General features: G+C 38.0%; 2 protein-coding genes across 3 annotated transcripts in view; one reads left to right on the plus strand and one right to left on the minus strand.

Moving 5' to 3' along the window:
- LOC137653791 (dynein light chain Tctex-type protein 2B-like) overlaps positions 1-30,431 on the plus strand; it is a 45,410-nt gene extending 14,979 nt beyond the window's left edge. The window contains exons 3-4 of the mRNA XM_068387440.1: positions 16,308-16,441; positions 28,282-30,431. Coding sequence (XP_068243541.1) covers positions 16,308-16,441; positions 28,282-28,329 — 182 coding nt within the window. The 3' untranslated portion in view covers positions 28,330-30,431. The remainder of the gene's footprint in view (positions 1-16,307; positions 16,442-28,281) is intronic.
- A 2,069-nt stretch (positions 30,432-32,500) lies between these two features.
- snRNP-U1-70K (small ribonucleoprotein particle U1 subunit 70K) lies at positions 32,501-60,680 on the minus strand. Of its 2 annotated transcripts, none has more exons than XM_068387442.1 (10): positions 60,521-60,680; positions 55,817-55,977; positions 54,086-54,331; positions 52,650-52,731; positions 38,375-38,476; positions 35,680-35,788; positions 35,121-35,237; positions 34,713-34,865; positions 34,502-34,572; positions 32,501-33,906 (listed from the first exon to the last, which is right to left on the minus strand). In XM_068387442.1, exons 2-10 carry the CDS (start codon positions 55,958-55,960, stop codon positions 33,785-33,787), a joined length of 1,146 nt encoding a protein of 381 aa, XP_068243543.1. In that variant the 5' UTR covers positions 55,961-55,977; positions 60,521-60,680; the 3' UTR covers positions 32,501-33,784. The 2 variants fall into 2 exon arrangements, with proteins under 2 accessions (XP_068243543.1, XP_068243542.1); XM_068387441.1 differs by having other exon boundaries at positions 34,502-34,578.
- Positions 60,681-64,494: the final 3,814 nt, after the last annotated feature.

Here is a 64,494-nt window from a genome sequence, read left to right on the forward strand (position 1 = left end):
GGATTACTTTCGGCGTACTTGAATAACAAGCCATTAGATTTTTAACGAGGGTTAACTACCCTCTTGCTAGTTAGCGAGGGGGTAGAGGAGGGGTAGCTAGCTACCCCTCCCCCCTCACACACCGGTGAACTGATTCACTTCACTTTTGGCTCGGGTGATGATCAGACGTGTCTGTCTCACCCTCGCATTTTTGACAGCCTTAATCTTTTTTTGCTTTTTCTTGCAGCTTGTGTGTTTGGAATTTGGCCTCTCTCTCTATCATGCGGAAGTGCCCTGGCTTACCCGACCGCCCTTGTGGGACGTTCATGTCGGCGGTCGAGACGGACCCTCACACCTTGTGTCCGTACTGCAGAGGTCAACGGTGTGATAGGGATAAAACTTGTAGTGAGTGTAGGGAGTGGTCTACCTCCCAGTGGGAGAGGTTTTCCCGGCGATGTAAGAAGTCTAGGCGTGACCTTTCTCCTTCAAGGGCTTCCTTGAAGAAGGAAGGTTCCAAAGACATCCGTGGCCCGAACCTCCTCCGAAGCTCCCACTCGATCGGTCTCTCGTGAGAGGCCGTCGAGTGGTAGCGTAGGCCATTCTTTTGTTGACCAACCTCAGGGAGAGGGAGTTGCCTCCCATAGCAAGGCAGCTCCTCCTCCTCCTCCTCCTCCTCCTCCGGGGGAGGATATTGATAACTCTGTTGCTAATGATGATCTTTTGCAGCTTTGGGCTTCCTTGGGGCTTAAGGGCTCGCCCTCCAGGGAAGCCCTGTTTGACCTGATCCAGTTGGGTGCAGCTGTCAAACAGTCGCCGGTAATAGCAGAGGTAGATCCTCTGTCTATTGTCGACGTTGTTGCAACAGAGGCTTCCGACAGGTCGGGTCAAACCCCTGCTTTTGTTGCGGATGTTGCTAAAGGCTCAGTTCCCCCCTCCGAACATCCTTCGAGGGAGGAGCTGAGTCCAACGGTCTCTCCTGCGGGTGATTCCCTCCCTCGGGGGAGTTCACTGACAGAGACTCCTCTTCGGAGGACCGACGATGGTGTTGCTGCCCCTCGAGGTCGTCTTCACCGTAAGGCTCGCCCTCCTCTTCGCCGTAGAGGCCTTCCTTCTCCCTACAAGGGAGTTAGGAGGCGCCTCTTCGGTTCATCGCCTTCGACGTCCCCCGCAGAGGATCCTCCTCGACGTGAGCAGTCCGTTGCAGCTGCATCTCTAGACCTCTCAGCAGATCGTTCGCGATCTCCTACGCCTGCCAGACCTGGGAGTTTTCCTTCTCCGCTCCTGGACGCAGATGCGCAGTGGGCGCCAACGCACCCCGTTATCCAACGGGCACCAGTCCCTTCGGGGCAAAAGGGCTTATCTCACAATGTGAGTAAGTCCCTTAAGTGCCAGGTTTTACCTGCGCGCTCACACGCAGTGGCGCGCAAGCGCTCCCCTGCTGTAGCTGAGGACCAGCCCTCTTCGTACTCAACGCGCCAGCGATCTCCTGTAGCTGAGTCATCTCGCCATAGATCTCCTGCTCACCAGCGCGCCACCGCTCACCTGCACATCAGCGCTCTCCTGCTCGTCAGAGATCTCCTGTGCGCCAGCGCTCTCCTGCTCGTCAGAGATCTCCTGTGCGCCAGCGCTCTCCTGCTTGCCAGCGCACATCTTCACGCCCTGTTCCTGCTGCGTGCCATGTGCGCCCACGATCGCCTACTCGCCAGCGCACATCTGCGCGCCATGTTCCTGATGTGCGCCCACGATCTCCGGATCTGGGCGCACGCAAGGAGATTCTTCCTTCGCCTCCTTCGCGCCCTCAGATCTCGCGCACTTCTAGATTGGAACGAGACACTGCGCGCCCACGAGAAGTCTCCTGCGCGCGCCCACGAGCGTTCCCCTGTGCGCGCTACTACTCCTTCTGGTCCTGCGCCCCAGCTGTTTTCTCCTGACCGCGCTTCTGCACGCCAGCGATCTCCTGCGCGCCCACGCGATCCTTCGCCTGCGCGCAAGCGCTCTCCAACGCGCCCACACTTCTGATCGCCAAAGGTCTCCTACGCGCCCACGCGCTATCTCTCCTGTGCGCAGTCGGTCACCTTCTCGCCCTACGCGCCATTGCTCGCCAACGCGCCATCGCTCGCCTGCGCGCCGTCGTTCTCCCGGCCGCCAGCGCTCGCCCTTAAAACCGCACGCACCCTCACCTGCGCGCCCCCTCGCTTTAATCTCCGCGTGCATGTGCGCCAACGTTCGCCCGCGCGCGAACCAGCGATGGTAAAGCGCCAGCGCAATCTCGACCACGATTCACACCAGGTTTCGCAGCACGGGCAACCTTGCGAGTCTTCAGGAGCGCGTACTTCCAGATCATCGTCTTCACGATCTCCCCCCCGTAAGCGCAGAGCAGCGCACTTGCAGGAGGAGGAAAAATCTTCAGAGAGGTCTAGGCAACACTCTTCATCTTCTTCTTTTCAGGCAGGCCCTGTGGTGTCTACTCCAAAGGATCGCTCGATCCCCTTCCCTCCAGCGGGAGTCGCTGACTCTGCGTCTGTTAGCCGTCAGCCTTGGGTTGGGTCCCTGATCAGAGCGGTCGTCCAGGCTGTTAAGCCGGCCCTCGCTAATCTGGACCTCAAACCAACGGCAGCCTCGTCTCCGCTGAAGAGGAAGAGAGGAGTAGACTTCGTGGTGACTTCTCCTAGGGTTAAACTGGCTCCTAAGAAGTCTGTCAGGAAGGCCCCTCCCCCCTCTCAGACGTTTTCTCCTTCTCCTGTGGACGAAGCCTTTCCGTCCTCAGGAGAATCCAGCGAGGTGAGACATTCTCCCACTGCACCAATGGGAGGAACCCCACCTCAAGTAGGAGAATCGTCCCGTGCGGGGGCAGAGAGGAGCCCTCAGACTACTTTACTGGAGTCCTGTATCCCTCCTAGAAGGGAGCCCAAGGACTCGAAGACCGTCCCAAAATCTTCTTCCCGGATTCGACCAGAGCCAGCAAGACCCCAGGAGAACGTCCACGTGTCCCACAAGTAGAGCAGTTGGGGACAGGAGACTTTGCTGCCAGTCCACCAGGAGGAGAGCAGCATGAGTCGGAACATGCCTTCTGGCAGGTCCTGAATCTGATGAGGCAACTCAACAGGTTCAAGGACCCGGAGACCACCCCTCGTGAAGGCAAGGATACGGTCCTGGACCAAGTCTACGGCACTCAAAACCCCTCGAAGGCCAGCGCGGCTCTGCCCTGGTCCCAGGGGGTAAAGAGTGCCAGAGACAAGGTTGAGGGCCAGCTCTCCGAACTCGCCTCCTCCAGCCGTTCCTCTGTCGGTAACAAACTCCTCCCACCTCCTCGTGTACAACAGAGGAGGTACTTCGAGATCATGGGGGAGCCTTGTTTAGCTCTTCCTCTCCATCATTCTGTGGAAGAGCTTACCAGCGTAATTTCTCTTGAGAAACTCTCCACCCTGCAGGTGACATTCTCGGCTACAGAGATCTTGAGTCAGGAGAAAGTCGCAAAGTGTGCCATGTCTGGCTGGGGTCTCTGGGCATTCTGTTGCGATCCGAGGACTTGTCCAAGGAGAGCATCAGGAAGGCCATGGAGGACTTTCCTCCTCTCGGGCACACGCACCATCGATTTTCTGGCTCACCAAGTTTCGAACTTGTGGGCAAACTCGATCCTGAAGCGTCATGATGCGGTGACCGAGAGGTTCCACTCGAAGTTCCCAGCCGTGGATGTCTGCAAGCTCAGACACTCTTCCATCCTTGGAAAGAGCCTGTTTGAGCCCAAGGATGTGGAACGGACAGCTGAGAGGTGGAGAAAATCGAATCACGATTCTCTCCTCCAAAGGGCTCTTACATCCAGACCCTACAAGCCTCCAGCACCTCAACAACAACAGCCTCGTCAGTCTAGGACATCGAAACCGGCTCCAGCAGCAAAGGCAAAGGTGTCCAAACAGCACCCCTTTCCTGTCAAAGACAAGAAGGGCAGAAAGTCCTCCAGGGGAGGCAGGAATCCTAGAAGGAGCAGCCGAGGCCGCAAACGCTAGGATTGGCAATCCCCCTGCATGTCCACCAGTGGGGGGATGCCTGCAAAGTTGCGCATTCAGGTGGCAGCAACTCGGGGCCGATTCCTGGACGATCTCCGTGATCAGCCAAGGATATCGCGTCCCGTTCATAACATCTCTCCCCTGACAGCGAATCCAGTGTCATTGAGCTCCTATGCCATGGGATCGGCAAAGGGGCTAGCCCTTCGGGCAGAAGTCGAAACCATGCTCAAGAAGGATGCTCTCCAAGAGGTCGTCGACGGCTCCCCAGGCTTCTTCAGTCGACTCTTTCTTGTAAAGAAGGCGTCTGGAGGCTGGAGACCAGTCATCGACCTCTCAGCCCTGAACAAGTTTGTCAAACAAACTTCGTTCAGCATGAAGACAGCAGACACGGTCAGACTTGCAGTGAGACCGCAAGACTTCACGTGCACACTGGATCTGAAGGACACGTACTTCCAGATCCCAATCCATCCGTCTTCCAGAAAGTACTTGAGATTCAGCCTAGACAACAAGATCTACCAGTTCAAGGTGCTGTGTTTCGGTCTCTCCACAGCACCACAGGTGTTCACCAGAGTGTTCACCCTGATATCTTCGTGGGCACACAGAATCGGCATCCGTCTCCTTCGCTATCTGGACGACCGGCTGATCCTGGCAGACTCGGAGTCGACCCTTTTTCGACACCGAGACAAGCTTCTGGGACTTTGCCAAGATCTAGGGATCATGGTAAATCTCGAGAAGTCTTTTCAGCTTCCATCTCAACGACTGGCATATCTAGGCATGATATTGGACACCAATCTCCACAAAGGCTTTCTATCAGACGACAGGATAGCAAGGCTGAGGAAGGTCGCAGATCCTTTTCTCAGACGAGAAGAGCTTCCAGCCCAATCTTGGTTACGTCTCCTAGGTCACCTGTCTTCCTTGGCCCGACTAGTTCCAAACGGCCACCTCAGGATGAGATCCCTGCAATGGCGGCTCAAGTCCTGGTGGAATCAAGGCAACGATTCCCCTATGGGGCCTGCGGAACGGATGGACCTGCAGTGGTGGTTGACCGACGAAAACCTTCTAAAGGGAGTGGATCTTCTCGTCCTCTCCCCAGATTTGATGCTGTTCTCGGACGCGTCAAAAAAAGGGTGGGCGGCCCACGTTCTTAACCAGAGGATCTCAGGCCTATGGTCAGAATCAGAAAAGTACCTCCACATCAATCTGCTAGAAATGAAGGCCGTATATCTGGCTCTTCAACAGTTCCAACAGATCCTGGCGGGTCACTCCTTGGTGGTGATGAGCGACAACACCACAGTAGTGGCTTATATCAACAAGCAGGGAGGTACCTTTTCACAACAGCTATCCCATCTCGCAGCAGAGATACTGAGCTGGACCGAAGTCCACTCGATTCCACTATCAGCTCGCTTCATTCTGGGCAAAAGGAATGTGCTCGCCGACAGTCTGAGCAGAGCATCGCAGATAGTGAGTACCGAGTGGTCTTTGGATCCTCTAGTAGCCAACAAAGTCCTGACTTTGTGGGGTTCCCCGACAGTGGACCTGTTCGCGACAGCCTTGAACTTCAAGCTGCCGCTGTATTGCTCCCCAGTCCTGGACCCCAAGGCACTCTGGCAAGATGCCTTCCAACAACGGTGGGACAACATCGACGTCTACGCCTTCCCACCGTTCTGTCTGATGAGAAGGGTGCTTAACAAGACCAGACTATCGGTCAACCGGTCAATGACCTTGATAGCTCCGCTATGGCATCATGCAGAGTGGTTCCCGGACCTTCTGCAGCTCCTTACGGAACTCCCGAGAGAACTTCCCCCACGACACGAGCTACTCAAGCAACCACACTGCAACATCTTCCACAAAGCCGTAGCATCGCTTCGACTTCACGCCTGGAGACTATCCAGCATCTCCTCACAGAGAGAGGCTTTTCGCAACAAGTTGCGGAGAGGATGTCTCGACACCTGCGAAAGTCATCTCCAGGGGTCTACCAGGCGAAGTGGAGAGTCTTCTGTGGTTGGCATCGTGGGAGGGATATCTCTCCTCTCGATGCCACTATTTCAGCAATAGCGGAGTTTCTTGTATATTTGCGGGAGGAAATGCGCCTTTCGGTCTCGGCGGTGAAAGGCTATCGCTCAGCCTTAAGCCTGGCCTTCAGGCTGAAAGGAATAGACATTTCTTCCTCGCTGGAACTTTCTTTGCTCATACGAAGCTACGAACTTATCTGCCCTCAGTCGGAAGTGAGACCTCCTTCATGGAACGTGGTTCGGGTTCTCAGGGCTCTTAAGAGACCCCCGTTCGAACCATTACGCCAGGCTTCTGATCGTCACCTGACTTGGAAGACTGTGTTCCTGCTTGCCCTGGCTTCAGCCAAGCGTGTCAGTGAACTTCATGGTCTCTCGTACGACATCGCCCATTCAAGGGGATGGGGGGAGGTAACGTTCAGGTTCGTCCCTGAGTTTGTAGCTAAGACTCAATATCCTGGAGTTCCGGACCCACGGTTCTACTCCTTCAGGATTTCGAGTCTTCGTTCTGTAACAGATGACCCAGACCATCTCCTACTATGCCCAGTAAGGAGTCTGAGGCGTTATCTTAAAAGAACAGCTGCAGTCCATCCTCGCGTGCAAGCCCTGTTTGTGAGCACAGGAAGGACGAAGAGGAGGGTCACCAAGAATACCATCTCAGCTTGGATTCGAAGGGTCATCCATCATGCCCTGAATCCAGACCCTCCTCCGTCACGTCGCCCTAGAGCACACGATGTCAGAGGCATCGCAACGTCCCTGGCATTCAAGAGAAACTTCTCTGTGATGCAGGTTCTACAAGCTGGGGTCTTGAAGCGTCAAACGACCTTCACAGCCCACTACCTGCAGGACGTGACCCACAGGAGTCTCGATACTTTCTCTATCGGCCCTATGGTGGCTGCACAACAGCTGGTCTAACCTCAGGCTCCTTAATGGACAGGTAGCAGAAGGTTGAGGGCATTGTTACCTGGTTTTAAAATGCATGAATGAAAAAGTATGTCTGGCCCTTACTCTTTTCTTCATCCTCCCCTCTCTTGGGGAAAGCAGCATCCTGGGTTCTCTGCATAGCTGACCTCAAACCACTGCAGGTAAACCATGTTTCCTTGTGTTCCTAGTATTAATATAATACTGTCGCAACCCCCATACCCTGACGAGGTGGTATTGGGAACGTCCTAGCCTAGAATTCCATCTATAGGACTTCAGGTCAACTTCCTAGGACGAGTCGCACTTCATACCTTCACACACAAGCTTATGTAGACCGCACGTTCCTTGCGGAGCAAGGAATTTGCGAGGTGCAGGGACTCCTTTTCTCGAGTGCTACTCACTCGGATTCTGAGTCCCCGGGCAAAAGCCAAAGCCAGTAAGGCTGGGACTTTCCACCCTACCTAAGGGTTAAGTCACCCTATGTAAATAGCGTGGTTTGTATTTCGGTTACGGAACAAATGACAAATTCGGAGATAATTTGAATATTTTCTAACCATACAAACCTTAGCTATTTACACATATTTGCCCGCCAGCCCTGTCCCCCGTGAAGTCCTACCTCTAAGCGAAGTGAATCAGTTCACCGGTGTGTGAGGGGGGAAGGGTAGCTAGCTACCCCTCCCCTACCCCCTCGCTAACTAGCGAGAGGGTAGTTAACCCTCGTTACAAATCTAATGGCTTGTCATTCAGCTACGCCGAAAGTAATACCCTATGTAAATAGCTAAGGTTTGTATGGTTAGGAAAAATACAAATTATCTCCGAACTTGTCATATTCAAACTATTTATGATTCATGCTTTACATTGAGTCTGTTTGTTCCTACTGGGCACGATTTAGCTTGAACATGAGGGAGTTAATTCCTCACAATTATTCCTCGCTCAAGGGGAAGGGTAGAAGAGACTCTTTAGCTATGGTAAACAGGTCTTCTAAAAGAAAGGTACTCCAAAATCAAACCCATGTTCTCTGGCTTTAGCCTCTGTACCATGGTCTTTCACTGTCTTGGGGTAGAGTTCTCTTGTTTAAGGTTGCACTCGGGCCCACTATTCTATCTTATTTCTCTTCCTAGTGTTTTTTTATAGTTTATATATGAAAGATTTATTTTAATGTTGTTACTGTTCTTAAACTATTTCATTTTAATTGTTGATTACTTCTCTTGTAGTTTCCTTATTTCCTTTCCTCACAGGGCTATTTTCCCTGTAGGAGCCCTCGGGTTTATAGCATCCTGCTTTTCCAACTAGGGTTGTAGCTTAACAAGTTATAGTATTAATAGTAATTACTCTCCCTCAAATTTTTTAACACTGCATTTTGGGAAACGGGTATTCAATTGTTGTATTATTATAATTGTTATTACTTGCTAAGCTACAACCCTAGTTTGAAAAGCAAGATGCTATAAGCCCAGGGGCCCCAACAGGGAAAATAGCCCAGTGAGGAAAGGATCATATAGGAAACACACCATTACATTATTTAGGTTTTAATTTAGTTTTGGGATCCCCTTCTTCATTACACAGTAAAGTCTTCACCACTTTGACAGTTACCCTTACTGAGCATACCTCAGAAAGTCTCACCAGCTTCTTTCTTGTCACTTAACCCTTTTACCCCCAAAGGACGTACTGGTACGTTTCAAAAAAGCCATCCCTTTACCCCCATGGACGTACCGGTATGTCCTTGCAAAAAAATGCTATAAATTTTTTTTTTCCTTATTTTTGATATTTTTTTGAGAAAATTCAGGCATTTTCCAAGAGAATGAGACCAACCTGACCTCTCTATGACAAAAATTAAGGCTGTTAAAGCAATTTTAAAAAAAATATACAGCAAAATGTGCTGGGAAAAAAATAACCCCCTGGGGGTCAAGGGTTGGAAATTTCCAAATAGCCTGGGGGTAAAAGGGTTAAGAGAATTTATCTGAATCAAATCAAGTATAGTAGATTTGTACAAATTGAGCTAATAAATGCATATACAGTAGTAGCAATGCATTGTTTCCGTTTATTCCTCTCCATTAGGAAAAACAAATTTTACTAATATTTTTCCATTATGTAGACATCACCTATTAGTTATGTGCTCTACATAATACCGTCACTTAAATTGAAAGTGATTTCCTTCTCTGCAATCAAATGTAATGTAACATTTCACTTCTTTAAAGGATTAACCCTTTTACCACCAAGCTATTTGGAACTTTCCAACCCTTAACCCCCGGGCATTTTTTTTATCAAGCACATTTTGCTATATATTCTTTTTAAATTGCTCTAACAGCCTTAATTTTTGTCATAGAGAGGTCAGGTTGGTCTCATTCTTTTGGAAAATGCCTGAAGTTTCTCATAAAGTTTTCAAAAATATGCAAAAAAATGTATAAAGCATTTTTTTGCAAGGACGTACCGGTACGTCCATGGGGTTAAAGGGATGAGTTTTGTGAAACCTACCAGTACGTCCTTTTGGGGGTTAAAGGATTAAGGTTTAAAGGCCGCTCATGAATGGCAGAGGCAAGGGACAGCGACAATCCCCTGGAGAATGACCATATATACTTATGATCAGCACCTAAGCCCCCTCTTCATCCAAGCTAGGACCAAGGAGGGCCAGGCAATTGCTGTTGAGAACTCAGCAGGTAGACATATGGGTTCCCACAAACCCCCATCATTAGCTCACAAGGATGTTGAGGTTGCAGACACTATAAGAAACTATTGAGCTTGAGGGGGACTCTAACCCCAGCCCAGTAGATCACCAGGCAGGAACTTTTGCATGTTTATATAGCTCCAAAATAGTGTGGATTCAGGACTGTTTCGTGTGCTGATTAAAGATAAAGATTACCCGTTTCTAGCGGGGAATTTCTCTTTTCTCTTGCATTCTCCATCATAAGACACAGTACTACACAGTATTGTATTACAGTATTATTATTATTACTATCCAAGCTACAACCCTAGTTGGAAAAGCAAGATGCTATAAGCCCAGGGGCTCCAACAGGGAAAAATAGCCCAGTGAGGAAAGGAAATAAGGAAATGAATAAATGAAGAGAACAAATTTTATTCCAGCTGTGACTAGATTGTGGAACGATCTTCCTAATTGGGCAGTTGAATCAGTGGAACTTCAGAGGTTCAAACTTTTTTTTTTTTCAAATGGTTTTCTGTTGAGCAAAGTGGCATGCAATATGTCTCATTTTATAGTTTATATATGACCGATCTATTTTAACATTCTTAATGATCTTAGATGTTCTATTTTAGTTTATTTGCTATCCCCTTATTTTCCTTTCCTTACTGGGCTACTTTCCCTGTTGGAGCCCTTGCTTTTTGCTTTTCCAACCATGGTTGTAGCTCAGCTAGAACTGTAATAATAATAGTAAAATGGTGTGTCATTCACCAGCCAGAAGGAAATTAGGTTTGAATGAATTCTTTCCTCGCTAATATTGAATAGTGTTTATTGTTTACTAAGTAATGAACCACAATGTCATTTATACAATGGATCCAAATTTCCTAGCACTGTGATTTGCTGTAATTTCGTATCAGGAAAAAGACGCAGTTTTTCACCTGATGACAAATCTCTTTTCACACCAGGATTATCTGCAATTTGGTCAGCAAACCACAAAAATGTTGCAGTAATTCTGACGGTTAATCTCTTTTCACACCAGGATTATCTGCAATCTGGTCAGCAAACCACAAAAATGTTGCAGTAATTCTGACGGTTAATCTCTTTTCACACCAGGATTATCTGCAATTTGGTCAGCAAACCACAAAAATGTTGCAGTAATTTTGACGGTTAATCTCTTTTCACACCAGGATTATCTGCAATTTGGTTAGCAAACCACAAAAATTTTCAAATTGCAGTAACTCTTAGAAGCCCTTCAAAACATTAAGAAACTAAAGGGGCACTCAGTAGAGCGCAGACCTACACCACGGGAGCTTATTTCTCGACCTTAACCTTGATTTTTTACCTTAACATATAATGATTGTCGTGGATTATCATACACTCAAATATGAACCAACCTTGACCTTTGACCTTATCATATAATGATTGGCGTGGATTTTCATACACTCAAATATGAACCAACCTTGACCTTTGACCTTATCATATAATGATTGACGTGGATTTTCATACACTCAAATATGAACCAACCTTGACCTTTGACCTTATCATATAATGATTGGCGTGGATTTTCATACACTCAAATATGAACCAAGTTTGAAGTCTGACAACGATGTCCACACTTATGGCTGATAACGTGAATTCGACATTTTGCTTAACCTCAACCTTGGCCTTCCAAAAATTTAATCATTCCCAGCTTTTTAAATAACAGTTAATCCCTGCAAGTTTCATTACTCTACGATTAAAATTGTGGCCAGGAAGGTGTTCACAAACAAACACACATACACAAATAGGGGAAAAAACATAACCTCCTTCCAACTTCGTTGGCTGAGGTAAAAATGTTGTAGATGTTGAAATATGTTGGATCTTTGCCCTTGTAGGCATTAATGGAGAGTACAGTACTGATAAAAACAGTCAATTTACCTGTTCCTATCACTGATTGATTAGTCTTTAACCCTTTTACCCCCGGGGTATTTGGAAATTTCCAACCCTTAACCCCCAGGGGGTTATTTTCTTCCCAGCACATTTTGCAGTATATTTTTTTTAAATGGCTCTAACAGCCTTAATTTTTGTCATAGAGAGGTCAGGTTGGTCTCATTCTCTTGGAAAATGCCTGAATTTTCTCAAAAAATTATCAAAAAATATGAAAAACAAATTTTTATAGCATTTATTTGCAAGGACGTACCGGTACTTCCATGGGGGTAAAGGGATGGCTTTTGTGAAACGTACCAGTACGTCCTTTGGGGGTAAAAGGGTTAAAATCCATCATACCACATACATGGCAGACATTGTAGGATTATGAATTTAATTTTATTGCTCAATAAAAAAAGAACGCCATATTTAAGTAATATAATCATTATCTTCCACGCCTATTAACGCAAAGGGCCTAACTTCACCAGTCGTCTGTATCTTGAGCTTTTAAATCGATACATCCCCATTCTTCATCGCCTACTTCACGCTTCATAGTCCTCAGCCATGTAGGCCTGGGTCTTCCAACTTTTCTAGTGCCTTGTGGAGCCCAGTTGAACGTTTGGTGAATTAATCTCACTTGGGTAGTGCGAAGAGCATGCCCAAACCATTTCTATCTACTCCTTACCATGATCTCATCCACATACGGCACAATCGCTCTTATGGTTTCATTTCTAATCCTGTCCTGCCATTTAATTCCCAATATTCTTCTGAGGCCTTTGTTCTCAAATCTTGTAATATAATACCATCTTCAAATCCGTAACACTAACACTTATCTGACCCATGGATATTTGGTAAATATTCAACATGACACGAGATCAGAAAGAAAAATTAAGTATTTGAAACAATCCTTATGAGAAATTGCTGAGAGAATCTTCAACCTTTGATTTTTAAGGAGTTGCAATGCTGTATATTGAATTGTATGTACCATAATTAATTTATTTAAAATAAAGCTTTTCGGTGAACTGGCTAATCTGTTATTTCTATAAACTTTGATGTTATTAATTTTCTCTTGAAACTTTGCTCATATTGATATTTAGTACTAAAAGAAGTAAAATATATCCCTTTGTTATCCTTTTTAAGGCACTCTGGTCTCTTGGTTTAGTATTGAGATAATCTAGCGGTTAATGGGAATAATGGTGTCTATGTCACATCTGCTTTTATCATTGTCTTTAGGTCGGTTCGGCTAAGTAAAGTTGGCTCTTTTGTTTACCTCACCGGGTTATGTTAAAAGTATTTGTCTGTAATAATTCTAACAATGTAAAGTAGTACAGAAGGTGTAGGGGTGAGGGGAGGATAGTCGTAGTAGGAGGCAGCAGTCGGGTGTAGATCGGCACCTCGTAGTTCCGGGGGATGTTGGAGAAGGAGAGGTCTAACTGGTGAGGGACCTCTGGTCGTGGTTCTATCATGCCCCAGTTACTATACCGACACTCATTAGAGTGAGCGAGCTGGGTTTATTCCTGGCAGTCCATGCATCTTTTTTTCTCTGGTATATTTAGCAATATCTATGCCTTAGAAATGGTGCTTTAAGGAGCATTTCACGGAGCGACACAGGTCCCTCGCCCAGAAATAGATTTTTCCTTTGTCAAAATCCCTTTTTTAAGTAGTCTTAACCAGAATCCTATGCCTATGATTTCCAGCTAAAAAACTCAACAAGTATTATTATTATTATTATTATTATTCTTATTATTATTATTATTATTACTACTAGCCAAGCGACAACCCTAGTTGGAAAAGCAAGATGCTATAAGCCCAAGGGCTCCAATAGGGAAAAATAAATCAGAGAGGAAATGAAATAAGGAAATAAATAAACGATGAGAACAAATTAACAATAAATTATTCTAAAAAAAGTAACGACGTCAAAACAGATATGTCATATATAAACTATAAAAATGTTTATGTCAGCCTGGTCAACATAAAAACATTTGCTGCAACTTTTAACTTTTGAAGTTCTACTGATTCAACCACCCGATTAGGAAGATCATTCCACGACTTGGTCATAGTTGGGTTTCATATGAAATAGATATCAGTTTATTACAGATATCGTTTTGCTTACTGTATTATGTATAGTTTTATTATAATGTTTTTTTAACAACGTAACAAATAAACATGGATATAGTCTAAATCGAAGCCTCTGAGGCGAGTACAAACTAACAGACTAAATCGCTAAACTTTAATTCGCTATTCTTTAAATCGCTATTCTTCGTAGGTCCAAATTGGACTTGCAAGCAAATAAATACCATAGTAAAAGTTAATGATAACACTAAAAGGCCATAAAACGTAAGTGATATAACCTAGATGACAGAGTACCAGATGGGCAAAATTAACTAGAATATTTACCGAAGCGAACATAACCCAAAATGGCTGCCGATACCTCGGCCGGACAATCGCTTCCAAAACTAAAAACCACCATATTGGAAACAGAACAAATGCCCGGTACTGTCAAAAGCTGCCAAAACAAACTATGGTACTTAACATTGGTAAGGGTGAAGTATCAACGTCAGTCATGTTGAATTAACGACAATCACTTCGAAAAACACTGGGCAAAAAACTTATCAACTTTGCGGTCAAGTCCAAAACAGAAGGATGACCTGGTGAGCGCGAGTGGTAGGTGTCGGTATGGTATCCCAACTGTATTCTCTAGGGCCTGTCACGGCCCTCCCCCTTTGATGAAGGGATTATCTAAATGGGAGACAGCCTGTGAATAGTGTTTTACAAACGCCCTTTTTAGATATACGACACCAACAAGGTGCTCGCGCGAGGGTTGTAACCTCTGCATTCCATGCTTTTAATTTTCTCTGGTATATTTGGAAGATTTATATCAGAAAAAGTACAAAGAAGGACTTTTTCGCCGGGCGTCACAGGTCTCTCCCCAGAAATAGATTTTTCCTTCGTCAAAATCCCTTTTTTATCTTATCTTTATTTTTAGTTAGATTTGTGTTTGTATCTGCAAATGTTATTTTAGTCGTATTTTAGTTTGACGACCTTTTGTATAACTACACCTCTAACTCATCCCCAGAAGCATTCAACTACTGTAGAATAAGCTAGATTTTAAGCAAGATTATTATTATTATTATTATTATTATTATTATTATTATTATTATTATTAGCTAAGCTACATACCCTAGTTGGAAAAGCAAGATGCTATAGTTCCTTTCCTGGCTGGATCAATGTATAATTTGCAATGCACACAACGCATATCACTACTGATGACTTTGCACAAAGCTTTGTTTAAGTGATCTACAAGAATAGCTACAGCTATTATTATTATTATTACTATTATTATTATTATTATTATTATTATTATTATTATTACTAGCCAAGCTACAACCCTAGTTGGAAAAGCAAGATGCCATAAGCCCAAGGGCTCCAACAGGGGAAATTAGCCCAGTGAGGAAAGGAAACAAGAAAAAATAAAATATTTTAAGAACAACACCACCCCCAAAATAAATATTTCCTATATAAACTATAAAAACTTTAACAAAACAAGAGGAAGAGAAATAAGATAGAATAGTGTGCCCGAGTGTACCCTCAAGCAAGAGAACTTTAACCCAAGATAGTGGGAGACCATGGTACAGAGGCTGTGGCACTACCCAAGACTAGAGAACAATGATTTGATTTTGGAGTGTCCTTCTCCTAGAAGAGCTGCTTACCATAGCTAAAGAGTCTCTTCTACCGTTACCAACAGGAGATTAGCCACTGAACAATTACAGTGCAGTAGTTAACTCCTTGGGTGAAGAAGAATTGTTTGGTAATCTCAGTGTTGACAGGTGTATGAAAACAGAGGAAAATATGTAAAGAATAGACCAGACTATTTGGTGTATGTGTAGGCAAAGGGTAAATGAACCGTGACCAGAGAGAAGGATCCAATGTAATAAAATATTGCATATTTCTCTTATATATGGCACAATGTATGCAAGCTGATTCCTTAGTGTGTTACAGTTTTCTTATCAAGTGAAGTTGAATCTTCTATAACTGTTGTGGTTTTCTTACAGAACTTATTTATCATAGTGTTTGAGACCTACATAATCTTTGCCAACGTAAAAACTAATGTTTAACAAAACTTGGTGCTAAAACCTTCAGCAGGAGTTATTACAATTTATACATACATAGATATACCAAGGCACTTCCCCAATTCTGGGGGGTAGTCGACATCAAACAAATGAAACAAAAAAGGGGACCTCCCCTCTCTACGTTCCTCCCAGCCTGACGAGGGACTCAACCGAGTTTGGCTGGTACTGCTAGGGTGCCACACCCCACCCTCCCCCATTATCCATCACAGATGAAGCTTCATAACGCTGAATCCCCTACTGCTGCTACCTCCACGGTCATCCAAGGCACCGGAGGAAGCAGCAGGGCCTACGGGAACTGCGTCACAATCGCTCGCTATTCATTCCTATTTCTAGCACGCTCTCTTGCCTTTCTCACATCTATCGTTCTATCACCCAGAGCTTTCTTCACTCCATTCATCTACCCAAACCTTGGCCTTCCTCTTGTACTTCTCCCATCAACTCTTGCATTCATCACCTTCTTTAGCAGACAGCCATTTTCCATTCTCTCAACATGGCCAGCCACCTCAACACATTCATATCCACTCTAGCTGCTAACTCATTTCTTACTCCCGTTCTCACCCTCAATACTTCGTTCCTAACCCTATCTACTCGAGATACACCAGCCATACTTCTTAGACACTTTACAATTTATAAGTAACTTTTATATTATTCTCTGTAATTTTTTTTACAATATGGCTCTCTTGAACAGTGGAAAATTAGACTAACATTCCCTTCTTATTTTCAGATTTGAATCTACCTCGCTACAAGTTTGTCGTCAACATTGTCATCGGAGAACAGCGCGGCGAGGGTGTTAAAGTATCAGCCCGGTGCCTTTGGGATGCTGATACAGACAACTATGCATCAGACGTCTTTTTGGCAGTAAGCGTTCCATAGCCAAGTCGTTAAACAGTGCTATTTTTGTATTGCAGTTTAGAGAGGAGATGTATTTTCATCTTGGTACTTGGTGGAAATTGAGTTTAATCATGAATAACTGGAATTAATATATAATAATTTAGTAAAGAACTTATAAATTTTACCATAATTTCCGTGAATCTTACCGGAGACTCTATGCTATACCATAACTTGAATAACTGGAATGAAAAGTAATGCCTTAATGAGACTAAATCTTTATATAATTTCTTTGTCTTACCTGAGAGTCGCATGCTATTTTTCCAAATTAGAGTTGAAAATTGTTGAAATAATAAGAATTATCCCTTATCAATCTGATAGTCCATCTTTTACTAGGTAAGAAAAGCTGGCCTACGGATTAGGTGTGGCCTAGCATCATCTTACACATAACCCCATTAGAATAACATTTCTTTTAGAGTCTGGACATTTGAGAAGTTGCTTTGGTTTTATCTGTGTATTTTCCACTCATGGATTCTATGGTTGGTATTCACTAAACTGTTTACTGGAGAGGTTAAGGCTGTGGCTGACATTCTGGTGAGCGTCTCTTCATAATACCGGAACTGCAACTAGACACCTTTAACCTTTTAGCCTTTAGATCGTCATCGTGTCTTATCGCGCCAATGTCGAACCCATAGGAGGTCATTGTCCTCCTCTCTGGTCTTGATCTGAGCAATTACGGCCCAGTGGGTACCCTCGAATGATGCGTTCCATTGTTTGTGGTGTTGCCCCACATGGTCATTCAGGGTTGCTGTCTAATCCCCATTTGTGGCGGTTATCTCCAGTTTTGCCACCTTTTACCCTTATTGTTATTATTATTATTATTATTATTATTATGGATAACGGGGGAGGGTGGGCTGTGGCACCCTAGCAGTACCAGCTGAACTCGGTTGAGTCCCTTGTTAGGCTGGGAGGAACGTAGAGAGTAGAGGTCCCCTTTTTTGTTTTTGTTTCATTTGTTGATGTCGGCTACCCCCCAAAATTGGGGGAAGTGCCTTGGTATATGTATGTATTATTATTATTATTATTATTATTATTATTATTATTATTATTATTATTATTATTATTATTACTAGCTAAGCTACAACCCTAGATGGAAAAGTATGATGCTATAAGCCAAGGGCTCCAACAAGGAAAAATAGCCCAGTGAGGGAAGGAAAGAAGGAAATAAACAAACTACAAAAGAAGAAATAACAATGAAAATAAAACAGTTTAAGATCATTAACAATATTAAATTAAATCTATCAGATATCTATCATCATATTATTATGTAGATCTGGGGTTGCTGAATCCCTAAATAGAGATCTAGCTAAAATTATGGGGAATGAAGTTAAATCCTAACAAAACTCAAAGTATGATTGTAAGTAGGTTAAGGACAGTGGCTCCTCAACATCCGGATCTCAGTATTGATAATGTTTCTTTAACTTTGTATGACTTTTAAAATTTTAGGTGTGATTCTCGACAGCCAATGTACTTGTGAGAAACACATTAGGTCTGTGTCTTCTTCAATTGCACTTAAAAATTGGCTTATTGAGAAAGTCTTTCAAGATTTTTGGTGATCAATCTGTTCTGAAGAAGTGTTTTAATTCTTTCCTTCTACCTTGTTTTGAGTATTGTTCTCCTGTCTGGTCTTTAGCTGCTGATTCTAATTTTAATTTGTTGGACAGAAACTTACAGTCTGTTACCGGTAAATTTCTTATTCTTGATCTAGATATTAATCTTTGGCACTGTCGTTCAATTAGTTCATTATGCATGTTGCCTAAGATTTTTCATAATTCTGACCATCCTTTACATTCAGGTCTTCCTGGGCAATTCCATCCTGTTAGTAATACTAGGCAGAAAGTTAATTCTAATAGCCAGGCCCTCTCCATCATGAGACTCAATACTACACAGTATTCTAGAAGTTTTATTCCAGCTGTGACCAAGTTGTGGAATGATCTTCCTAATCGGGTAGTTGAATCAGTAGAACTTCAAAAGTTCAAAGTTGCAGCAAATGTTTTTATGTTGAACAGGCTGACATAAGTCTTTTTATAGTTTATATATGACATATCTGTTTTGACATTGTTACTGTTTTTAGAATGATTTATTGTTAATTTGTTCCCATCATTTATTTATTGCCTTATTTCCTTTCCTCACTGAGCTATTTTTCCCTGTAGCCCTTGGGTTTATAGCATCTTGCATTTCCAACTAGGGTTGTAGCTTGGCTAGTAATAATGATAATAATATAAACTATAAAGACTACATAAAAAATTGTTTTGACGTTACTGTTTTTAGAATCATTTATTGTTAATTTGTTCCCATCATTTATTCATTTCCTTATTTCCTTTCCTCACTTGGCTATTTTTCCCTGTTGGAGCCCTTGGGCTTATAGCATCTTGCTTTTCCAACTAGGGTTGTCGCTTGGCTAGTAATAATAATAATAATATAAACTATAAAAACTACATAAAAAAACAAGAGGAAGAGAAACAAGATAGAATAGCATGCCAGACTGTACCCTCAAGCAAAGAGAAATCTAACTCAAGTCCTTCCTGGTAAGGGTTGTTCCACTGGGCAAGGCTTTGGGCTGGGCAGTGCCTCATTGGATTGCCATCGATCACTTTCCTGCCAATACTCTAGCCTGTGAGCAGTTGCCCAGATCAGTTCTATTCCATTCACTGTTGCGAATCTTTTGTGGGATTTCAGTCTTCGCCTTTAGAAGGATCCTCGTATGAATGTGTTCCTAACTGTGATATGACTGGCATTTTGGTGAATTTCCCACTGGACGTTGCTTACCTTTAGTTGTGTGGTTTTTGCTGTATGGTATGCAGGATTATTTGTTTTTTACAGTACAGTATTATGTTCAGTTAACATCAAAATTTAAGTTTCACAATTTGTGTTCTTTTTGCGTGTCAAATAATACACTTGTTTTTTTTTTTATTTCCTAGTTTTTATTGGTTTAGCAATACGAATACGTAGATTTTAATTACTAATTAAATCTTACAGTCATACAGTGTTTTTGATAGTTAAATACTGTCAACATATTTACTTTCTGAAGCTAACAGTTTTTCTGTTTAAGATTATTTTCTCTTGAGAAATAATGAGACATTGTTTCGTGTAATTTTCTTGAAAAGAATGGTAATAGAAAGGATTTTCCGATACAGTTCGCTAAGACCAATATTATTTGTAATTTAGCAAGGTTTTTTAAGTATGCCAGTATTTTTTTTTTAATATATATATAGTGAAGAGAGATGCATTTTCATCTTGATGGAATAAGTTTAATCCTGAATAACTGGAATGAAAAGTAATGCCTTAATGAGATTGTATATTTTTATACAATTTATGCGAGTCTTACCTGATAGTCGCATGCTATTTTTCCAAATGTATATTTTTATATAATTTTTGCGAGTCTTACCTGATAGTCGCATGCTATTTTTCCAAAGGAGAGTTGAAAATGGTTGAAATAATAAAAATTTTCCCTAATCAATCTGATAGTGCATCTTTTACTAGGTAAGAAAAGCTGTCTTGAGGGTACAACTCGGGCACACTAATCAATCCTATTTCTCTTCCTCTTGTTTTGTTAAAGTTTTCATAGTTTATATTGGAGATATTTTTTTAGTGTTACTGGTCTTTAAGTATTTTATTTTTCCTTGTTTCCTTTCCTCACTGGGCTATTTTCCCTGTTGGAGCCCCTGGGCTTATAGCATTCTGCTTTTCCAACTAGGGTTGTAGCTTAGCAATTAATAATAATAATAATACGGATTAAGTGTAGCCTAGCATCATCTTACCCATAACCTCATTAGAATAACATTTCTTTTAGAGTCTGGATATTCGAGAAGTCGCTTTGGTTTTATGTGTATTTTCCACTCATGGATTGTATGGTTGGTATTCACTAAACTATTTACTGGAGAGGTTAAGGCTGTGGCTTTCACTCTGGTGAGCGTCTCTTCATAATACCGGAACTGAAACCAGAAACCTTTAACCTTTTAGCCTTTAGATCTATTTTATCGTGCCAATGTCGAACCCACAGGAGGGCGTTGTTGTTTGTCTCTCCGAGGTCTTGATCTGAGCAATTAGGGCCTAGTGGGCCCCCTTGTAGGATGCATTCCATTGTTTGTGATGTTCAGTTGGTGACTATTCCCCATTTCATTATTATTATTAATATTACTAGCCAAGCTACAACCCTAGTTGGAAAAGCAAGATACTATAAGCCCAAGGGCTCCAATAGGGAAAAATAGCCCAGTGAGAAAGGAAATAAATAAATGATGAGAACAAGTTATCTCCAATTTTGTCTGCTTTTACCCTTGCTCTCTTTAGTTACCCAGTCCTTGGTAAGGGTTGTTCTGCTGGGCAGGCCTTCAAAACTGTTCTTGTTTTTTCTCTATTATTGTTAACCAGTGAGTTCATATACATCAAAGTTCACATCAAATTCTCCTCTTGCTTATTTGGTAATCTTGAATTTTTATTTGAAAGATCAGTATCTATGTTGGACATTTGCTCAGACCTTTAAGAGATATACTGGGAGAAAATTGTAATACCTTAAACTTGAAAAAACTTATAGAGTATTGGTTTATATCATAGCTTTAAATAATTTTATTAATTCATTTTTTTTTAATCCTTTTAATCCCTCCTTATTTTGCATTTAGATATTATTGTATGAAAGTTCTGTGATTGGTTTCAGAAGTTAAAATAACAAATGTGAGAGTACGGACATGGTTGCCTTTGATGCCCCAGTGCTCGGCTTAAGGCCTAAATTTTTATAATTCAATTCAGTGCCTCATTGGAAGGCCGTTGGTCTCTTTCCTGCCACTTCTCTAGCCTGTGAGCAGTCCCCCTGATTGGTTCTCGAAGAGTCTCGGTTACGGTTCTTTCCCTTTGCCTACACAGACACCGAATAGTCTGGCATATTCTTTACAGATTTTCCTCTGTCCTCATACACCTGACAACACTGAGATTGCCAAACAATTCTTCTTTGCCCTAGGGGTTAACTACTGTACTGTAATTGTTCAGTGGCTACTCTCCTCTTGGTAAGGGTAGAAGAGACTCTTCAGCTATGGTAAGCAGCTCTTCTAGGGGAAGGACACTCCAAAATCAAACCATTGTTCTCTAGTCTTGGGTAGTGCCATAGCTTCTATACCATGGTCTTCCACTGTCTTGGGTCTAGTCTTGGGTAGTGCCATAGCCTCTATACCATGGTCTTCCACTGTCTTGGGTTAGAGTTCTCTTGCTTGAGGGTACACTCGGGCACACTTCTATCTAGTTTCTCTTCCTCTTGTTTTGTTAAAGTTTTTATAGGAAATATTTATTTTAATATTGTTACTATACTTAAAATATTTTATTTTTCTTTATTTCCTTTCCTCACTGGGCTATTTTCCCTGGGCTTATAGCATCCTGCTTTTCCAACTAGGGTTGTAGCTTAGCATTTAATAATAATAATAATAATAGTACATATTTGGATATTTTAAATGTTATATAAAGTAATTTACATTATTTTTTAGTAACAAAATTGCTAGTTCTTAAGCTGGTTTTGTCTTTATCTGTCTCTTCAACACAGATGATTACTTATTTTTCTATTTTTTCTATTTTGGGGAAGTATATTGCAAGTGTCAAGTTGTTTGCTTACTAAAATTTGAATAGATATAAAGTTAACATTGAATATTAATTTTATATCTTATGTACTATAGTTACATGTTATTTTTCAATATGTGGAACAGTTTTCTTAAGTACTATGTTGGGTTTGATGCTAATTATACTGTACAGAAATGGTCTGCATTTCATTATCATTATTATTAAATGCTAAGCTACAACCCTAGTTGGAAAAGCAGGATGCTATAAGCCAGGGGCTCCAACAGGGAAAATAGCTCAGTGAGGAAAGAAAACAAGGATAATTAAAATATTTTAAGAACAGTAACATCATTAATGAATATTCCCTATAAAAACTATATAAACTAGAGGAAGAGAAATAAGATAGAATAGTGTGCCCGAGTGTACCCTCAAGCAAGAGAACTCTATCCCAAGACAGAATAAGACCATGGTACAGAGTCTATGGCACTACCCAAGACTAGAGAACAATGGTTTGATTTTGGAGTGTCCTCCTAGAAGAGCTGCTTACTATAGCTTAAGTCTCTTCTCCCCTTACCAAGAGGAAAGTAGCCACTGAACATTTACAGTGCAGTAGTTAACCTCTTGAAAGAATAATTGTTTGGTAATCTCAGTTTTCTCAGGCGTATGAGGCCCTGGCTCATATGCAGGCTACTTTAGTAGTTTTATACTAGTTGCAAGCCATGTGCCATCCATAGTATGTTCCCCAGTCATGTCTTGTGCCTATTCTGATGGGCTTTTGACCTTATTCTTGAAGAGTAAGATCTTATAGCGATGAAGGAGGTAACGGAAATGGAGAATGTGGGAATTTTATTATATTTCACATTATAACTATTTTATACGTTACTTTATCTATGGTAAGCAGCTCTTCTAGGAGAAAGACACTCCAAAATCAAAACATTGTTCTCTAGTCTTGGGTAGTGACCTAGCCTCTGTACCATGGTCTTCCACTGCCTTAGGTTAGTTCTCTTGCTTGAGAGTACACTCTGGCACACTATTCTAATCTAATTTCTCGGCACACTATTCTAATCTAATTTCTCTTCTTGTTTTGTTCAAGTTTTATAGTTTATATAGGAAATATTTCAATGTTACTGTTTATAAAATACTTTATTTTTCCTTGTTTCCTTTCCTCACTGGGCTATTTTCCCTGTTGGGGTCCACGGGCTTATAGCATCCTGCTTTTCCAACTAGGGTTTTAGCTTAGCAAGCAATAATGATAATTCTGTATGTACATTATCAGTAATGGTGTGATTAATTTGTCTTTTTTGGGCTTAGGCCATGTCGTGCTGATGGAACTTCCACCAGGACGACATGGCTCTTCCACCCAAAAATAGATTTTTCGCTACTCTCAAAATCCGTTTTTTGGGCTTAGGCCATGTCGTGCTGATGGAAGTTCCTTCGTTGGTAGCTTCCTAAGTTATATGTGACTACAGTGATATATCCCAGAGAATTTACCGAAGGTACCCAGAATTCTAACTCCTGGAGCGAGTATCCCTTAAATCTCTCCAAGGGATATCGCGTAAGGGCGTATCTTGACACGTCTCATAGCTATTTACACCCCAAATAGCCTTTCGTTACGAGAGGGAATGTGGCAAGAAAAAATAGGAGAGTCTTAGAGAGGTAAACACTCGACTCTCCTAATGTACTGTAAAATAGTTTATCTTTCTTTCGTCCTGATGGAAGTTCCATCAGGACAACATGGCTCTTTCACCCAAAGATAGATTTTTTGCTACGCTCAAAATCCGTTTGTTAGATTTTAAAATCTTATGCCTGATCTGAGTATTCTTTCAGTTGACATACGCCGTTAGTGGGAAGTATGCAGGCTTCTCCAGTACAATAAAGGTTTCTTTATTACTGTTCATGCCTGTTCCTTTGCCATGCATGTGTCTGTTCAACTCCTCACTTATCCTCCTCCTTAGATTCCTAGACTGGGTTAAGATATCTATGGTTATCTACGTATACGTCACTGATTATACACGATACCTTCGGATAGTCGTGCCGGGGGTTAGAAGCCCGTTATACATACATACATATATCAAGGCACTTCCCCCCAATTTTGGGGGGTAGCCGACATCAAACAAATGAAACAAAAGAGGGACCTCTCCTCTCTACGTTCCTCCCAGCCTGACAAGGGACTCAACCGAGTTCGTACTGCTAGGGTGCCACAGCCAACCCTCCCCCGTTATCCACCACAGATGAAGCTTCATAACGCTGAATCCCCTACTGCTGCTACCTCGTGACGGTAATTCTCTTGTAATATCACTCACAGAATTATTATACAGTAGGAAGCTGGCGAAAGGAACTTCCATCAGGACGACATGGCTATCTCACCCAAAAATAGATTTTTCCTACGTCGAAATCGGTTTTTTGGTCTGTTTGTGTGGTAGCATAACTGTGTTCAGTTTGCAGTTTGTTGTATCCCAGTCAGTGTGTAAGAGGGTGTCTTGTTCTCATTGGAGTGCCTTTTCTAGCAAGACAGACTGGTTCATCTCTGTCAAGTTAATTTTCTGGGATACAGTATTATTTTTAGGTCTAAAAGATTTTAGCATTCATTCCATTTCTGGTTTCAATTTCTTTGTATTGTGTACAGTACTAATAAACTGAATTCAGATATTTTTAATAATAAGATTTATAAAAAAGTGTAATTTTAATATGTAATTTATACATTTGGAGGAGAAAAGCAATACTGTACTTTAGGTAGACTAAAATTCCATGAAATATACCACCATCATTTCTACCATTTGTAAGATCACACACCTGGCTAATTAGTCGATCACATAGGTCACACTTATTACAATAGACTTCCGTGCCCAACCACACTTTTGAAATCCATGAGATTGAAAGTGAAGTTATTTACCCTTGGGAAAATTGATGCAATTGCTTGGCAGTCTTTACGGTTGGAGTTCAAGACCTGCTCAAGCTCTTAGTAGTGTCTACAACCTCACCATCGTTGTTAGCTATAGTCAATTCTTTTTAGTGAGGCAGATTTGCACGGATTCACAGGGGTGCCCTTTTATCTCGGAACATTTTCCTGCTCGCTGATTGGTTGGAAAAGATAATTCTAACCAATCAGCGATCAGGAAACTTTTCCGAGCTAAAAGGGCACCGCTGCGAGTCGGTGCAAACATGCCTCATTGAAAAAAATTGAGTATAGGGATGTGGTTTTTGGGTAGCCTATTGCTCTACCCGCTTAATCAACCCATTGCCTGGTTCTCCATAATCCTAGCTTGATGGAGAAGGGACTTGGGTGCTGATTATATGTACTGTATATATGATCATTCTATAGGGCATTGTCCTGTCCCTTGTCTCTGCCATTATTATTATTATTATTATTATTATTATTATTATTATTACTATCCAAGCTACAACCCTAGTTGGAAAAGCAAGATGCTATAAGCCCAGGGGCTCCAACAGGGAAAAATAGCCCAGTGAGGAAAGGAAAGAAGGAAATAAATAAATGAGGAGAACAAATTAACAATAAATCATTCTAAAATAAGTAACAACGTCAAAACAGACATGTCATATATAAACTATTAACAACGTCAAAAACAAATATGTCATAAATAAACTATAAAAAGACTCATGTCCGCCTGGTCAACAAAAAAGCATTTGCTCCAACTTTGAACTTTTGAAGTTCTACTGATTCAACCACCCAATTAGGAAGATCATTCCACAACTTGGTAACAGCTGGAATAAAACTTCTAGAGTACTGCGTAGTATTGAGCCTTGTGATGGAGAAGGCCTGGCTATTAGAATTAACTGCCTGCCTAGTATTAAGAACAGGATAGAATTGTCCAGGGAGATCTGAATGTAAAGGATGGTCAGAGTTATGAAAAATCTTATGCAACATGCATAATGAACTAACCTTTATTTGAGCCTTTAAATGAAGAGAAAATGATTGATTTCCTTGTATGGGTTTAACTGGCAAGGCCACAGGGTTTGGTCAAGTGATGCACTGTAGGTGATTATATATACTGTATGGTCAATCTTAGGGGCATAGTCCTGTCCCTTGTCTTTGCTATTCTTGAGTGACCTTTATTTAAGCCCTTAAGTAAAAAGAGAAAAGTTTGATGTCTTTGCTTGCGTTTGAGTAGCAATGCTATAAGTTCTGGTCAAGTTCCGGTTGTGGTGGATGATGTAGTAATGTCCTCGACTGGTGAACGCTAGACTGGGGGTCGAGTCCCGCTCAAACTCGTTATCTATGGTCGCTGCAACTTCACTATCCTTGTGAGCTAAGGATCGGGGATTTTGGGGGAGCCTATAGGTCTATCTGCTGAGTCATCAGTAGCCATTGCCTGGCCCTCCTTGGTCCTAGCTTGGATGGAGAGGGGCAAGCTTGGGTGCTGATCATATGTATATATGGTCAGTCTCTGGGTCACTGTCCCTTGCTTCTGCCCTTCATGAGCGGCCTTTAAACCTTTAAGTGGTGCAGTGAGTGTCTTTGCGGCATCATTTTCCCATTTTAATCTTCTGCTTGCTTTCATAAACCTTGCATTCCAGCCTCGTTTAATTTTTACTTTCTTGTGTTGGCAGGGTTTTCCCTCAGTTGCACTTTGGCACTGAAGGGTTTGGGAGTAAAAGTCAATGCAAAGTTGTCATAGATATGGCAACCATATAAGGGTTTCAGGCAAATACATTCATTTTCTAAATAAGAAGAAAAATAATGGTAAGTGGCAATATTCATGAGCAAGCATCATGGATTACTCCTTCCGCATGGGAGAAAGCTAAAGCTACCTTGACACTTGCACGATTGTGCAGTGTCATTGCAAGACATGCCATTTCAGTGGTATGCAGCGAAGCATAGTTTGCACCTTGTTCGTGCACTGTACACGCATAAGTTATGCAGTGTCTAAGCAATGTGCTGCATTGGTATGTATTGACAAGCAGTAAAACCACTTGTTTACGTATAGGTCAAGTATTGACACTCGCTGTCAGCAGTGTTCATTCCGAGTTCGCAGGTCTCACGCTTAGTTCATGCAAGCACATGGCATGAACATCTATGCGTGTCAATTTTTGAACATTTGAAAATTCTGTCTACATAACCCAGCACCCGTTACATGAAGTTTTTGATAGCTCACATCATACGTAGTCTACAGTAATTTATTGTTAAATTTGTTTATATTTGGAAACTCAGACGTTGGCCCCTCTCAACAACAGGGGAGTACTGTACTCTACTGTATTATGTTTGTATCAATGAAAATTATTACATTTTTCAAATAATCCTCGCAACTTGCGAGTTCTTAGTTTTAAGTTGTATTGTGTATACATTTTTAAAGCCTCAAGGTTGGAGTTCTTAATTTTAAGTTGTATTGTGTATACTTTTTTGAAGCCTCAAGGTTGGAGTTCTTAATTTTAAGTTGTATTGTGTATTGTGTATACTTTTTTGAAGCCTCAAGGTTGGACTTTTTAATTTTAAGTTGTATTGCGTATACTTTTTTGAAGCCTCAAGGTTGTTCTTAATTTTAAGTTGTGTTGTTTATACTTTTTTGAAGCCTCAAGGTTGGAGTTCTTGATTTTAAGTTGTGTTGTGTATACTTTTTTGAAGCCTCAAGAATTCAAATATTTTTAAATCTTTCATTTTGCGAGTTTTCTATTAGGAAATGCAGATTTTAGAGTTCTATAGTATTAAAAAATATGAGCTTGACTTACAAAGTTAGTTATGATTTTGTTTTCAACTGAGAGAATTATATTCCAGTGGAAATGGAGTCATGTACGGCCAGAATTTATTCTTGAAGTAAGAATACCTGTATATCTTTTTTTGGGCTCGAGCCATAGGATGTGTAACGGCTCCTTACGTATCCTTCCCCTTAGTGGATTAGACTGGGGTAAGGTCTGTTTGGGGTGCAGATATCTATGCTTATATTAGCATAAGTCCCTGATTATACACAATATCTTCGAATAGTCGTTTCCGGGGTTGGAACTCCGTGATACCTGGCGGTGATTCTCTTGTAATATCAATCGCAGAAATATTATACTGTACTGTAGAAGTTGCCAAAGGAACTTCCATCTGGACGACATGGCTATCTCACCCAAAAATAGATTTTTCCTACGTCAAAATCGTCAAAAGCCTTTTTTAATTTTGTTATATTAACTGACTATATTTTCAAAAGATAAAATGTTTGGTTTGATATTCAAAGAAAATTTGGTTTAGCTCTTGCTAATTATTTGAGTACATGCAGTATTCATTTGATTGCTGAGTTTAATAAGTGCCATTAATTACTCTTACTACATTTCAGGAAACCTTCTTTTGTGCTGCTGTGGTCTTTGCCATCTACTACTATTAGCTAAGAATTCATTGCTTTATACTCTAGTTAATTTGTTCATTTGTATGGGACTTAATAATTTATTTCACCTACATGTACAAATGAATGCTTTAGCTACTCATGTATAAAATTAATAGAATTATTACTGTGATTGTACAAAAAACAAACTTCATGCTAAGAAAATTAAGAATACCAAATTTCATTGAACAAGTTCTAATTTATATTTAATAGCAAACCACAAGTGTCTTTAGCCAAAGTACTTTGAGTTTGTAAAGTTGTGTAGGTACAGTAGTATGCTATTGTACTTATATATGGTATGAGTTATTTGAACTGTATTGATGTTTCGTACTTTGGTGTTATTGTAAATTTAGCTATAATCTTACAGATTTTCAGTAGTGCAATCTTTAGTTAGTATTTATAAATATTCAACTATGCACTTACAGAAATTTTTAAGCAGAGGAACTGTTCTTGTTCTCTCTCTATTATTGTTAACCAGTTGAGTTCTGTTCTTGTTCTTTCTCTATTTTTGTTAACCAGTTGAGTTCTGTTCTTGTTCTTTCTCTATTTTTGTTAACAAGTCGAGTTCTGTTCTTGTTCTTTCTCTATTATTGTTAACCAGTTGAGTTCTGTTCTTGTTCTTTCTCTATTATCGTTAACCAGTTGAGTTCATATACATCAGTTCACATCAAATTCTTTCTTGCTTATTTGGTAATCTTGACAATTTACTTGAAAGATCAGTATCTATGTTGGGCATTTGCTCAATCGACAGGAATCTATGTTGGGCATATTTTCTTGAGTGAATGGGATCTATGTTGGTTATATTCACCACTAATAGAGATCTATGTTGGGCATATTTAATTGAGTGATAGTAATCTATGTTGGGCATACTTACTTGAGTGAGGGGAACCTGTGTCTAGACTATAATTCCATCTAGAATAATCCATTTCTTCTGTCCTCAAAAAAAGTTACTTACCAACATCCATACTTTAAGCCACCAGTAGGGACTTATCCCTTGTACCCCTACTAAATAGGACAAGGTTTTGTATCCCTTACTTCATAGGACAAGTCCAGGGTTCTGCCAAACCTGAGTGCTGATTCGTACAGCCAAAATCTCATAAATCATTACAGAAAGTCCTGTGATTCGGCATTCCATTAATGCAGTTATTGCGTATAGTAGTACAAAAGTGCTGTGCTGTCCAATTACAGGTTTTGCCTTATCGCAATTGCATATTTTATATATTGACACTAATAGTGAATAAGTAAGCTGTTAGACTTGAATAGAAATTCTGCTAATATTGTTGCTGACAAAAAGTTACTAATCCAAGGTAGTGATAAATCTGGTTTAGATTTTGTTTTGTTTATTTCAAAGTCCGAAGTCCACCAGTGTTTTGTGATATTTGGTTTCATTATGTGCTACTCTCATATTTATTACAGTGTCTTATGCAATCAACGATCTTATAGGGATTTTTTACAGTAGCAACGTTTTTGTTTTTACAATTACCTATTGAAATCAGCTACGGTATAAGCAAAAAATAGATTGGGGCATTTGAGATGAATTACAAAAATGTATTTAATGTTCACCACGTTTCGTTGTCAGATTGAAATTTATCGAGTTACTGTTTATCAAATTGTTACATTTTAACCAATTACCCTTCTGTTTTATGTTGATGGAACTATTGTCTGTATTGTCTATCATCACTGTTAAGACAGAGAACTATTATTCATTATTTTGCAATGCCTGACAGTCACATAGGAGCTTCTCATTAGTCTGGTTAAGTTACTTAGTGATAGTACGTATTTTCATAGCGGTAAAATGCTTGGAATACAGTTCCCCAAATTTCAGAATGTGCCATCGATAATTGAATCCTTAAATTTCTTTACCCATATTCTTAAAGGAGCTAAATTGTAGTGTATGAATATAGTGTCAGATTAGTTTTCTTCTAAGTTTATCAATTTCTTATAATACTGTTACTGAATTACGTTAACCAGACCACTCGTTCAAAATCTATATTTGTGGAAGCATCTCCTTACCTCTTTTATAGTTTATTTTATAATTATAAAGGAGTTTCACACAATAGTTGAACATGTATACACTCCTTGTGGCTATATTATGAAATTTCTTGTTAATTACCAAAATTGGTCATAAGTTATTGTATGTTATATCTAAATAGTTGTGTGTTTGTGCTGTATATATTACAAATCATTGACTCCACTTACCATCTCTACACAAAGGGAGGAGTATAGCTAAAAAGTTCCCCGGATAACATTGCAGTCCTAAGTTATTCTTTACTCGACTCCTTTCGCAAATGACTGATCTATCTTGTGTAGTACTTGAGTTTCGAGTCTTTCTTTATATTTCCTCTTGAGCATTTTGCCCTAATCTGCACTTTGCTACTACCTCTTGTAGTTGTTTCTCTCCAGTTTAATTATACTAATCCGTATCATTCAAGAACATTTTCAGCGAGTTATCCTGGAACTTTACAAATTAAGACCTTACTCTTATCCTACTTGCTCACCATACAAATTAAGACCTTACTCTTATCCTACTTTCTTACCATACAAATTAAGACCTTACTCTTATCCTACTTTCTTACCATACAAATTGAGACCTTACTCTCATCCTACTTTCTTACCATACAAATTAAGACCTTACTTCTATCCTACTTCCTTACCATACAAATTAAGACCTTACTCTTTTCCTACTTTCTTACCATACAAATTAAGACCTTTACTCTTATCCTACTTTCTCACCATACAAATTAAGACCTTACTTGTATCCTACTTTCTTACCACACAAATTAAGACCTTACTCTTAGCCCACTTTCTTACCATACAAATTAAGACGTTACTCTTATCCTACTTTCTTACCATACAAATTAAGACCTTACACTTATCCTACTTTCTTATCATACAAATTAAGACCTTACTCTTTATCATACTTTCTTACCATACAAATTAAGACCTTACTTTTATCCTACTTTTTTACCACACACTATTAGGTTTCTTTATAGGCTTGACTATTTAGCCAACATTGCCTACATATTGAACTACAAAAACCAACCTTCAATCATATGTAGTCAAGAACTTGAGTTGGTAATTTTCTCGATCCCTCGGATCGTTACATTTTGTAGTAGTTTTTCTTAACCTCATTCATACACAAATGCCTTAATGACTCTGCCATAATCACCTGTCCTCGACCCTATCTCTATTTTCCTAGCCTCAGGTATTTCAGTAATCTTCAACTATTAAGACGATGGTTGTATATACAATTTTGTTTTATGTTTTGCAATTATCAGAGTAGTTTAAGTTTTACTGGTCATCTATGTTATGTTTTAATAACTTATTACTCCTGTAAATATTCAATTTGTTAGTTTTCATTTAAGTTTTGAGGTTTCATGCCCATTTACTGCATAATAAAATTATATAAAATTGTACTTTTTAAAAACCATTATTCATTGATAATGTACATATCACCTGTGTTCTACAAAATTGGCCTGTGGCAAATATATATTCTTTTGATCTTACTCATAGGTGGACGTTCTTGAATGAGGCTATAAGCCTAATGACAATCCTTGGTTAAGGAATTATATATGGCCATGCTACAACAAAGTTATTAAGACGAAACAGTGCAGCATTTTAATAGTGATATTTAACAGCACAAGCAATTGAAAATATACGTGAAATACCACTTACCTTGGATGGCTATAGAAATTCCATCTTTGGACTAAGAGTAAGCAACACTAGTTCAGGCCTCCTGTAACATTCAGCAGGTCAACAACGTCTTTCTTTAGTGTTCAGCTGAGTAACTCTTGTACTCATTAGTTGTGTGACCAATTGTTGCCTTCAACATACATATGGATTCATCGTTGTAAAAATTTCTAACGTCTTTGTGCAACTTCAGAATTTTATTCTTGTTACACCTTGGCACTGATTGGCCTTCCTAAATATCTCGATCAACTGGCACGAATCCAACTCACCGACATTCAAAGTTTATCAGGATTACCTGCTTATGGATACAACTAACATAAAGGTTTACAAATTGAAAAAAATACCCAATTAAATAACATTTAAAATAGTATATTTAATATGAGCTCTCACTCACATTGAGCACTGTCAAAGGGAATTAGCTCGATAGAAAACGGCGTGGCCACCGAACAAAATCTCAATCTCAAAAAGGATATAAATATTGTAATAATAAATCAAAGTTTATTCACTGTAGCAACTGTTCCCAGTCCCACTTCTTTACTCCTTCCACAGATACTTTAAAACTACATTCTATATGCCTCCACATCAGATAAAAACATTGCACATTAGACATCTTTTCCACTTGTAGAAAACTCATTTGATGTTAGGTGCAAATTAAATAAAAATTCTCAAGAATAAAAAACATTTAACTCAGTCTAGAGTGATATAGTAAATAATTATAAGCAATATGTGTTCTGCATGTAACCAAGCAAGAAAACGGATAACTTTATAACAAAAATTAAAAGCAGATCTTGTTCAAATTGAGGCTAAATCATCGTGGGAAAAATTGAGGTCGATATCAAAATTACTGGCTTTCACTATGTGCTACTGGCAAGCAGTTACACGATACTACTGGAAGATGTGAGAGGTGTAAACTATGCTGGCATTTATCGTTGCAAGGAAAAATTGCAATATATGAAATAATGTATTTTACTGGATCTCCTACACACGTAACAGTGACTATTTTGTATTTAAATCAAAAGCACTTTTGGTCCCTACTCTACCATTTAATAAAGTAAATACCTCGCTCGGATCCAATACACTGATTACCCTCCTCTTTATAAGTATCTATCAATGTTCTTTTTGTCAAAATTCTTCCACGCCTTACCACCATGGACTCGATTCAGGTAGGAGACAAAAAAACCCTGAAACATCAGCAACAGAATATCAAAAAACCATATTCACTCACAAAAACTTGTCCACCAGACAATTCACAGTTTCAAAGAACACATCTGGGATAGTTAAACATAAAAAAAAAAGCATGAATCCAAAAGTACTTCATTCTTTTATTTGTACCTCAATTATTAAACTAATGTCAGATGCCCCAAATTGCAAGTTAACGTGTCCTCGCATCAATTTAATGCGGACTCCTAACCTAAATTCTAATCTGGCTCTGAAACAGGGCACCTTTATGGATGGAAGAATGGCACACGGCCAACGAAGCATCATCGTTACCGCAACTCTTACATTAATGCGACGTAATCACAAGCGCAGGAAACTTCTGTACAAGAAAAATAAATTTCCTATTGTCCACCTGAACCTTACCAATGTTATGACTAGGTCTTGGCCAAATAAAATTGAATTGCAATCTGGATTGCCTAACATTGCCATAAACTGATCTAGCTTTGTAAAATGACACTACTAAATTGACCAGAATTCTCTACTGTTGTGAAAAATGAAGCACTAATGGACAGTACATAAATCTAATACCTTGAATAGAATATAAATATATCTAATAGTCTATTTCATTATGTGCCTCCTCCTCTTCTTCGAACTTCGTTCCGTTCTTTGCTCGTTCTTCTTCGTCCTTCATGGGGAAATTGTTGTAGTAAGTGTTGCCATACTCTGGATAATCTGCAAATTATAATATATTAAAACATGAAGTTTGTCAACTTTGCTCATTTTTACTTGTCTTAATATTACCCTACAGTATAATTTCTGGGCTCGACCTGAGTCGCTCCGTGAAATGCTCCTTAAAGCACCATTTCTAAGGCATAAATATTGCTAAATATACCACAGAAAAAAGGAATGCATGGAATGGCAGGAATTAACCAAGCTCGCTCACTCAATGAGTGTCGGTATAGTTACTGGGGCGTGATAGAACCACAACCATAGGTCCCTCACCAGTTAGACCTCTCCTTCATCAACATCCCCTACTACGACTATCCTCCCTTCACCCCTACCCAGCCCCCTACCTTCATTCCTCTTTAGCACCAGTGAAGATTCAGCATCTTAATATTACCCTACAGTATAATTTATCATAAGAATAAATAATTAAACTTCAGAATATTCGATATCCTGATTTACGTAGCTTTTTTTATATTTCTCACACTAGTTTTGCCTACCATTCTTAATTACAGTAAAGTATTACAGAAAAATTCTTAAATTATTACAGTATATTATTCAAGAAAAAACAGAAAATTTTCTATTTGCAGTATTCAGTACATACCATCTTCAGGCTCCTGTTTAATCTTGACAATTTCTTCACCCTCTTCACCTGGAACACGTTCCCTGCGTTCTCTGTCCCTTGAAAAAAGGTAAATTAATCATTTAAAATCAAGTATATACAAAGGCAACTAAATGACCCATTACCTTGGGTAACTTATCAAATAAATAATAAATTCAAACAGAACCAAATACCATTTGAAAATTAAACTCACCTGTCTCTACGGTGCTTCCTCTCTCGAGATCTGGACCTCCTTTTGCGATCTCTGGAACGAGATCTGTGACGCCTTCTCTCTCTTTCGTCACCTTCTTCAGGCGCTGTCGCCCCTCTCTCACGCGAGCGCGTTCTTCGACGTTTGCGATCTCGGCTGTTGGAGAAAACCAAAACAATTTAATGACCAATACATCAGTAAACAACATGGATTATTATTGACACCACGTGTATTAACCACTGGATAGACATGCCTCTTCCATAAATATTCAAAATATTCTATTTAATGCAAAAGACATCTTTTTAACATTGCATCATTTACGCAAGAATAATTATTATTTAAAAATACATTTCATGATATATTTATCATTCTTATTAAATGAATTCTAAAACTTAAAAGGAACATATATACCTTCGGGATCTTCTCCGTCTCTCTCTGGGCTCACGCTCCCTCTCCCTAGAGCGCGTACGTCTCCTTTCACGGTCACGTTCCCTTTCAGCTCGCTCTGGACGTTCACCACCACGCTCCCTTAAAGAGTGAAAGGATTCAAATGAATTATGGCTGATGTAATTGCACAGTTACTTGGAAAATTTCCCAACAGGAGAACATGTCTTTCAACTGTACAGTACTTTGAATAATGGGAATCAAAATTTCCAGTGAAACTTAACTTTCCAAAATTCCAGATAAAATCTAAATTCAAATATCACAAAGAAAGAAAAATATAACTAGTATGATATAGATACTAAGGTTATTGACCTAGTGAACATGTCTTTCAACTGTACAGTACTTTGAAAAATTGAAATAAAAATTTCCAGTGAAGCCAAATTTACAAAATTTCAGATAAAATTCAAATTCAAATATCACAAAGAAAAATATATCTAGTATGATATAGATACTAAGGTTATTGACTGATTCAGTTTCAGTTTAAGACGCCACACTGGCCGACGAGTGAAACAAGTCGCGAACTTACTCAACACGCTCTTCTTCTCGCCCACTTCCCCGTTTACGGTCATCCTCTCGGCCAGAATGTTTAATATTTACATCCGATCCACCGCGTCTGGTACCTCCCAATCCTCCTCCTATAATAAAAAAACAATTATCAGTTAGAGGAAAAGTAACCCAGAAATTTCTAAAGTTATCTAAATGCATCTTAGGGTAATTACTGAGAAAGTACTTTCTAGCATAAAGTGTTTGAGTAACGAATAACCACAACATACTTCATTCTTCTTAAGGAATTCTAGAAGCAGTGAATATTAGGGATTTTCCAAATTGATAAGGGATATAAGTCCTTATTTTGCATAACATCAAGCTACAATTTTCCTAAAACATTCCCAGTTGATAGCATCAAAATAAGAAAATATTTACATATGTTGTCACACTTCTAGGTTAAGCCATTCATACTTTTTACACAAGAAATATGAAAGGATTAGTTATGCCCGAAAACAGCTCAATTCCCTCAACACTGCAGTTAAACCAAATGAACTATGAACATGCAGACATACAGCAAGTCTATTTTTCTCTCAATGCACTTAATGGGAAAAAGACAACTCTATTACAATAAAACTTACACAATGAACAGTATGATAGTCAATGCTCGACAAGTTTCTCCAACATCATCAATAAAAGAAAAGCCTATTCACAAATTAATTGCTTGAATGCTAGGAGGATTAATACTGCTGATGCCCTGACTCAAAGTTCTTACCAGAACCCGTGAAGCAAGGTTTAAGCCAGGTTTACCAGTCAGACTGTCAGTTCTTGCAACGCCATTGACTAGTAAAAAAGGTCTTGGAACCAAAGTCATCTACGGAACTAGTGTTATTATTAACCATTTACCGTCTCTTTTATACATTGTTATCTATATGATACCTTTTGTGCAGAATTCTTAAAACGTTTTATGACTAGGTTTAAAAATTTTTAATTTTCAGAAAATAACAGAAAAAATCCATACACAAATCAATCACTCACTACTCTGGAAGATGGTTTAAATAGGATTCGATTGAGCCCATGATAACAGACAGCTACCTGCCTTTAGGGAAAAATCAGTAACAGTTGTGAGAATATCACAAGCTATACACACACACATACATATATAAAGGTACTTCCCCCACTTTTGGGGGTAGCCAACATCCAACAAATGAAATAAAAAAGGGGACCTCTCCTCTCTACCTTCCTCCCAGCCTGACAAGCTATGTTCAATGTAATCCATTGAGGGCTATAAAATAACAAATTTACCGTAGTTCAATATTCCAAGGAGTTTGTAACTGATTCACTAATAAGTTGAGCAACAAGTTTAACATTCATTTTTTTCAAATAAAGCAGCACAAAGAGGAGCTATCGCTAATACAAAGCCATCTATAAACAAAGATCTGAATAGAACCGACTTAGTTCCAGTACACTGTTGTAGATTAACTTGGGAATCGAGAACTATCAGTTAGACAGTCTTGACTGGTGAAGCCTGGCTTCACCTAATTCCGGTCAGGGCATCTCGAGTTATTTCTCCTCCAAGCTTGAAACAAACTCAGCAGCGTTTATCTAAATTTTAGTGCTACAATTTAATATAAAAATGAAGCAAACAGATTTAACACAAAGCATAACCGCTATGTTTTGCACTGTTTAGTCATACAGATGATAGACATTTACAAATCAAACTATTCACAGTAACATCTTACCTATGATGTTCCCATGCAGCAAAGAACAAAAAAAAAATCATGTTAGAAATGATCATGGCAAGTTGTGGTCATTTATATTCAGCTACAACTTCAGTTAAGAGTTTTTTCAGCAAGTATTCAGAATGGTTGCAAAAATATTCATCATTGTAAATTTATTTCTAGTTTAATACTTCGTTACGTATCTATAACCTTATTTCCATTTCATTAATAACCAATGTTACCTTGTTACCTTGAAGTGAACTTAGTAAACAGAGAACCAAACATATTTCAACCTATATCATTCCTGCTTTGATAATTTTACTAACTTTCATAAATGAAAGGGAGATGTAACAGCCACAACTCGCCTTATACCCTGTTACCCAATAATGAGCATTCTACCAAATGTTTACAAGTACATATAAGATACTTTAAGACACTTTGAATTAAGTCAAAAGGTTTATGATCATGAAAATGTCTAGTTGCAAAGGAAAAACAGATGTGTAATGAAGGTAACAAAGGGAAACTGGTATGTCCTTCATACATTACATAGATACCCTAACCTTATGATAAACTGTCAAATGCACTGCATACATTACATAGATACCCTAAGCTTATGATAATCTGTCAAATGTACTGCATACATTACAGTTCATAGAAATCCTAAGCTTATCATACAGCCAAATGCACTGCATACATTACATAGATATCCTAAGCTTGTGATAATCTGTCAAATGTACTGCATACATTACAGTTCATAGAAATCCTAAGCTTATCATACTGCCAAATGCACTGCATAAATTATATAGAAATCATAAGCTTGTGATAATCTGTCAAATGTACTACATACATTACATAGAAATCCTGATCCTGTGATAAAAATATCAAACGTACTGCATACATTATAAAAATCCGAAGCTTGTGATAAACTCAAATCTACTGCATAAATTACATAGAAACCCTACCCATTGCCACGCCAAGAGCCCCCTTTACTTTCTAGCAAGATGCGACGTCACTTACCTAACCTCCGAGGCAGCCACCCTTTCACAGTACGAGCACGCTCCACGTCGACGAGCACTCGCCGGTTATCTATCTTCTTGCCGTCAGCGTGCTTGTACGCAGCTGTTAAGAAAAGCACGGTATCAAAACGGGACAGTGACACGCCTTGGGTTATGTGTATAAAAACAGGAAAATTAATTAAAAAAAATAAACAAGAAACAAGAGACCAGTCCTGTGACCATCGTCGCCGTTCCCCTTGTAGACGAAGCCATCTTTTGGAGGGGGTTTTTAAACTCACCCCGCAATGGCAATCACCACTTAATTGCATATCAATAACTTAATTTTACAAATTATGTATACACAAAGAATGATATTAAGATGTGTGTGAAGGGAGAGAGAGGGGGACGGGAGATAGGAACGAGCTGGAGGAAGGAGGAAGAGGAGGAGGAGGAGGATGGGTTGAGGAAAACCAGAGGAAAACAAGGCTCAGGTTTAGGTTTTCTCCTGCTAGGCTTCAACTATACGCAAACCCCCAAAAATTCAAAATGAAAAGGCTTTCTCAAATGTAGCAGTTGTAGTGTCAAGTTTAGCAATTTTTTCTTAAAATTCTTCCCAAATATTCTGACTCTTTGATTTACTGCATATATCAAATGATAAAGAAACTGTGTTACCTGGGCATACCTTCTGTGTTACAGTAATCTAGGGCGCCCGATAGCAGAGGTGTCGGATGGGGAATTCCCGTGATTTCCATCTCGAAGGGCGTTGGAATACTTACCCAACTCACCCAAATTTATCAATTTACAAAACAAATTAAAATAAATGGATGACACCAAAAACAATCTATTGCATTACTGCATTTTACAATGGAATCTCTATACAACAGGACTTTGAGAAATAAAAAAAAAAAGTGGCAAAATTTAAACTGTTCCAAAGCCAAATCTGTGAATCTAGGGTAAAACTTCTTTGTCAAGAGAGAACAACCTAACATTCATACCTACCGCTCACTTACCCAAACCGCCTGTATAGAGTGGAAAACACCGCTCCCAAATCCCCTACCTTTGGAAGTATTATCATTTGCTTCTACGCTTCACTTACCAAAGCATTTCCAATGAAAAGGAAAATTCTACCCATGAATAACCTGTCTACAAATGTCATCAAGAACTACTTTTCCTCTCGTCGCTACGTCTAATAAACCAAAAAATAAATCTATTATGGGAAGCTTTTTATAGTTTCTTTTAAATGTAAAACTTTAAAAAGTCTGAAGGGATATTTACTATTAAATTTGAACTTAATGCAAATAACCATGAGTTTTACTCTACTCTTAGTGGTCTAAATTGCACTCCAAACAGGAAAGGGAGGGTTCTTTCAGCTTGATTAACTAGCCCTGAGCCCCTTAACTAACCTGACAAAAAAAAATATCAAGAAATTTTGATTTGTACAAACTTACCGCTCACCTACAAGCGAGAAATTTATCTTTATAAAAAAATAAAATACAAGTATAATATAACAAAATCTTCCCTATTTCAAGGTACAAAAAGTTAAAAAAAAAAAATTACTGTATTATCTAAGCCAACAGTACTGTACTTCCCTCGAAACATCAAATACCTGAATAGTTCTTCTCAAACCACCTTGTAAACCTTTGCAACTTTTTTTGCACAGACGTGTACCCGGTGACCCAGTCCAGGGCGTCTTCACGGGTCGCATTGCCTCAATAAAACCCTTTCCATCAACCCAGGAGCTCACAATTGCACTACTCTAAATCAAGTGTCAAAATCTCAAACATGCCCGAGACACACCACACCTTTCATTACTCCTACCCTCAGGCACTCGCAGCTTCAATCACACACGCACGCACGCTCAAACCACCTACTTTTAGGCTTTATTGACCAAGGATTGACTACTGTTAATGATCTTTCCTAAATCTTCTTACTGAACTTTATAGGAAATCACAGGCAATATAATTTTTCATTTAAATCTTGAACATAATCCAGCAAAAGCTGATTTCAAAACTTCAGATATTGAGATGCACTATCTTTTAAAAAAAGAGAAAACTATTTCAGTAATGGCAAAAGGATCTTTAAGTACGTTAAAATTTCTCTCTCAAAATCTGCAGGAGCCTTAGAAGCATCCAAGAATATAAGTATAACTGGTCAAAGCCTTAATCAAAAAGGTCAATCTGCCTGCTCCTGTGTTGGGCTTACCACACATACAAACCTAGAGCCGTGAGTGCTCATAGGTCGCGTGAGCATACAAGCCAGCACGGAAGATCGGCTGTACAGGGTGAACGAAACAAAATGCATTAGTGTGGGGCCTCCAAAGAGTATGTTTATCATAATATAGCAGAACAACTTTTTAAACCTGAAAAAAACACCGTGTTTCAGATAAAAAAAAAAATGCGAAGAACTGAACGCCCTCGACTTTTAGGACGTCAGAGTTGCCGAAATCTGACCGCCTGCTGAAAGGAGACTTTGAAAATTAGAGCAATAGAACGGCTATGAAGGTACACTTAAAGGGCAGCGGCGTTTCCATCGATGCAGGGAATTCTAGGAGAGTATAAAAGCGACGTTAATAACCAGAGAAGCACAATCAATATTTTGAAAGAGATCTTCCATTATTTTAAAACTCGCCAATCATCCTTTTTGTAAACTTTAGAGGTGCTGGAGATGGGGATCCTTAGAGAGAAAAGAAAATTTGTTTGAGTGCGACAACCACCTTGCGGCCAAAGAATTTGCTTGCAAATTATAAGTCAAAATTTTAAATATTACAATGAGGTATCAAAATTTTATCGAATTGAGAAAGCAGTCATACAAAGAACTTTAATAATCCTATCCTCTAGGATCGTTCATCACAAAATCCTCTTCCACAAATTAAAAGAACACAAGCAGCTCCAACAATTCCACCATTTTAATTTCATAATACAGAGCCACGAACGAATCAATTCGCCATGGATTGATACATGAAGAAAATGGTGTTGAATAACAGAGGTTACAGACACTAAAAACTTTATCTAAGGAAGAACAGCTTTTGTCACATGAGTGACAAACAAAGGCTATCTGAACCAAGAACAAATAGTAAATTTGGTGAAAAGGCTTTTAGCTACTGTGCGCCTAGACATTATAATAAACTGCCAACTGAAATGAAGGACCTAAAGGGAGCAATTGAATTTAAGAATTAACTAAAGACATTACTTTTCACAAAATATGATTTGGAAGATGCTACAATCAAAGAATTGTATAAGTTATAATGAAAATGTTTCGTTAAATGATTAATATGGACCCGCCCGAGAAGTAGTTCACTCGACTTCAGTGGAGGGTTGGATTTAAACCCAAAACAAGTAAACAAGTTAGTATGCTTTGCTTTCAACACTGAATAGCATTTCAGTTGAAAACCCCCGAGTCTCTAGCAAAATATTAGAACATGATCTACAGAAAACCTACATGACTAGTAACTAGAGTAACTAAATGAATTACGACAACTAATCAACCTTTTCAAATTTTGTTCTTTTCTTCTTGACATCTACTACTGAAAATATAACTTTTTTAGTAAACTAAAACTGATATAACAACTTTTTTGTCAAACTAAATAACTAATACTCATTCAAATCAATACAGTAAGGCCTCTGTATCTTAGTTAACCCAAATATTTGTAAAGATTTTTCTATAAAATTTCTATCCGACAGCTAACGATCTTCCGAACAGCAGATAAAAATTATGCGCCGCTACGACCAGTACAGTAAGGTACTAAGGTGATGATCACGCGATTCACAACTTCCCACTCATGCAGTATTTACGTTCCATTATCTGAAGAGTTAATACATAGATCAGGCTTCATCGGGCGAGCAGCTAGTTTAATCAAAGGCACCGCAGTGTTACATTTTCATGACATTGCAAATGCAGGAGCAAAACAACATCCTTGTCAAAATTGAACGTTAAAAAATGGAGGATCTTATGTCCATAAAGTATAATTTTTCTAACGTCCAGAGAGCATAAATTAACCCTTTTACCCCCAAAGGACATACTGGTACGTTTCACAAAACTCATCCCTTTACCCTCATGGACGTACCGGTACGTCCTTGCAAAAAAATGCTATAAATTTTTTTTTTTTCATATTTTTGATAATTTTTTGAGAAAATTCAGGCATATTCCAAGAGAATGAGACCAACCTGACCTCTCTATGATGAAAATTAAGGCTGTTAGAGCAATTTATAAAAAAATATACTGCAAAATGTGCTGGGGAAAAAATAACCCCTTGGGGGTTAAGGGTTGGAAATTTCCAAAGAGCCTGGGGGTAAAAGGGTTAAGGGGTTTTCTTAGTGATAACAAACATCATTCAACTATTTACAGCGACTAACAGAAATACACTGTGCTAGAGATAAAAAAAAACCATCTTTGAATATTAATTTTGATGTCTTTCTAAAAGATTTTTACTCTTGCAAATGTTTTTCAAAAAGTGACGTTGCAAACTTACACCAAAAATATAAAACGCCGAATGAATTTATCTATTTCCTCCAACAGAACAGCGATTCTAATATCATAAAGCAAAACCAATTATATATTCATGTAGTTATAATAATTGGCCGTTTAGTGATGCACAGAAGAAGAGAAATTTTTAGTATTTGTTGCAAAAAACTTTGAGAAGACACAGACTCACTTTGCCATCGTTTCTGTAACATATGCAAACATTAGGAAACTCTCCTTGGCTAAGTGAAAACTTGAAGTGAGCTCCTATTGGCCGACACAATATGGAGTGATGTACCCCATATATAGTCTCCTAAATATGAAGAAAAATATAGCTCTTACTGGCTACTTGCCCTCTTATGGGCTCTGATATATATTGCATCAACCCCTAAACCCATTTCTTCTCTCGCACACCAGCCACAACTCTCCTCAAAGGTAATATACGAGCTAATTTATTCAATCACTTTTATTTCCTGTAGTTGATAACCTTAGGAAATCAAACCGAGGCCCTTTGCATCAAAAGGCGTGGGAAGAGATGACGATGATGATGAATAAACTTATTCCTTTAATAAGAGTAATGATTTCAGCAAAGTTAGAAACGGCTGTATTAACTTCTAACAAGATGGCAGTGGTAGTTGGAGGGCAGCTCAAACTTTAACCTCAAACTTCAGACTTACAGGAAGGAAGTGTAATTCAAAGGGCTCCCCGGTTTGTATGATTAGGAAAACTAAAAATTTCAAAAATTGATATGTTCGTATACAAATAAAAACGAATACTTCTCTCCAACCGTTATCCCTACATCAAGGGGAATGAACGTCAACAGAAATGCTGCCCAACGGGAACAAGTATGTGAATATCAGCAGTTTGTAAAAAAAAACTGTCACACATTCAGGAAAAAACAAAATAACCTTGTCTTCTTTTAACATCCCTCCCATAGAACATTCTACCAGCACATTTGTTTAAATGCAAACATGATAAATTATAGCCAGTAATGACATCGAAAAGTATGTCTATACTGTCCGGAGGCCGAAATAAAAATGTGGGAGCTCGTTGACCTGTTGCATGGGTGGGCCTTAACCACTGCCCTCCTGCTATTACTAAACATTAAAAGTTTTAACGGACATTTCCCGCTTCATTGAAATCACAAATCAGAGGACGATGGTTTGACAGATCCTCAACTTACAAACTTTATAGGTTCCAAGAATTTGTGCATAAGTCAAATTATAAATTTTGGCTTAGGGTAGACCTAACCTAACTCCCATGCCTACAACTTTCAGCTGCTAAGTCAACAAATAGTCCCGTTTCATATAAATATCATGTTATTGCAAATGTCGTTTAGCTTGTATTAAATTATTTTGTCATTACAAAGTTGCAAAGTGTTGGGGGCAGTTAAGATAGTAGTAAAAAATAGAGGGTTGGGCATGAATGTAAAGAGAGTTCTATATGAGAAAGTGATTGTACTAACTGTGATGTATGGATCGGAGTTGTGGGGAATGAAAGTGATGGAGAGACAGGAATTGAATGTGTTTGAGATGAAGTGTCTAGGAGTATGGCTGGTGTATCTCGAGTAGATAGGGTTAGGAACGAAGTGGTGAGAGTGAGAACGGGTGTAAGAAATGAGTTAGCAGCTAGAGTGGATATGAATGTGTTGAGGTGGTTTGGCCATGTTGAGAGAATGGAAAATGGCTGTCTGCTAAAGAAGGTGATGAATGCAAGAGTTGATGGGAGAAATACAAGAGGAAGGCCAAGGTTTGGGTGGATGGATGGAGTGAAGGAAGCTCTGGGTGATAGGAGGATAGATGTGAGAGAAGTAAGAGAGCGTGCTAGAAATAGGAATGAATGGCGAGAGATTGTGACGCAGTTCTGGTAGGCCCTGCTGCTTCCTCCGGTGCCTTGGATGACCACGTAGGTAGCAGCAGTAGGGGATTCAGCATTATGAAGCTTTATCTGTGGTGGATAATGTTGGAGGGTGGGCTGTGCCACCCTAGCAGTACCAGCCGAACTCGGTTGAGTCCCTTGTCAGGCTGGGAATAATGTAGAGAGGAGACATCCCCTTTTTTGTTTCATTTGTTTGATGTCGGCTAGCCCCCAAAATTGGGGGAAGTGCCTTGGTATATGTATGTATGTATGTATGTATTAAATTATATTGTCATTTTAGTACTTCATTACTTTATTACAGTATATGAAATTTAGATACAAAATCTGAGACTTACGATTTCAGTTAAACGTGTTTGTATCTCCATATGTTTGTTCGTTAAAAGACATTCTGTTTTCACGTAGAAACAAATGCATATGTATAGGTGTTCGGAACACACAAAGCAAACTTCCTTTACTTCTATTGGGAAAATTTCATATAAGAAACTTGCATTTTGGGCTTGGAGACTGTCCCCTCAAAAAGGTTAAAATCATATACAGAGGTTTCACTGTATATATAAAAAGATCCTTTAAAAAGTTTCCATAAATATTTGCCAAAAAAATAACTTGGATACTTGCACCGACATTAATCATTTACTAGCACTATTCTAGTATATAGAATGAAGTGATTCTTTGGAGTCTCCTATAAAGATATGTCTAGATACTGTGATTTCAGAGCTGAGGTTATATCTAGCAGAAAGTGTATGAAACAACCGCTCTGCAACTCATAGTTCATGGTAAAATGAGGACGTGCTATAATACTAAGGACACGTGGGGTTTAATAGGGTGCTGATTTTAGGTTATAAAGATGCAAGAAAACAAGATACATGACCTTATAATTGCAAGAAGGATGAACAATACTGTCTACTATACCGACAAAAAAAAAATATCGACTAAAATTATTAATCCTTTTACCCCCAATGAACGTACTGGTACGTTTCACAAAACTCATCCCTTTACTCCCATGGACGTACAAGTACTGGTACGTCCTTGCAAAAAAGTGCTATTTACATTTTTTTTTTGCAAATTTTTGATAACTTTATTGGAAACTTCAAGCATTTTCCAAAAGAATGAGACCAACCTGACCTCTCTATGACGAAAATTAAGGCTGTTAGAGCATTTTAAAAAATATACATTGCAAAAAATGTGCTTGAAAAAAACAACGCCTGGGGGTTAAGGGTTGGAAAGTTCCAAATAGCTTGGGGGTAAAAGGGTTAAGTATCATAAAAGATTAACAAAAGAACACTCATTTTCTACTTGAATCCAAGACGACGCTGATATAAAGGACTGTAATTCTGTTAATGCATGTACAACATATATATATAAAGTACATTAACTAACTTACTATTAAAGAAAAGTAACAAAGGAAGCAAAAGATATCTAGCAGTCGCAAACGATGCATACAAAGATGCAAGACCAAGGATGACGTTCTTTACACGATGCGTACGACATGAGAGAGTAAACATATTGGTAAAAGTCAATTAATCCAAATAGTTAACACCAGATTTTCTACGCGATAGCAGCAAGTCAATTGCCTATTGAAACTAGATCATACAAAATCTCTCAAAGCAAGATTCAGGACATCAGCCATTCCAATGATTTTTTAATCTGACAGCAATGGAAAAAGCGACTTTTTAAACAAGGGCTGAAAATCGGAACAAGAAAGTCAAAAGAGCTGGACAGATGGGAGGGAAGAGAGCTCTTGGAAACAGGCAAATTGTAACAGAGGGAAACACATTTAGAGAATAGGGATTGTCTATCAAGTATGTATTCTAGGCTTCAACCTCAAAGGAAATATGGTAAAAAAACAATAAACAAATCTCTCCAATGACTGGAAAGAGCTAAAAATTATCCTAACCAAATGAGGAATTGGGAATAACCCTTATTTGAAACTTCATCAATAGACAAATTCTTTACGTTTCATCTTGCCTCCCAAATTCCTCCAAGAGAGCTAAGCAAGCTAATACCTTTGGCCACCTGGTGGCTGTTTAAGGAAATTACCAACCACCACCGAAATCTGAAGTATATAACGTACAGCAGTGACATTCTTGACTTCCCTTTTAAAGAAAAATCTGATAATTATATTAATGGTTCTTCAGTAGATGTTCTACAGCAGCAAGGAAACTGTTTACAAATAATTTTCTTTGACTGGGGAGAAAAACATTCTTAGAGTAACGTGTGGCATAGAAGATGAGAAATTAAAGAACAGGTTGACATATAAAGTACACCCATCCCTCGTGTGTGAAAGAGTGAGTTCAGAAATACACACGGCACACAGAAGTATTTAGAGTAAATAAGAAGAAATATTGCAAGCTAACCCAAACTCTACCAAAACAAACTTGCTTTTGAAGGAGCTCATTTCTAAGCACTTGAATACATTCTAATGATGTCCGATGATAACCACAAAAACTATCAATTGCAAATGCAAGAAAGCATCAGTTCGCTAACTTAATATTTCCTAAATAAGTGCGTAAGGAAAACTGCAATCAGTTATCCCCTTAGATAACTTGTCTTTTACTTACAATATAATGTTTTCAGATACCAAAACAATCAACACTCAGAAGCCTTCTTAAAAAGTTGTTTCTCAATAAACAAAGCTAACCATACATTAAAAAAAATAATGTTATTCTGACACCTTAAAATGTTGTTTCTCAATAAACAAATCTAACTATAGATTAAAAAAAGATAAAGATTTTATTCTGACACCTTAAAAGGGTCAGTTTTTCAATAAACAAATCTAACTATAGATTAAAAAAAAGATAGGAAAGATTTTATTCTACACCTTAAAAGGTTGTTTCTCAATAAACGAAGCTAACCATAGATTAAAAAAAGATAAAAGATTTTATTCTACACCTTAAAAGGTTGTTTCTCAATAGCAAAACTAACTATAGATTAAAAAAAGATAAAAATGTTATTCTGAAGCCTTCATAGGTTGTTTCTCAAAAAACGAAGTTAACCGAAGACTAAAAACAAAATGTGTTATTTTCTCCACATAGCTTCCTATTCAATAGTTGGTTTCTTAGTATACTGTATCTACAGACTCTCTTACACTTTCTCTGAAAGGAAGGTAATAAAAAAACGCCAGGTAAAAGACCGAGTAACATAATTTCAAACCAACATGTCAAGAAAACAATTCAACTGAAAGAACTATAGAATCCTACCACCCATGATAGATTTTGAACACTTAAATACTTTTTATAAATTATGGTGAAATGAATTGCTAGTACAGTTGGTTCCATTATTTCAAGTGCACTTCACAGAAAGCTAAGGAGACATCTCACAGCTGTGCATTGTAGCAGATAACGCTGTTTAGCAAAAGATGAACTGTTGGCAACGCTGCCTGTTAACCCTTTTACCCCCAACTCTTAACCCCCAAGGGGTTATTTTTTCCCCAGCACATTTTGCAGTATATTTTTTTCAAATTGCTCTAACAGCCTTAATTTTTGTCATAGAGAGGTCAGGTTGGTCTCATTCTCTTGGAAAATGCCTGAATTTTCTCAAAAAAATTATCAAAAATATGAAAAAAAAAATTTTTAAAGCATTTTTTTGCAAGGACGTACCGGTACGTTCATGGGGGTAAAGGGATGAGTTTTGTGAAACGTACCAATACGTCCTTTGGGGGTAAAAGGGTTAAACAACGTTGATCAAAGGCGCTTTTATTAATTTTACGACATGCTGTTAAGCAAATATTTTTCTATACAACACTTCATAAAATTAATAAAATGCTTTTGCCCACATGTTTACAAGCTTAGCAACTCTGTCTTACAGGTAGCATTGACAATAGTTTCATTTGCTTAATAGAGAATTACCTACTACAATGTAAAGCTGTCAGAAGTCTCCTTAGTTCCAGTAAAGTGTACCAGAATTAATAAAAGCCACATATAAGTGTACCAGAATTAATAAAAGCCAGCTATATAAAAGTTAAGTCTAACTCAACAATGGGAACTATATAAATTTATTCTTGAGGAATAAATATCGATACATTCTAATTAGGCCACATAAATCCTATTCCATTTCAACGCTGCTCAACATCTTCAATTCGGAATGAGATGTATTAAACTAAGGACATACAGCCCTGTGCTGTTGAAGCCATTCTACTAAAACAATTGCTCCTGACAAAAACATAAAATCTACGAAATCTACCAAATCAAACAATTGCTCCTTACAAAAACATAAAAGCTACGAAAATTAAAAGTAAAAACAATTGCTCCTGACAAAAACATAAAATCTACGAAAATTAAAAGTAAAAGAACAGAAAGAAAACACACTTGAACCCTATCAATGAGGGATGGGTGTACCACACTTAAATCCTCTATCCGAAAAACTGTGCTCATGTATATGAAATGACCACTAAGAAATTGCTTGTGACAAGTGTTAATCTACAGAGAGCTAATATAGTCATTGGGAGCTGACCGAGACTACTAAATTTTGCACTATAAACTGATGTTAGTTACTATAATAACCAAGACAAACTTTCTTTTAACCGAAGATGATAATGTGATACTATAGTCAATTTTTTTTAATGAGGCGCATTTGCATCGACTCGCAGGGGTGCCCTTTTAGCTCGGAAACGTTTCCTGCTCACTGATTAGTTGGACATGATAATTCTAACCAATCAGCGATGAGGAAACTTTTCCGAGCTAAAAGGGAACCTCTGCGAGTCGGTGCAAATCTGCTTCGATAAAAAAAATTGAGTATAGTCGAGCAGTCTATTAATCATTAGTTCTTGCTACAGTAGAATAGACCTTTACCTAAACGCTTCACAAACCCGATGATGTAACTATAAAAACAGCTGATCAATATATGTGAACTGTGCTTAACAATGAAGAATCTTTCAGACATATTTCATAACCCCTTTTTCTAATATCAAAAACTTTTCTCACACTTCAAATTATAATTCAAATATTTCTAAATGATGATTTAATCTTATGGACCCCATTTTTGTCTTACTCACACTTGTTTGGCAGATGGGTAAAACTTAACTAAACAAGGGACGAAACATTTTTGAATGATCACTTGAACTATTTCAAGACGGTGTACTGGACCGAGTTTCACATGAGCTTTTTATCATCTATCATTTATAGTTTATTTGTTCCTACTCTATTTCCTTTCTGCACTGGGCTACTTTTCCAGTTGGAGTCCTGGGGCTTATAGCATTCTACTTTTCCTATCGGGTTGTAGCTTGGCTAGTACATAACTAACAGCAGTTTATAGAAAATATGCAAAATGATGTAAAATCATTAAATTAAAATGCTGTTCAAGAATGAAGTTCAGATCCCAAAGCTATGAAACTAAGGAATACATAAACTGTATATATATACATATATGCCACTCATTAACACCTGCCACATGAATCGACAAAATTTCTTTCAGATTGCCAATTAAAAAAGTTGTCTAAGTATAGAACAGAAAAGGTGCAACCGCGTTCCTATCAACTTTGAAAAGTTCACACAGTTCTAAACGTAATCAGAAAATGCTCATAATGATTCTTACGTTTCGATTATACTTCAAAGAAATATAAAGGTGTCCGATTTGAAAATTTAACCATCATCGGTGTGGACCAATGAAAAGCAAGACTTGGGACTCATACAACTTCAACCCAATCTTCAAGCTGTGCAAAACAACATGACCTATAGTCCATTTCTTTTATCGAGGCAGATATGCACCGACTCGCCGCGGTGCCCTTTAAGCTCGGAAAAGTTTCCTGATCGCTGATTGGTTAGAATTATCTCGTCCAACCAATCAGCGATCAGGGAACTTTTCCGAGCTAAAAGGGCACCGCTGCGAGTCGGTGCAAATTTGCATCGCTAAAAGAAATTGACTATAGATGATCTTACTTTATTAATTTACACAATATAATGACGGCCTCATTTGCCAATCAAAAATGATGGAAATGGCATAAATGCTTTATTCCCAAAATCCCACTTGACCAGAATACTAAAAAATTATGTGATTTGAAGAAAACTCTTCTTATTTGAAAGAAATTTTAAGAGAAAACAGATTGAAGGTATACTTAGTTAAGCGACCTAAGATTTTTCACGCATGAAAAGTAATGAAAGCGCAATATTTATTTACTTTGAAAATAGTTAATAGTTTACTCTGTACAAATCATATGAGCATTTTACGATTACAATGCGAACTTCTCTGATTCAGTTCAACCTAAATTCATCCACAAGTGTACGTTGGCAACTTATGCTTAACGATTAAAAGTTATACAAGACATGCCACAAGTCCTTGAACTGTTATATGTGGCATAAATTACAGACTCATGTTTCTTTTCTGACTTTGCATGAACAGTTTCACAAATAAGTTTAAATGCATGCACAAAGACAAAACAACTGACCACAAATTAAGGATGAATTATACGCAAAGCACAAGGAAACTGGAGTTGGAGGACTGAGGATGGCAACCAATTCTCGCAGTTAACAAGATTGAATACAGAGACTAAACAAGAAAATAAATGTTCCAGACAGGTAAAGACTGAAGAGGGGTATGCTGGAGTAATTCTCTGGGATAATGTGGGAGGGTGGGCTGTGGCACCCTAGCAGTACCAGCTGAACTCGGTTGAGTCCCTGATTAGGCTGAAGGAACATAGAAAGTAGAGGTCCCCTTTTTGTTTTGTTTCATTGTTGGTGTCGGCTACCCCGCAAAATTGGGGGAAGTGCTTTGGTATATGTATGTACGTATGTATTTCTACCGTACGTAAGAATAAATAAGCAACCCAGAGTATTAAACGCAACTTTTAAGTGTGTCTGACAGTGTATAGACAGAAGAGACGGGTACACACGAGATTGTTTTGTGATGGTCTTTTAAAAAATATGTATTCGCTACAGTTTGAGTGTATAGAAGAAAGAGAAATATGCACGAGATTGATTCTTTTATACATACAATATTGACAGGCCATTTCAAAATAATCTTGCATTTCCTAATAACCTTAAATATTACTTTCCCTGGTTAAAAACCATCTTTCTGTGAAAATTTAAAAATGTTTATGACTTGTAGCAACAACAAATTTAAACTTTAACTCTATGGGTTCATCATAATACTTTCATAACCAAGAATATAAAAGCTTAAACATATTTAAATTTCCAACTTTGAAAAAGACACATTATTCATTCAAAGCATAGAGGTGGAGAATCACCGACGAATTGCCCGACTCGAACACCAAATACAAACACTTTAATAAATCATTCATAGAAAGCACTGGCTGTGTCAAAGAGCAGCTTTAGCAGTTTCTCGTGATACAGAGAGAACCGTTGTCGTAACTGGTTCTTCAAATTACAATAATATTAACCACAGAAACTTTAAGACCAAAAACTTACCTGATCATGGAGCTGATTATTGCAGCCCAACTCAACACTTTTCTCTTGTCCATCGTCAAATGGACTTCTTAGCAAAACAGGGGACCATCTTTACAATATTCTATTAAATGACTTATAATGTTAGGTTCTACAGTCTAATGAACCAAGAGATAATCAAAAAGTTCATATGTGATAATTCTGTGTAGATTGAAACAGCATACATGTCTATGTAGAGAAAATTTGCTATATTTTACAAAAGTCACGTCCTGGAGCAATCTTCCTTCGCTGGGCTTGGTAATCCCAGTGGCCAATGCTTCTTGCTACTTAAATGAAATGCATTTAAATGGAAAGAAACTGAATCAGAGATGTTCACCCACAGTGACTACTAAGAATTATTTTTGCAGGTTATACAATGCTTCTGGTGTTGTATTGCAACCTACGACAGGACAACTATGACCACAGAGAGGGTACAACTGACGGTGGCAGCGCTCACCGAGCTGTCCTGCCAAAAAGTAAAAAGAAACACCAAATGATCTGCAAGATTTACCAATGCAATACATCAGTTTAGTGAATGGTATAAAAAGTCATTGACATGAATGAATGCTCAACGAGCAGGGTACTCACAGTGCATGTCTCGCTCGTGTTCGTACTCGATAAATGCGTATCCTCGGGGCTTGCCGGTCTTAACGTTGTGAGTCAAGACAATCTGAAAACGTATGATTGGATCAATTACAGAATAACTATATCAAAAGTCCTCTCATAGGTCATTTAATAAGATAAAATAGTAAAGAAAGTCTTTATCCCTTTTTCCCCCAAAGGACGTACTGGTACGTTTCACAAAACCCATCCCTTTACCCCCATGGACGTACCGGTACGTCCTTGCAAAAAAATGCTATAAAAAATTTTTTTTTCATATTTTTGATAATTTTTTGAGAAAATTCAGGCATTTTCCAAGAGAATGAGACCAACCTGACACCTCTATGACTAAAATTAAGGCTGTTAGAGCAATTTAAAAAAAATATACTACAGAATGTGCTGGGGAAAAAATAACCCCTTGGGGGTTAAGGGTTGGAAATTTCCAAATAGCCTGGGGGTTAAAGGGTTAATAAGATAAAATAGTACAGAAAGTCTTCAACATACAAAATCAATAGCTTCTAAGTTGTTTGCAAGTAGTTTTTTGATAAATTTTGGTCTAAGGTAGACTTCACCAAACATATGCCAAGGATTTTCAGTTGAAAAAGTCATCATATAGTCCTGTTTTATATTGCAAATGTTATCTTACTTACTGCATTAAATATATTTTATAATATTTCATTACAAACTTTTGCTATATCTGACATATATGACTTCAGTTGGATCTGTGTTTGTACCTCCAAATGTTTTAAAGATGGGGACCTTCCATTTCAAAATTATCAACAAGACCATATATCGCTCGCTTGCGACAACAACGTCATAACTCAAAAAAATTTATTTTTGAGTTATCCATATAGACATATTCATCTTCAAATGCTGATTTTTTTGGCAAAAGTCTCATAATTGTAGCTAAAAAAAATTGATCGCTGGGGACGCTAAATGTCCCAACGACATAACATAATATGAGTGTTTTAATTGATTAAAATGGCTCTCCTGAAAAAATAGCTATTTTTGAGTTATGACGACGTCGCAAACGAGCGATATATTAACCCTTTTACCCCCAGGCTCTTTGGAAATTTCCAACCCTTAACCTCCAGGTGTTTTTTTTTTCAAGCACATTTTGCAAAATATATTTTTTAAATTGCTCTAACAGCATTAATGTTCGTCATAGAGAGGTCAGGTTGGTCTCATTCTTTTGGAAAATGCCTGAATTTTCTGAAAAAATTATCAAAAATATGAAAAAAAAAAATTTTATAGCATTTTTTTGCAAGGACGTACCGGTACGTCCATGGGGGTAAAGGGATGGCTTTTGTGAAACGTACCAGTACGTCCTTTGGGGGTAAAAGGGTTAAGTGTAAATTACAAACACAGTAGTCTAGATATATTCACTCACTGCCCCATACAGGCAAAAATACTTCCCCACTCACCTTTTTAATCGGTCCGTAAATTTCGAACTCTCTCCGTAACTTAGACTCCGAGGTATCGTAATTTATTCTCGATACAAATAGCGTTTTGTAAGGATCGCCGGTGCCCTGTTCGTTATTGTGCGGGTCCCAGAGAGCAATTTCTTGCTCCAATTTATATTGCATTTGTTCAGCTTTTTCCCTACGTTTCCTCAACAGTCTCTCTTCTCGTGTCTCGACTCTAGTTGGGGGAGGAGTGTCTTTAGGGTCCTGAAAATAAGTATGATTGGATGAATAAATTTCAGTAATAGTTATCAATTCAAATAGGTTATTTCAGTGCTGAAATGCAACTGGGGAAAACTATTTAGTTGCATTAAGAAGTTGAAATCAAAATATGTTGGACAGTAACATGGAATGAAAGTAAGCAGGAATGGGAGCAAGCTATTATGTTTAAAATTAGGTGCAGCTTGGGGTCGAAGGGAAGTGCCAAGACCTTACTGTAATGCCTAAAGTGCACTTGATTATTCTATTTCTAATACCAAAGGAACTATGAAATTTTTACACAACCACTTAGTGCTCCCATCATAAATAAAGTATTAAAAGTGTTCCAAGCTGTGCACCTTACGATTATTATGTACAGATCAACATTACTGCCAGAATCAAAATGCTGAGAGAGGATTAAATACTGGATAATGATATCAAATTGATCTGACCTTACAATTTTTACGTTCAGATCGACATTACTGCCATATCAAAATGCTTAGAGGAGGATTAAATACAGGATAATGCTATCAAATTGATCTGACCTTACAATTTTTACATTCAGATCGACATTACTGCCTTACCAAAATGCTTACAGGAGGATTAAATACAGGATAATGACATCAAATTTATCTGTCCTTTCGGAGACGAGAGAACGAGTTTGACGTTAGTCTTGTTACCTGGATGTATAAAACTGTACAGTACGTGTTCTCATCAAGAACTTAAAAACACTTAAAAACATGTACCATTACTGGTTGTAATAGTAGACTTTGTTTAGCTAATGCGACATGAGCAAATAATTTTTGTCCACAACCTCAAACTCCTTGATGGGCGATATTACAACTACTGTCAATAACTTCAAAAAGCAGAAGGGAAATTCTAACTACCAATAATTCAAAAGGGAAATTCAAACTACCAATAATTTAAAAGGGAAATTCAAACTACCAATAATTCAAAAGGGAAATTCAAACTACCAATAATTCAAAAGGGAAATTCAAACTACCAATAATTCAAAAGGGAAATTCAAACTACCAATAATTCAAAAGGGAAATTCAAACTACCAATAATACAAAAGGGAAATTCAAACTACCAATAATTCAATTGCTAAACTAGAGGGGCACTCAGGCGAGTGCGGACCTCCGCTGCGGCAGCTTATTTCTCAACCTTTTGCTCGACCTTGACTTAATATGTATTAATTGGCGTGGATTTTCATACACTCAAATATGAACCAAGTTTGAAATCTCTTCGCCAACGATGTCCAAACTTCAAGCCGAGTACGTGAATTGGACATTTTGCTTGACCGTGGCCTTGCCCAGCTTTTTACACAACAGTTAATCGCTACATGTTTCATTACTCTACAATTAAAATTGTGGCCAGGAAGCTGTTCACAAACAAACACACAAACAGGGGTGAAAACATAACCTCCTTCCAACATCATTGGCAGAGGTAATAATCAACTCCTCAATGATTAAACATATAATACAAGTCTCTTACCTCAAACCTCATCATCAAGTTACCGATGCCTGAATACCCATCTGTCTTCTTCTCCCATGTCAGTTTGTCGACTGGCGTCAGGTATGGAATGGGGTCCCTTGGCGCAAAGAGCGCCAACAGATTTGGCGGCAAATACTGCGTCATTGTGTTGTTTTACTTTACTGAAAATGAAAATAAAGTATTAATTGTTATAAAGAAAAATTAGTGCAGGTTAAAATTTCACCATAATACCATTACAATGGTATGGTTAAAATACAGTACTATAATTAAAAACCTCTATCTGGTATGCGTTTATGTATAAAAATAAAATTTGCAATGTTAACCCTTTTACCACCAAAGGACGCACTGGTACGTTTCACAAAAGCCATCCCTTTACCCCCATGGACGTACCGGTACGTCCTTGCAAAAAAATGCTATAAAAATCTTTTTATATTTTTTATAATTTTTTGAGAAAATTCAGGCATTTTCCAAGAGAATGAGACCAACCTGACCTCTCTATGACAAAAATTAAGGCTGTTAGAGCAATCTAAAAAAGATATACTGCAAAATGTGCTGGGAAAAAAATAACCCCTTGGGGGTTAAGGGTTGGAAATTTCCAAAGAGCCTGGGGGTAAAAGGGTTAAGATTTCATCATATCACCATTACAATGGTATGGTTAAAATACAGAACTGTAATTAAAAACCTCTATCTGGTATGAGTATGTATAATAAACAAAATTTGCAATGTTAATACAGTATACTTAAGCCTATTCTAGCAATATCAAAAGTGTTTTTACCTAAACTTAACCTAACCTTTAGTAATATTTATAAAACAGTTCCACTATAAACTTTAGAGGCACTCAGTAAAGCGCAAACCTCCGCAAAAAAACAGCTTATTTCTCAAGCATTTGCTAAACCTTGACCTTTGACCTCAGCATGTATTAATTGGTGTGGACTTTGAGACTCAAATGTGAACCAAGATTGAAGTCTCTGTGACAACGATGTCCAAAATTATGACTGATTACGGATATTAAACATTTTGGTTGACCGTGACCTTGACCTTCCAAAATTCAATCATTTCCAGCTTTTTACACAAGTTAATTCCTGCAAGTTTCATTACTCTATGATTAAAATTGTGACCAGGAAGCTGTTCGCAAACAAACAAACACACAAACAGGGGTTAAAACATAACCTCCTTCCAACTTTGTTGGTGGACGTAATGACAAAATATTCACAAGAATAATACTCTAACAGTAACAGGTGCAAATGTTTCTCACTATCATTTTGTCTGTGAAACATCCTAACCTAATTTAGGTGCCATTATCCCTAATAAGAGCCGACCTATACCCTAATGAACAAAAGCTGCATCTGTGCACACACAGCCATTTAAAAAAAAAAAACTCTGGAAACTGCTTACAGCACAAGACAATAAACGAAATCTACATGCCGTTGCCTGAATTCCTTTATACCAACCAGTATATACTGTATATATATATATATCAGTATTACCACTCATCTTACAATCACAGCTTCTATGGCTACTGAGATTGGTACTTCTGACGTAATTTACTTCTTCGAACAGAATTCAAGTCCCAACATTTCAACCTCTTAGTTATATATTAACATTTAGTTTAATAATGCCATTATTTCAGTTGGCATGTTAATAATGAAAAGTTTGGGTAGAAATGTGTTTGGTATATTTAGTATGGTAATGAGAAACAGAGCCGGAAGTCTAACATTAGAACTGATGCTGGAATGCAAAGCTACAACTCAACCCTTTGTTAAGTACACAGTATATTATTATTATTACTAGCCAAGCTACAACACTAGTTGGAAAAGCAAGATGCTATAAGCCCAAGGGCTCCAACAGGGAAAAATAGCCCAGTGAGGAAAGGAAACAAGGAAATAAATAAATGGAGAATAAATTAACAATATATAATTCTAAAAACAGTAACAGCGTCAAAACAGATATATCCTATATAAACTATTAACAACGTCAAAAACAGATATGTCATATATAAACTATAAAAAGACTCGTGTCAGCCTGGTCAACATAAAAACATTTGCTCCAACTTTGAACTTTTGAAGGGAAGATCATTCCACAACTTGGTAACAGCTGGAATAAAACTTCTAGAATACTGTGTAGTATTGAGCCTCATGATGGAGAAGGCCTGGCTATTATCAATGGTATGAATGTATTAAATTGTACATTAATCTTAAATTTGGATAAAAATTTTATCTATTTTGTTATTGATTCAGTCTTATTTTATGTCTAGCAAGATTGAATTTGGAAGTATATTACCTGTTCAACCTGAATTAAAGTCCTCGAAGTTATAAAACATTCCTCTCTTTGTAAAATGTACACAATATATCGTTGGCACATACGACAAAAACATGTCATTTGCCCATTACATCCATAATAATGTTAGTTAGGATAACAATGTTAGACTTGTTTTTGTTACAATATCTAAGATATTGATAAATAGAAGCCAGAGCCCTTAATTGGTTCAAAAGCGTGACACAAATGTTAGATATCTTAGCCAGCCACCTTTCACTCAAATGCCAATAGCGGCTGATTTTGTCCGATCAACTCCTGGAAAAAAACATTTTCAGGAGCGAAGTTGGTTGGAAAGCAAACCCAGGGATGAGACTTAGTCTTATGGCAAGCTAAGGATATAACTGTATAAAGGGGGGAGTCTTTGTATATCAGAGGCCAGTTCCTCATGCGTTGTTTAAAGATAAACCTAAACTTTCCCCCCCCCACCCTACCCTACAAGCCGTGTCCTTACCTAGATACCTAACTGGGGGCTAACGCCCCCCTGCGACCCCCTTTACACTGCTGTATTCAAAGTTAGTTATAATAATAATACATATAGGTGGCCGCTATCATACTTACACCCTTAAAGGGGATCACAGATGAGGCTATGTTCCTGGTAAGTGAGGACCCTTAGGTTAAATTAGGTCAGGACCCTTGGGATAAATTAGGAGAGGACCCTTGGGTTAAAATAGGTCAGGACCCTTGGGTTAAATTAGGTGAAGACCTTAGGGTTAAATTAGGTCAGGACCTTTGGGTTAAATTTGGTGAGGACCTTTGGGTCAAATTAGGTCAGGGTCCTTGGGTTAAATTACGTGAGGACCCTTAGGTTAGGTAGTACTGTTGTTTCAGTTTAAGTTTTGAAAAGTGTATTTTCAGTCATAACTTTTGGAATTTTAAAAAGTCGATAATTTGAAAAATAGTTTCCCCTTTTCTTTCCAATCTGAAACTCAATGTACAGTAATACCTCAGGATACAACTAACTCGGAATGATTCTGCATACGAGCATTGTATCAGTCGTAGGGGGGCACTAGGCAACCCCCACCCCCGGTTAGGCATATAGGTAAAGATATGACTCGTAGCTTAACTGTTCTTATGTAGAGGTTTTGCAGAACGACGGACACGGGTTGGCCCTTCGAACTAGAAAATGGGCGTGCGCAGGAGGCCCTGGCCGTTGTTATACAAAGGCTCCAAAATGAGTGAATGTGTAGTTATAAATATGTGGAATGCATAAAGTGAGTTTCCTTTATTTCATATGGTATAAATTGTTTTAGTTAACGAGCATTTTGCGTTACGAGCTAGTTCCTGCAATGGATTGAAATCATGTACCGAGGTATTAATGTACCTAGCCTGTTTATACATAAGGAAGATTATTATCAATAGGAATAATGTGCTACAGTAAATATATAAGGGTGTATGTATGATAGCGGCCACCTGTATGTATTAATGCCGTTAGTTGACGTCCCTTTTTAATCCACGCAGGAGGAACTGGCCGCTGATATACAAAGGCTCCAATATATATCAATAAGGTAAACATGGCCTCTTTAATGCCTGTAATAAAGTTTGTCATATATTTTACCGTGATATTTATACATTTTACTCGCTTCCCTAGCCTGTCCCAACAATGAAACCTAGCCCAAGTCTGAATCAAGGGTTAATGTCTCCAATATGGTTCCCTATCCGGGTTTCCGGTCAAATAAGGAAATATTAAGATAAGAAAGGTATACACATGCAATGAAGGATCCCAACCTTCCCCTAAAGACAAGACAAAGTATAACGTAGGACGGTAGGACTCTCAGGATACGCTAAACTGCCAATAGGATGTATAAATCAAGGGTTAATGTCTCCAATAGGATTCCCTATCCGGGTTTCCGGTCAAATAAGGAAATATTAAGATAAGAAAGGCCTACACACGTTATCTAGGATCCCAACCTTCCCTACAGACAAGACTAAGTATAACGTAGGACGGTAGGACTCTCAGGATACGCTAAACTGCCAATAGGATGTATAAATCAAGGGTTAATGTCTCCAATATGATTCCCTGTCCAGGTTTCCGGTCAAATAAGGAAATATTAAGATAAGAAAGGCCTACACATGCAATGCAGGATCCCAACCTTCCCTTAAAGACAAGACCTGAGAGTCCTACGTTATACTATAATGTAGGACTCTCAGGATACCCTAAACTGCCAATAGGATGTATATGACGTCCTACAAGTGCCAAGATCTAATTAAATATCATTAAATATAGTTCTGATTAAATCTTTTCAACCTGACAACACAAAAACTCTAAAAAATTTTCAGGAGTCGAAAAGGACAAGTCTGACTCCAATAGGATACGGCATAGCTTCCTAAACGACGTCATCAAACATTCTCATAAATAAGGATAACCGCTTTATCCTATAGGATTCTTACCTTCCCAAAGTATGGAATAGTGTCCTATCTGTCCTCAAGAATACGCACTGATCACTAGATGTCCCTCCATCAATAAATAGGAAGCAAAAAACAAACTAAAAATGTTGTTTTCCTAAAATGACAATATGGCGTCGTTATGATGCTAGCGAAGAGAAATAGCAGACTTTTAACTAGCTTGCATTATGCACGTTTTAAATCTTTATTTTAGTATTTATTATTTTATTTGGGATTATAGATATTTATTATAACCGAATTACTGATAAATAATAATAATATTATTAAATAAATCTATATTTAAGTGTTTGAGTTATGATGCTAGCGAATAGAAATAGCATACTTTTAACTAGCTTGCATTAAGCACGTTTTAGATCTTTATTTTAGTATTTATTACTTTATTTGGGATTATAGATATTTATTATTACTGAATGATTAATAAATAATAATGATATTTTTTAATAAATCCATAATTTAAGTGTTTTTTAAAATGAAAATATCACGTCTTGTTACGATGCTAGTGAACAAAAACATCAAAATGCACGTTTTAAATCTTTATTATAGTATTTATTATTTTATTTGGGATTATAATATTTATTATAACTAAATAATTAATAAATAATAATGAGAATTTTCACTAAATCCATATTAAATAGTGTTTTCTAAAATGAAAATATCGCGTCTTGTTACGAACAAAATCTAAACTAGTTTACATGTGTGTTTTAATATTAGTTTTAATTATTTCTTTTTAAGTTTTTTTTATATTTTTTTGGATATTTCCCATCACCAATTGACTAAGAAGTATTTTGGAATTTTTATTTAGATCTATATCAAATATTCTTTTCTAAATTTTCCTTTTTGGGGGGAATTTTTTTACCGGCTATTCCTTACAAATATATTTTTTATATATATAATAGCACTTGATGAAATATAATTAACGATAAATATATTTAATAATGAAATAAATTATTATAAATTATTAAATTTTAGACATAATTTTACTAAATAACTTTATTTATATTTTTTCGTAATTTAGTGTAAATAACGTGACCTATAAATAAAGGTTGAAATGTGTTGACTGATAAATATATTAAATAATGAAATAAATTATTATAATTTATTAAATTTTAGGCATAATTTTACTAAATAACTATTTATTTCATATTTTTCGTAATTTAGTGTAAATAACGTTACCTATAAATAAAAGTTAAAATGTGCTGATTTATGTTTGATTACTTCACGTTATCAGCATAAATATTTCCTTAAAAAATTAATAGATGATAAACAATATTTTATTTATTTTTCTTTTTACTAAATAAATATTTGGTTATTTTCTCATGATTTAGAGACATATAGACTAGAATAACGTTACCTTTTTATTACTATGTTACTATTCTTAAAATATTTTATTTTTCCTTGTTTCCTTTCCTCACTGAGCTATTTTCCCTGTTGGGGCCCCAGGGCTTATAGCATCCTGCTTTTCCAACTAGGGTTGTAGCTTAGCATTTAATAATAATAATAATAAAGCTAAAATGAGATGTTTAATGTATGATTGCTTCCTGTTACTATTAGGACATTGTCCTGAAATATGATTTTTTTAAACTTTATTTTAAAATGTCATATTTCCCAATCTATTCAAAGAAATACACTGTCTTCTTCATTAAAGCCGTGCCCTTAATCACTTAATGACCAAAGAAAAATATATTTGATTACTAGATATAATTCTTTTTAAATTACTAATTCTTTTAAAGTCAACCTTAATATAGACTGCCTGGATTTACATATTCACTTGTCTTTTATTCAGCCTCAAATTGCATTTATAATAAGACGGCTTTTCACATGCCTTCATATCTATAAAGTAATTCGTTGCCTAAGTTATTTAAATTCCTATTCGAGACACCAAATTATGTAATTACCAAGTACAAAACATTGGTCTATATTTTCACCTGAATAAACTTGACTACCTCTGCTTTTTATTAAAAATTTACAAAGCAAATAAACAGGCAGATCTAAAACTTCATTAGTTCTCTTGATTTTTGCATTTAGTCATATATAAATTAGGCCAGAAGGGATAGAATTTTGAACTTCTTTTTCCAGCATGTTTGTTTTTTCAACAAAGAAAATTTACAACAGATATTCAAAAGTTCAAAGTTGGAGCAAATATTTTTATGTTAACCAGGCTGACATAAGTCTTTTTATGGTTTATATGACATATCTGTTTTTGACTTTGTTAATAGTTTATATAGGACATATCTGCTTTGACGTTGTTACTGTTTTTAGAATGATTTATTGTTAATTTAATCTCATTTATTTATTTCCTTATTTCCTTTCCTCACTGGGCTATTTTTCCATATTGGAGCCCTTGGGCTTATAGCATCTTGCTTTTCCTACTAGGGTTGTGGCTAGTAATAATGATAAAAATGTTTTATCTATAAGTATTGTGAAGACGTCGACTTTCACAATAATTTTATTGTCAATTAAGTGTTTATTCTAAATTGTTTAATTCCCATATTCACTAAAAGGTTTTTATATATATTGTCTTCGACAGAATTCTTTGGCCTTCTTGCCGATGTATTTATTATGTATGTCCACGTTTCATGTACTCTGTATTTATAATTTATGTTTGTAAGACGCAATTGAAGGGAGAAGTACAAGAGGAAGGCCAAGGTTTGGGTGGATGGATGGAGTGAAGAAAGCTATGGGTGATAGGAGGATAGAAGTGAAAGAGGCAAGAGACCATGCTAGAAATAGGAATGAATAGCGAGCAATTGTGACGCAGTTCCAGTAGGCCCTGCTGCTTCCTCCAGTCGCCTTGGATGACCGCATAGGTAGCAGCAGTGGGGATTCAGCATTATGAAGTTTCTTCTGTGGTGGATAACGGGGAGGGTGGGCTGTGGCACCCTAGCAATCCCAGCCAATCTCGGAGTCCCTTGTCGGGCTGGGAGGAACGTAGAGAGAAAAGGTCCCCTTTTTTTAATTTGTTTGATGTCGGGTACCACCCAAAATTAAGGGAAGTGCCTTGGTATGTGTATGTACAATCGTCAGTCATGTCTGACCACGTGCGCGTGCGGAGGCCTTTCTCGACCCCAGGTGCTACAATGCCGTGCGCATCCCTTTATGCATTTTGCTTGCTCAAGCAATAAAGAAGTCGGTACTCCAGTCTGTCATTCCTTGTTCTCTCAGTATTATTTCCCAATCTGGGGGAAATCTCAAGCTACTAATGGAGGAAATAATTACAATGATCAGAAATATAAAATATCAGCGATGGATTCTCTCATGCAAGAGAGCATTGTCCTTTTAACGGAGCCAAATTAAAATTTTTTGGGATATTTGCAATGCAAAAATTTAAAATTCTTCTAGAAACTAAAGCACTAAATTCATAAGTTGCTTGCGGCCTACCCATAACCGAGCTCCATAGCAATGTAAATTTCAATTCTGTCTTCCAAAAATTAGTTTTGAGTCTGGATTTTCTAGTTGGCTCACAATCAAGCCCAAAGCCGACTTAAGGGTGGAATGCGAAATGAGTTGAGTGCTCTCCAAAACTAACCCTGATAATAATACACTGATACAGAAGAAGCCATTTCAGTCTTCTCACTTATCTAATTCTAAATTGAAGTCATTTTAGTTTACCATACATTATCAATACATTTGTACTTAGTTTAAATGTCAAGACACTGCAAGTTTAAAATACGATTTCCTTCGTCCATATGAAGGGAGTGATCTGGGAGGTTGAACCGACTGGAGGGGGAAATGACATAAATGACTGGGAAATACAGCAACAATCTGATTGTAGAAACTAAAGTACAGTAAACCTCTGAGTAAAACTTATCACAGTTTTCCTAGGGTAATGTACCATAATCTATTGTCATTCGGTGTTTAGTTACCGTTAGATACCCAGAAAAATATGTACTATGCAGTACAACAATGTGGCTATCATTTTGATATGCCTACTCCCTGAGTGGCAATTGTTTCAGGCAAGT

The sequence above is a fragment of the Palaemon carinicauda genome, chromosome 14 (assembly GCF_036898095.1).
Source record: "Palaemon carinicauda isolate YSFRI2023 chromosome 14, ASM3689809v2, whole genome shotgun sequence".
NCBI lineage: Eukaryota > Metazoa > Arthropoda > Malacostraca > Decapoda > Palaemonidae > Palaemon > Palaemon carinicauda.

Bases quoted from the DNA above. Each gene is read 5' to 3' on its own strand.
- snRNP-U1-70K (XM_068387441.1), bottom strand. From the start codon at position 55,960: ATGACGCAGTATTTGCCGCCAAATCTGTTGGCGCTCTTTGCGCCAAGG. The intron at 38,477-52,649 runs GTGAGTACCCTG...TTTTCTTAACAG, and splicing joins ACACGAGCGAGACATGCACT to CTGCGTACAAGCACGCTGAC. The intron at 35,789-38,374 runs GTAAGTGACGTC...TTTTTATTATAG, and splicing joins GTGGCTGCCTCGGAGGTTAG to GAGGAGGATTGGGAGGTACC.